Here is a 72,089-nt window from a genome sequence, read left to right as displayed (position 1 = left end):
GCTTCTGCAATGTTAATTTATTTGCTGACATAATTTTACATCAACAGCAGCGGAATGAAAGAGTATTCACCAGTTGTAAATTGTATGTTTACCAGTTCCTACAATTTAATTACCTTAAAAGCTCCTAGAATTGCTTTCATCAGCTAAGGAAATATCATAGACAATAATCGGTTATCAGTTTTCCATAAAACTTGACGTACTGTGACGTAACACTTAATACTATTATAACGTTATTTGTTTAATGTGCTGACTGAGGTTTGTAGCGTAGTGATGACTAAAGTGTAAGATGGTGACTGTACGTCGTTGTGTAGTGTTTTGGCCGTAGTATAGTGACTTAGGGAGCAGAATGTGGTAATAGTAAAAAGGTACTGGGGTATAATAATAGAAATAATAATTATTATTATTCAACTCACCGGCCGTTTCAACTCGAGATAGGATGACCTCCCCACCATCATTCATTCAGTCGCTATCTTACTGGAAGTATGTGGGCATCACAGATCAGAGAGCTCTCCGAGCTGCAGCATCCCCACCCTTTCTTCAAAATGCATCCACTGTAAGTCCAGTCTCCAAGACACAAATCCGGCTTATTGCTTCCCCTGAATCCCTTCATGCTGTTACCTTGCTCACACTTCAATAGAAAGTCAGTTCATAAAGCACACTTAAGAACATAAGAAAGGAGGAACACTGCAGCAGGCCTGTTAGCCCATACTAGGCAGGTCCTTTACAATCCTTCCCACTAACAAAATATTTGCCCATCCCAATTTTCAGTGCTACCCAAGAAATAAGTTTTGATGATTCTATTTACTCATTATGCGAGTCTCATTCAAGTCCAACCCCTCTCACTCATGTATTTATCCAACCTAAATTTGAAAGTACTCAACGTTTTAGCTTCAATAACCCTACTAGGCAGACTGTTCCACTTATCAAATAGCCTATTTCCAAACCAATACTTTCCTATATCCTTTCGAAATTTAAACTTATCTAATTTGAATCCATTATTGCGGTTTTTTCTTGAAGTGATATCCTCAAAACCTTAATTATATCCCCTTTGTTAATACCCATCTTCAACTTATACACTTCGATCATGTCTCCCTTCATTCTTCGTCTTACAACTGAATGTAGTTTAAGAGTCTACAATCGTTCTTCGTACGGAAGATTTCTAATGCTATGTATTAATTTGATCATTCTACGCTGGATATTTTCTAGCGAATTTATATCCATTCTGTAATATGGAGACCAGAACTGAGCTGTGTAATCTAGGTGAGGCCTTACTAATGATGTATGAAGGTGTAAAATAACCGCTGGACTTCTGTTGCTTACACTTCTAGATATAAATCTCAGTAATCTGTTTGCTTTGTTACGTACGCTTAGGCACTACTGTCTTGGTTTAAGGTTGCTGCTTACCATAACCCCCAAATTCTTTTCGCAAGCTGTATGGCTAAGTTCTACGTTATTTAGCTGATAAGTACTAGGGTTATGGACACTCCCGAGCTTCAGAACCTTGCATTTATCTACATTGAACTGCATCTGCCACTTTTATGACCAGGAACTGAGTTTGTCTAAATCCTCCTGAAGTTCCGTGACATCTAAGTTTGAATCACTTATCCTACCTATCTTTGTGTCATCGGCGAATTTGCTCATATCACTAGTAATTCCCTCATCAAGGTCATTGCCAACACTTGCTCTAATTTGATGTATTCATAAAAGCCTCTTGGATATTCAAGCTTCTATTCAAACCCCTTCAACAATTTCTGGGATGACCCAGTACCCCTCCTTCCATCCATCCCAGGTTTATTTTCCCCAGCTAGTCGTCCTATTTTTCTCAATAATCTAAATGTCCAAACCACTACATCAGTCCCTCCTCAACCCGCTGAACCGTACTTTAGGTAGCCCCATATCTTCTAATCCCCAAGCACAGAATTCTTGGCATAATGTTCACACCAGACATTGCTCTCAAACACATCTAAACTGCTTTCACTCTCCTTTTTGCAATGTTTAAAAAAACACTCGTCACCAGTCTTAGTGTTGTTTCCGCTGCACTCTGCTACATTCCCTTTATTGCCTCCATGGTGAACATTTCTTTTTCCCTCTCTCAACTAATGCCTCAAAGCACCATCCATTTTTCCCCTCCCACCTCTCTTCCCTCATCAAATCTATGCCTCACCTCCAGTAAATTCACTACCAAATACCCGAACATCACCTTCGTGTTGTGTTACCTTCATCACCTTGCTCTTTCTGAGCATTTAATAAACCCTCAGAATATGGCCAGGAAGGTGAAGCAATAATGGAAACGATTTGAAAAATATGTATTACGCTAGGGATACATGTCTCTACATATGTTAAGAATTAAATAGCGCTAATTAGTGAACAAACCTCAGTTATCTCCCTCACATCTAATATAATTAGCCAGTATTGTATATTTACACGTTGCTATTCACATTATATGATATATATGACATAACCAAGGCGCCCTAACTAGCTTATCCAAGATAGATGAAATGTTGTGAAGCACTGGACACCCTAAACCAACGAAAGCAAAGTCCCAGATATAATGCTAGGCAGAATAATTCCAGTGTGTTCTGACTGTGACAGTGCACAAACAGCCAACAATGTAAGAATATCTTGAGGCAAACTCCTGACAGGAAGGTATGATAACAGGAATATTTTGTAACCATGTACAGGAAAGATATATGGACCTAACAAAAGATCATTGTGGCGGCCCACAAGAGTATCAGTACACTCTGAAAAGTGTAAGGATTTACAAAATCGCTCTTAGAAATCGTTGGTGGGGACTGGAACTGTTATCAGGAGGGCTGATGTGGAACCAAAAGGGGCGGGGCACATGTCGGCGGCCTTACGAGACCTATTGAGGGATATTCAGTTAAGGAATGCAGTTGGAGGGGGAGTGTGGGAGGTAGAGCACTGAAGGGAACGGAAGAATGAGGCAGCCAGCAGCAGCATTTCCATAGTGAACCAGTGACAGAATTAGGCAGTCCTCCATTCTAAGCAATTTTCCCATTTTTCTGGAGAGCTGGCAACGGTGAACTTAATTGGCATATTACACTCTCTACCAATCCCTAGGTACCGTCCCTTCTTCCATGCATATACATACAAATATATCACCCACTTTAAAAACTATATCTACACCTGTTTTTTAATGTTTGATACCTCACAGTTTTACTCCATTTCCTTCTCACAACTGCCTCATACACATTCCCCATATTCACGTGTGCGCTTCCTTAATCATATAAGATATTATACCTTCCTGCCCAATACATAAGATGGCTGCCTCCCATCAGCATTGAACAGCTCAAAATATTCCCTCCATCTTCCCGGTACCTCCACCTTCCATCTAATATCTCCACTCCTTGATTTTAACTAATACTAATACTGTCGCTACTAATAGTACTAATACTATTAATGATAATAATAATAATAATAATTTAGTGGAATTCGTAATAGCTTCTTTATAATAATGAGTTTACAGTGTCATTATCACCTTCAGGGTCTTTATTCAGCTCCATACATTAACTATAATCAGCACTTCGCCTCGACTGTGTTTTGCTGAAATCTTATTGATAAATCCAGCTGAGATGGAGAAGCCAGCGAGCAGGAAATACACTTACAACAAGCAGCTCCATTGAAGAGAATAAATTATTTTCACATTACAAAATATTATTCTTTATGATATCAACTTCCCGTGCTAAGTTGAGGACATCAAGTTCAGTATAATTAAATTTTAACTAGGAAGAATATCTTCCAGTGTGGCTGGAACATTTCCTGCGCTCACTTTCTCGAAGATTGCTACTTGGCTTCCTCTATTTTACTTCATTGCTGCGAGAAACACTATTAAATAGCTTTGTTTCGGATAAAGTGTCCCGATGACCCAATAGTAGTTGAAATTTGCATGTATACTGAGGTTTACATCTTACTGAAATGACTCAATATTGCTTCATTTTGTATTATAAAAATATCCTTTATCCCCTGGTGAACCTTCCAGTATCCTTAATAAACCTGCAGCATTTGTCTGTCGCCTCTGTTGGCGAAATATTTGGCACCACGTATCAGCACTTCCATTAGGCATTAAGCATGGCCACTTGTTTTTTGGTACAAGGTGACATTATTTTTATCTGTTAGTTCCACCACTTACATTCGGTACAAAGTATAATAACTTAGCTACAGGTAGATGGCCTCTGGTGCCTCCCCCTAAATATATAATACCAGCAGTGAGTTATTAATAAAGTCATAACTCCAGAGGATTTTTTGAGTGCCCATATACCCCACCAAAAAAGTTATATATATAATGTACGTATTTACAGGAAGTTCAATAAACTTAACAGACACCATATCATAGGCAACGTAGCAACAGAGACAGAACTCTTTGTGAGATAACGAGCTTGCAGGAGAGACTAACCTCCCAACCTGGGTATAAATATAAAGTTAACTAGCGTGAGGCTCAGTCCCTTACCCTGATTGTCTAACTTATATCAGTAATAATCTGCCAGGAATTTGGTTGTTTCAGGAGTAAATGCAGAATGTGGTTGTGTACTGCACAGTGAATGCAGGTGAGGTACTCGTTGGATGTCACACTTGGTACTAGGTGTCAACAGTTCTATTTGGTACTTGGTATCGCCACTTACATGTTTTGATGCCTAGTATCAAATGTATCGGGTAGCAGATATCACCACTAACATTTGGTACTAAGCATCATCACTCGCATATGATTTCAGGTATTACCACTTATATTTGGCACTAGGCATCACCACTTTTATTTGGCACTGGACATAACCGCTTGCATTTGGTATGAGGCATCATAATTTGCTGTTACACACGATTTCCATAAGTTTGGAAAGTTTGTTTAAGTGATTCTCTCCCTTAAGAGTGGCTGGTGCCTTGATGATGGTGAATCAAAGCTGATTGTCCCCCATCCCCCATGTTATATATGCCACACTACAGGTTTTAGGTTTCTATGAACTGTCTTTGAAACAGTGAAGAGACATTCGTAAGACTATCTCCGTATTTACTGTATCAAGAGCCCTGTTCTTAAATGTTATCCTCCCTAGGACTAAAAAATTTTCATGATTCACGAATGTCTGGATATATTCACGAATGTCTGGATATATTCACGAATGTCTGGATATATATATTCACGAATGTCTGGATATATTCACGAATGTCTGGATATATTCACGAATGTCTGGATATATTCGTGAATGTCTGTATATATTCATGAATGTCTGGATATATTCACGAATGTCTGGATATATTCACGAATGTCTGAATATATTCACTATATATGTTCAAATGCTAGATGGTCATCCAGTCAGGTAAAAAAATATATTAGATCAGCATGATTTCAAAATTCGCACCCATTAGCAACTGAGCAAGTCTGAATCACCATACCATGAACCTGTCACCAGGTAATTTAATGCTCAAAATGTGACGTTCCTTTGTGAAAATCTACAAGATTTAGTTCGTGCTCAGCAGAAGCTATTCGATATTTGCTCAAGAGTCATGTCGAAAAAAATCTGAGTCTGACCACCATTACTGTCATGTCGAAAATTACTTTCACCATTGTGCCACTCTAATAAAAGCAAAATAATGCATCACTGAAATTTATATTACTAAAATTACCCTCCTAAAAGTGTTCCTGTAAAATCAGTCGTGAATTTTATAATATATTCGTTCAGAGTGAAAAGATAAGTAGAAAAGTACGTTAATCATTGTTGGAAACGTAATTACAGCTCAGTTAAGGAACATTGAATTCCACTGAAAGCTTTCACGTGTAATCAGGAAGGTTTTAGGTGCGTCTGAGTCTATAAATTGCAGCCAATCAATACTTCATTATGTAAGATTTTTTTTACTTAATTTAGGAAACTAAAAAGAACACTGTGAAATATAATTCGCCACAATTTCGTGTTTTGTTGAACATGGGAGTACATATGAGAGAGAGAAAAAAACACCTTATGATATATAACAAGATATACTAATATAAAAACTGAAGTTCTGCTATGCTAGGGCTACTTCTGATTAGACTGATGCGTTTACGATAGTAAAGCAAAGGACTCTCCCCTCGCTCTCCCCTCGTCAACTCAAACAGTATGCAGGAAAAATGGCAAACTTAAGCAACTTTGCACTCTTAGGCAGTCTTGAAGTCAGGTAAACCACCCGTCGTGGTTTGTCTGTTCCAGGGCTTAAAGAACTGAGGTACCATTGTCGCTGTCTCCACGGAAGCTAATTTACTCTTACCAGTTGCGAAATGTTAGTTTAATATTAAATGAATGTGTTGTCCTTAGGTTTACACATCGAAAACCAGTTACCTGTCAGTTACCTGTCGGTAAAAAAAAAAAGGCTTAATTCACGGCTATGTTATTTTCATATAATGTGATCATTTAGTGTTGTCAACTTCAAATGTATATCAGATGCTTTTTTTTTTCAAAAACCTGAAAGGGGCCTTTTCGTAGTTTCTACGAAGAGCTTTTCCTTGATAATGTGAGAAATCACGAGAAAGCGCTAAGAATTTCGTTACTTTTTCACATTGCTTGTTCTGCATATTGTGATATCACCTGTTTACTGTGATCTTATCACACACACACACACACACACACACATTATATATATATATATATATATATATATATATATATATATATATATATATATATATATATATATATATATATATATATACAATGATCTCTGGTTGAAGAAGACTCGAACCTACGAACCTTGGAAAAAGGTACGCAGTGCTTTACCAATCTACCCACACTGGACCAATACCTTGGCGTCCAGCTTGCGCTAGACTTTGATCCAAGGCAGCCAGCTTTCAGGGAGAAGGCTTACAGCTTTTCATCTCATCCCCTGCATGCATCAGCCTTACTAGAGATATTAACAATGCAAGGAATTCGCAAGAGCAAGCGAAATATACCAAGGTCTTGGTCCAGTGTGGGTAGATTGGTAAAGCACTGCGTACCTTGTTCCAAGGTTCGTAGGTTCGAGTCTCCTTCAACCAGAGATCAGTGTTTGTGTATATTTCGCCTGCTCTTGCGAATTCCTTGCATATATATATATATATATATATATATATATATATATATATATATATATATATATATATATATATATATATATATATGCAATAAGATCACAGTAAACAGGTGATTTCAGAATATGCAAAACAACCACTCTGAAAGAATAGAGAAATTCCAAGCGCTTTCGTGACTACTCACATTATCAAGGAACTATGAAAGTAAAGCATCCAAGAAAGCTATATAAGGGGTCTGGTCGGCACCTCACTACCAGATCCCACAACGGTTTAAACACCTGACGCGCGCCGACCCAACTTGGAAAGGTCCTTGGCACAACTCACCCCACAAACTATTCTACCCAAGAAATAAGAAATTTTAAAGATTATTTGTCCAGTGTATTATTAAATTCTTCCCAAATTCTATTAATTATAAATGGATCTAATTTATATAAACCAAAGGAAATATTCATAATTGAATCTTGTTTCATAAAAAGCAGTTTTGACAATAATATGAATATTTCCTTTGGTTTATATAAATTAGATCCATTTATAATTAATAGAATTTGGGAAGAATTTAATAATACACTGGACAAATAATCTTTAAAATTTCTTATTTCTTGGGTAGAATAGTTTGTGGGGTGAGTTGTGCCAAGGACCTTTCCAAGTTGGGTCGGCGCGCGTCAGGTGTTTAAACCGTTGTGGGATCTGATAGTGAGGTGCCGACCAGACCCCTTATATAGCTTTCTTGGATGCTTTACTTTCATAGTTCCTTGATAATGTGAGTAGTCACGAAAGCGCTTGGAATTTCTCTATTCTTTCAGAGTGGTGGGTTTGCATATATATATATATATATATATATATATATATATATATATATATATATATATATATATATATATATATATATATATATATATATATATATATATATATATATACGTTTGCTTATTTATTGTAAAGATTCGTCATAATGCTATGGTCACTATTACCTCATTTTTCACCCACATGTCATGAATGAATTAGTTCGTTATTCATGTAACCGACAAAGTTTAAAATATTTTCACCTCGTGTTAAAGGTGCAATGCGCTAGCGATTACGTATACTCAGTGTCATTAACTAGCTTGTCCGTGTCTTAATATTTAGAGTATTTGTAGACTGTGAACATTCATAAACTTAAATTCGTTACTAGAATTTTGGTAACCTTCAAACGCCCATTTTTATTTGCTTCCATTCTCTTCAAATCCTCAGTTTTTTTCTCTTGCTCATTTATCGTTTTCAAAGTACTTTGCCAGTCTATACCCCATTTTAATTTTTTTATCGCAAACTTCTCTGTCTCTCTGAACTTTCATCAGGCTTCCCTCGCTCCCTCTTTTTTAGATCTCCCTTCCGCTAGGGAGCAGACTCCTAGTGGCAGTCTGCATCAGCCAGGAAGCAGACTCCTAGTGGCAGTCTCCATCAGCCAGGAAGCAGACTCCTAGTGGCAGTCTCCATCAGCCAGGAAGCAGACTCCTAGTGGCAGTCTCCATCAGCCAGGAAGCAGACTCCTATTTTCGGTTTCCACCAGCCAGGAAGTTGACTCCGAGTAGCAGTTGCCATCAGACAGGAGGGGGACTCCTAGCAGGAGTCCCCCTCTGCAGTAAACTAATCTTCCTACTGTCACTAGGGAATAAAACTTCGGAATAATGTGTATTCTTGCTTGAAGTGAAACTTGTTAATTACAGCTGGCCGGGGAAAGGTGTAACTCGGGGTCGCTTCTCTTTCGACCTGTGTGACCTATCAGGTCTACTGCTGTGACCTGTGTGACCTACCAAGATCTCTACTGCTGTGACCTGTGACTCTGGGCTACTACAGAACTGTAGTGACCTGTATAACCAGCTTAGGACTCTACCGCTGTGGCCTTTGCTAACTTAACTAGAGTATAGATGGAAGACATACTGAAGTCAAAATCCTGAAGCTCTTTACTGAATTGTTAAGATCACTCTCCCACTTTTTTGTCTACAATCTGAGCTGCAGAGACATACCTGAGGCGAGTCATCGCCTTTGATCATAGAAATATCACTGGTTTCTTCCCTCTTCACGGAGAGGAGGGACGACCCTGAGGTCCCAAGCAAGGCTTATGAGCCAAGGAATTTGACCTGATCACACCTTTGTTCTCCCCCAACCCATCACAACCGTATTTTTCCCCTTGTTGATGTTTAACCTTTACTGGGTAATCAATAAATAAGAGACGCTATACTTGCCAGAAGCACAAACGCTATGTTATATATAACTTAAGATTATATCCAAATTTGCATGATCCTCAAATTAAATTGAATGTCGCTATGTTCTCACATTAAATATTTTTATATTCAGCCGTAATGAAAAAGACGTGTGCAAGGAACTTAAATTTTTAATTCTAATAATTTTGCAATGCTTTTGTTCTGTCCAGAAAGTGTTTACCAGCATTAACACTCTAACTACAGGATCGATATTATATTTACAACAGTCACCTTGGAGGTAGTTACATTACAACAGTCACCTTGGAGGTAGTTACATTACAACAGTCACTTTGGAGGTAGTTACATTACAGTAGTCACCCTGGAGGTAGTTACATTACAGTAGTCACCCTGGAGGTAGTTACATTACATTAGTCACCTTGGTGGTAATTACATTACAACAGTCACCTTGAAGGTATTTACAACAGTCACCTTGGAGGTAGTTACATTACAACAGTCACCTTGGAGGTAGTTACATTACAACAGTCACCTTGGAGGTAGTTACATTACAACAGTCACCTTGGAGGTAGTTACATTACAACAGTCACCTTGGAGGTAGTTACATTACAACAGTCACCTTGGAGGTAGTTACATTACATTAGTCACCTTGGAGGTAGTTACATTACATTAGTCACCTTGGTGGTAGTTACATTACAACAGTCACCTTGGAGGTAGTTACATTACAACAGTCACCTTGGTGGTAGTTACATTACAACAGTCACCTTGGTGGTAGTTACATTACAACAGTCACCTTGGTGGTAGTTACATTACAACAGTCACCTTGGTGGTAGTTACATTACAACAGTCACCTTGGTGGTAGTTACATTACAACAGTCACCTTGGTGGTAGTTACATTACAACAGTCACCTTGGTGGTAGTTACATTACAACAGTCACCTTGGAGGTAGTTACATTACAACAGTCACCTTGGTGGTAGTTACATTACAACAGTCACCTTGGTGGTAGTTACATTACAACAGTCACCTTGGTGGTAGTTACATTGCAACAGTCACCTTGGAGGTAGTTACATTGCAACAGTCACCTTGGTGGTAGTTACATTACAACAGTCACCTTGGTGGTAGTTACATTACAACAGTCACCTTGGAGGTAGTTACATTACAAGTCACCTTGGAGGTAGTTACATTACAACAGTCACCTTGGTGGTAGTTACATTACAAGTACAAGTCAGTCACATTACAGTTATAATATTTATATTACAAGTGGTCACATTATCAACATAGTGTGACGTTACAGCATATTAGCCACATTATCAACATAGTGTGACGTTACAGCATATTAGCCACATTATCAACATAGTGTGACGTTACAGCATATTAGCCACATTATCAACATAGTGTGACGTTACAGCATATTAGCCACATTATCAACATAGTGTGACGTTACAACATATTAGCCACATTATCAACATAGTGTGACGTTACAACATATTAGCCACATTATCAACATAGTGTGACGTTACAACATATTAGCCACATTATCAACATAGTGTGACGTTACAACATATTAGCCACATTACAGAAATATTAGTTTACAAGCACATTACAAGTAGTCCCACTAAATGTATAATTGTTACATTACCAATAGTCACATTACTATGAGCAGTTAATTTTCATAAGGTACAGGCTTAGTAATCGCATCACATCACATGGTAACCACATCATATGCATGTTAATCACATCATTTGGTGATCGTATCATATGCACGGTAATCACATCACATGCATGGTAACCACATCACATGTATGGTAACCACATCACATGCATAGTAATCACATCACATGCATGGTAACCACATCACATGCATGGTAACCACATCACATGCATGGTAATCACATCACATGCATGGTAACCACATCACATGTATGGTAACCACATCACATGCATAGTAATCACATCACATGCATGGTAACCACATCACATGCATGGTAACCACATCACATGCATGGTAACCACGTCACATGCATGGTAATCACATCACATGTATGGTAACCACATCACATGTATGGTAACCACATCACATGCATGGTAATCACATCACATGCATGGTAACCACATCACATGTATGGTAACCACATCACATGCATGGTAATCACATCACATGCATGGTAATCACATCACATGCATGGTAATCACATCACATGCATGGTAATCACATCACATGCATGGTAACCACATCACGTGCATGGTAATCACATCACATGCATGGTTATTACATCACATGCATGGTAATCACATCACATGCATGGTAATCACATCACATGCATGGTAATCACATCACATGCATGGTAATCACATCACATGCATGGTAATCACATCACATGCATGATAATCACATCACATGCATGGTAATCACATCACATGCATGGTAATCACATCACATGCATGGTAATCACATCACATGCATGGTAATCACATCACATGCATGGTAATCACATCACATGCACGGTAATCGCATCACATGCACGGTAATCACATCACATGCATGGTAATCACATCACATGCATGGTAATCACATCACATGCATGGTTATTACATCACATGCATGGTTATTACATCACATGCATAGTAATCACATCACATGCATGGTAATCACATCACATGCATGGTAATCACATCACATGCATGGTAATCACATCACATGCATGGTAATCACATCACATGCATGGTAATCACATCACATGCATGGTAATCACATCACATGCATGGTAATCACATCACATGCATGGTTATTACATCACATGCATGGTAATCACATCACATGCATGGTAATCACATCACATGCATGGTAATCGCATCACATGCATGGTAATCACATCACATGCATGGTAATCACATCACATGCATGGTAATCACATCACATGCATGGTAATCACATCACATGCATGGTAATCACATCACATGCATGGTTATTACATCACATGCATGGTAATCACATCACATGCATGGTAATCACATCACATGCATGGTAATCACATCACATGCATGGTAATCACATCACATGCATGGTAATCACATCACATGCATGGTTATTACATCACATGCATGGTAATCACATCACATGCATGGTAATCACATCACATGCATGGTAATCGCATCACATGCATGGTAATCACATCACATGCATGGTAATCACATCACATGCATGGTAATCACATCACATGCATGGTAATCACATCACATGCACGGTAATCACATCACATGCATGGTAATCACATCACATGCATGGTAATCACATCACGTGCACGGTAATCACATCACATGCACGGTAATCACATAACATGCACGGTAATCACATCACATGCATGGTAATCACATCACATGCATGGTTATTACATCACATGCATAGTAATCACATTACAACTATAGCAATTACGCTTCATTTACAGTTATCACATCTGAAGCATGATAACGAAATTTAAACCAAGAATTTGACAATTTATGTAATTTCAAAATTACTACTTAATTGACTTCAAAAAACATTGATTTCAAAAACAGTAATAATAATTTTGGTAATAAATCAACTCCAAGGAACAATTTTTGTTTTTAAAGGAGGTGGACCGGTAAGCCAGTGGAAGGCCTCGGCCAGATGACCAAAAGCTCCAGTGGCGGGTCACCGCCACCACCCGCGTCAGGAAACACTTGTCCTGTTTCCTGACGAGTCTTACCTAACTTCATCGAAGGACAACTGACGCAGGTAAGCGCGTCTTGAGTCAGTCCGAAAAGCTTAAGAAACTCGTAAATGTAATAATAATATCTGACTCTTAAAAAATGTAATATAGAAGAAGAAAATACATTATCGTTGAGAAACAAAAGGCACAGCTAAGAAGGTTTGTATGTAGATCACTGTTATGGAGACTAACAAGATGTGAACTTTGATTTTTAGCGGAGGGGAGTGGGAAGCCAGCTGAAGAGCTCAGTCATATGACCAAAAGCTCTATTTGATAAAGACCCGTGCTAGTAAGGCCTCGGTCATGGAACCGAAAGCCAATCTGAGCACTTTAGCAACAGCAGAAGCACCACTAAGCAGCAGTAGCAACAAGAACAGTAACAGCATCAGCAGCAGCAGCTGCAGCTGAAGCACTAACAACAGCTGAAAAATAAACAGCAACAACAGCAGAAGCAGCAACAACAGAATCACCGACAACAGAAGCACCAACAACAGCAGCAACAGCAGGAGACCTTCGTGATCGTAGACATGTACAGGGCGGAGGAAATTATCCATACGGTGTAACATGTAAATTGTCAGTCTTGAGAGAGGGTCGCCAAGTTCTGGGAACACACCTTGTGCAGGTACTGACAACACTGCTTGTGGTGGTGACCCGCAGGTGGTAGAGGTGACCTGCAGGTGTTAGTGGTGACCTGCAGGTGGTAGTCGTGACCTGCAGGTGGTAGTCGTGACCTACAGGTGGTAGTGGTGACCTGCAAGTGGTAGTTGTGCCCTGGAGGTGGTAGTGGTACCCTGCAGGTGGTGGTGACCTGCAGGAGGTAGTCGTGACCTGCAGGTGGTAGTGGTGGCCAGCAGGTGATAGTAGTGACCTACAGGTGTTAGTGAGGTAATGGCCTGTAAGCTGAGGTGACCTGCTATTGGTGGTGACCTGTAGCTGGTGGTAACCTGTTGGTGTAGGTAGTGACCTGCTGATGAATGATGAATGCGGTGACCTGTTGGTGTAGATGGTGACCTGTTGGTGGAAGTGGTGACTTGTAGGTGATAATGGTAACCTGCCGATGGTGGTGGTAACCTGCAGGTGGTAGCAGACTGCAGGAGGAGGTAGTGGCCTGCACGTTGTGGCGGTGACCTGCAGGCTATGAAGGTGACTTTCAAGTGGTAGCGGTGACCAGCAAATTTTGGCAATATTGGTGGTGGTGACTACAGGTTTTGGCAACACTGGTGGAGATGACCTGCAGATTTGGGCAACACTAGTGATCTATAGTTTCTAGCAACACAGGTGGAGGCACTGACAAACACAGGTTGGTTCAGCAACACTGGCGTGCTCTGCTAGTACACAAATACGGAGGAAACAGAATTAAGGAGAAATGCCTGTGTCAGGTTGCTGGGTCAGGTGCCTGTGTCAGGTGCTTGGGTCAGGTGCCTGTGTCGGGTGAAGCTTATTTTTCTGGAACAATTTTATAATAATTTATGGAAGAAAGTCGCCTGGTACTGAGAAGCGGAAACCTGGTAGTCAGTTTCAGCTTCGTGTTATAATGGAGACGTAAAAAAAATATATTTTTCACTTTTCTACCAAGTTTATACCTAATATGGAGGCTTCCTGCTCAGCCTTGTTCTTTGTTTGTCCACGGGATGATAGTGGTTGTCCAGTTATTATATATTGATGCTTTTGGATGTGTGACTCTCGGTGATACAAATAGGTGTATGTCAATTATACAGCCAGATGTGTGTGTGTGTGTGTTTGCTCACCTAGTTGTGGTTGTCCCTTCCTTTATAATCTGTATTCCTCACTACGTTTACTTTACAGTGTACAGTATACGACCCTCAGCTCTGCGGGGCTGCTAGCTAGCCCTGGCTTCGTCTCTGTAGATGCCTTCCTCTCCCACTACATTGTAAAATGCTCCAAACTTCAGAACACCCGTGACTTAACCTGAATTCTCATTTTTTCTTTTTCTTTTTCTTCTTCCTCTTCACCTTTCCTCTTTCCTTTTCTCCTCTGGGTTGTCTTTCTCTCTCCTGTCTCGTGTTTCTGTTCCTTCTTCATTTATTTCACCACTTCCCTTTCACGCACCTCTGTGCGCTTGCTCTTCCTCTGTGGGCATCTAGCTCTCTTGCAGTGCTCCCCTTCCTTTGTATTTGACTGGCTCGTCCTTTTTATTTCCCACTTCTGCCACTACCACTACTACTACCTCTTCTTCTTCTACTACTACTACAACTACTGATGAAATTAAGACACATGTGCGGCGTCTGGTTGTCTTTGTTGTGGACGTTTCGCCATCCAGTGGCTGGCTGGATGGCGAAACGTCTATGATGGGGATGCCCGGGTGTTGTGCATGTGTCTTAATTTCATCTTGTCGGTATTATATACAACTCTTGTACTACTACTACTACTACTACTACTACCACCACCTCTTCCTGCCTATATATAGCCGTCCTGCTCTACCTCTGGTTAGTGTGACTTTGTCAATGGTCCAAGTCGGACCGAAACGTCGTCGTAAGCTTCTCTCTTTTATGTGCGGGTTATTTGTGTAATATTCAATGTCCCCCAATATCAGAGTTACTTAGGGTAACTAGAAGGTCCAGCCTCACTAGTTCATCACCTTCTTTCTCCCTGCTTGTGTCACTGACATACTGACACATGAAGTTTTCCATGAAGTTTTTTTTATCACCACCTCGAACAGCTCAGCTCTCCACGTTTCTGGTAGACCATGTGGCTCTAGACTCCTAGTCTATTTTCTTATGGTTGAGGTCCCCCATGATAAGTAGTTTTTCGTTTCCCATGTGTTGCGACTACCATTGCCCTGTTGTTTTCCTTATATTCTTCTCTTGGTCTCTTGCTATTAAGTAGTTGGTTGTACACCTTTGCTATTATTGCTGTGGGTTTCCCAGTTCTGAGTGTCTGTCATCCAACTCCTTTCTCTTTACTCCATTTATCTCTTCAGAAATCCATTGGTTTCTGATCAGTAGTGCTACTCCTCCACCTGCTTTGTGTCCCCTGTTGTTTCTCATTATCTGACATCTTTCCGGGAAAACCGCACTTGTAATCACCACTGACAGCCTCTGTTATTAACCATAACTTTGTTCTTTCAAGTAATCGCTCTTTTTTGTTATTTACATTATTATACCACACTCTCAGTTTACTTACTGACATATTTTCAGAGTCTTGTTCTACTGGGTTTCGTTAATGTGTCAGAAGAGTGAGTAAAGGGGAGGGTGGAGGTTGGGGTAGGGTAAGGGCTGTTTTAAGGGATGAATCTTGCAAAGGGAGGTAGTGAAAATGTGGGTGTGGGTCAGGGTGGATGGGAAACATGAAAGGGTTTGGGGGGTGAGTCACAGAGAGATAAAAAAGGATCCTGTACAATGGTTAGGATTGGAGTTGTAGAAGGGGGAAAGTTTATTTTTTTCTGTGTAATTGTGTTTGAGTGAGATTGGGGTGTGGGGTTTAAAGTGACTATTTGCTACAGAACTCAATGATGGTGTTGAGGCAGGGCTCCCACACAGAGGGTCTGGTCATGATGCCTCATGGAGGTAGAGCTTCTGTACCTGTCACGCATTCACTGCTTCTCCTTCCTTCGACTGTTTATTATTATCTCCCTTAATTAGTACTTCTCCAGTAATGTTTTGTCGCAGTCTAGGTACACACGATATCTATCCCCTGACCCTCTGATCTGAAGGTCAGTTTGGCCAGTCGTATTTTGTCCCCTTCGTATTTCCCTATTCTCTGAATATTGGACACCTCAACCTCAGCACCTGTATGGATGTGTGTACTCACCTAATTGTGGTTGCAGGGGTCGAGACTCAGTTCCTGGCCCCGCCTCTTCACTGACCGCTGCTGGGTTCTCGCTAACCCTACTCCATGAGCTTTATCATACCACGTCTTAAAACTAGGTATGGTTCCTGCCTCCATTACATCGCTTGTCAGACTGTTCCACTTCCTAACAACTCTGTGGCTGAAAAAATACTTTCTAACATCCCTTTGACTCGTCTGAGTCTTCAGTTTCCAATTGTGGCCCCTTGTTTCTGTGTCCCATCTCTGGAACATCCTGTCTCTGTCCACCTTGTCTATTCCACGCAGTATTTTGTATGTCGTTATCTGTGTGTGTGTGTGTGCGTGCGTCTGTCTGTCTGTCTGTCTGTGCATATATGTCATTCACATAACCCAGAAACATTTCTGATCCTAATAGCGATCCTTCCCAAAATTCTCTATTCACACTTCCTCATTCTGAGGTCTGTTTCCGGACATTTACTCTGTTTGGTTATAGTAACTTCCTAAGACACTCTTTGATCCACCAGAGTATGTACCCTGTTATTCCCTGCCTGAATAGCAAGTTTTTGACCCAGACTCTCGTGGGGTACAGTATCAAACGCCTTCTTGCACTTTACCAAAATGTAATCCACCCAACCCTCTCTCTTGCCGCACATCTGTTACTTTGTCATACAACTCCAACAACTTAGTAAGACAAGATTTGCCAGCCCTAAACCCATGATGGATATTGGTTATTAAACCACTTCTCTCCGAGTTCTCTACCACTCTCTTTCTGATAGTTTTCTGCATTATCTTCCAAGGTATGTAAGTCAGAAACTGGTGTGTAGTTTAACGTCTCCTGTGTGTCTCCTTTCTTTAATATAGGGACTACATTTTGCGGTCTTCCATGTCTCTTTCAATGTTCTGTATCTATTGTCTTATTGTGACTCATAGCTAGTGATTTAGTTTATATTTCTGCACCATCTCGCAGAATTCTTGGTGCATGAAAAAATTTAATTTACTCTTTCCGTTTGTGTGGATGTCATCCAGTACTTGTCAGTGCCCAGTGTTCCATTTAATTAACTCTCTACCTTTTTGTGTGGATGTCATCCAGTACTTGTCAGTGCTCAGTGTTCCATTTCATTAACTGTTTACCTGTGTGTGTGGATGTCATCCAGTGTTCCTTTGTTTTATGCAAGCTACTGCCTTATTGTGCTCTCAATTAAATTTGTCTTATTGTTGTGTAAAATAAAATTATCGTGTTTTATAATGATACTCATCAATGATGCTCATTTAACAGGAGTGGAGGAGGCTGGGCTGGGGTTGGTTTAGACAAGGATAAGATTATGGGCAGGAAAATGGATGGGGAAGGATGTAAGGAGAAAGGTGAAGGGTTGGAGGATTGGTGTTAGTGATGGTGCTGAGGAGGTGAGGACTCTTCCAGTGATGGTCCAGCTGATAGTGGTTGAGGTTGCATTTCCAGGAATTCTTCCGAGGTTGGATGTTCCCACCTCCTGGCCAGTCATCTGCCGCTTTTCAAGCTCTCCGGGGATATTTACATACACTGTCAAAGGCTCCAGACTTCAGAATACTCGTGACTTGAACTGGTCTTTTCCTCTCCCTACCTCTTCTACTTTCCTTGTTTCTATGTTTTCATTTCTTGTGCGTACGTGTGTTCTGTTCTTCAGTTCCCCCTCACCTGTATTTTTGGTCCCACCCGGGTGGCCAGTAGCTCTCCTGCAGTGCTCCTCATTCTTGTCCTTACACTTACTCCACTTCTGCTTCTACTACTACTGTTACTCTATTTCTACTTCTACTACTACCACTACTAGTACTATTGCCTCGCTTCGCTCCCCTTTCTGTCTAACCATACCACGGGCGGGATTTGAATCCGCGGTCAGAGTCTCAAACCTCCAGACCGTCGCCACTACCGCTATTTCACTTACTACTACCACTACTGCTTCTTCCTTCCTTTCTCTCTGTCCCGTCCCTGCCTCCTCTCCTATATATACTGGCTCCTTTACCTTCGTGAGTCAGTGCGACTTGTAAATGACCCACGTCGGGACGAAACCTCGATATCAGCTTCTCTCTTCTGTGTGCGAGTTATTTGTGTATACTCCCTTACCTCTGGCCTCTCCCTTCTGATTCTGATCAAGGTAGACATGAGTGCAGCCATGCGAGGTCTTAACACACGCCTTCTGTCGTAAGATCCTGTTTCACGCTATATGGGTCGTAAAGGTTAATATGATCAGGCGGTGTATGCTGAGACAGAACCTCCTTTTTCTATGAAAAATGGATGTCTGCTGTATCACATCCTTCCCTCTTGTGTCCTCCACCGTCGATATAATCTCCTGCTCCTCACTCTCCCCCTAACCTACTACCTGGGAGACCGTCAGCCTCCTGGAGACGTGTGTGTATGTGTGTATGTATCCTTGTTGCCTCCAGGTGTGTTGCAGTGCTGTGTGTGTATCAGTGATACAAGATTTATGTATGTTTAGTGATATAGCCAGGTGTGTATGTCTGTGTATCCCAATGATACAGTCAGATGTCTAGACCTCAGTGACACAATCAGGTGTGTGTGTGTGTGTGTGTGTGTGTGCTCAAGTGATGTGATGTAACCAGGTGTGTCTCTTCTAGTGATACAACCGGTGTGTGTGTGCCTCAGTGATCCAACCAGGTGTGGGTGTATCAATGATACAGCCAAGTGTGTGTGAGCGCGCGCCAGTGATACAACCAGGTGTGTGTATCACTGGTGTTGTGGTTGTCCTGGTTTGGTTACCCGGACAGTCATACATATATATAGACACTTCCTGCAGCGATAGCGGAATGGGTAGTATAATCAGTTTATTATGAGGTAAAGAAAAATAAGTTAAACTTCCTGAAACCAGATCACATCTCCTGCATTTCTGTATCTTCAGTCCAGGAAATTTTTAATGAGTTTGGTGGCAAAATATAATTTGGATCCTTCCCTCCTGGGATTTATCCAAGGATTTGTAGGATTGAATCTGATTGCCTCTTATTTCCCCAGGCACACTATGACTCTTACGGGTTAGCGCTTCATTTAAATATAATATTTTTTACAATAACAATAGTAATAATATTAATAATAATAATTATATAATCTAATATCTAAGCTTAGTAATAATCCACTTTTAGCAACGTCATCATATCTATAAAATTCCACGAAAAAATGTTTTCCATAATTATATATAAGAAAATACGTCATGTGCTTGAAATTAATTACAAAAAATGAACGTGAAAGACTGAGTACGTTCATGTCTAAGTTGATCATCATAGTGGATAGCATGGCAGCCATTCACGGTAGTGGGTCGTGTCGTCATGCAGAAAGCAGCCTATTATATATGTGGTGAGTATGATGTCACACAGCATGCAGCCAATGACCGTGCTGGATAGTAGTCGTTACCCACCGTACAACCAATCATTGTAGTGTGTGATGAGATATGTAACATATAGTCAATTAGGCTGATGTGCTGTGGCGCCACAGGGCAGACGTCAAATCATGGTATTGTGATGTGAAGTCAGATACCATACGTCAGATTACGGTAGTGAGGTGTGACATTATACTGTCAGAGGATATCTCGGAAATGAATAATAAATTCACAATCCAGTGGCTGGAACAATTGACAATCCGGTGGCCGGAACAATTCACAATCCAGTGGCTGGAACAATTCACAATTCCGTAGCCGAGAACAATTGACAATCCCGTGGCTGGAACATTTCACAATCCCGAGGCTGGAACAGTTCACAGTCCCGTGGCTGGAACAATTCACAGTCCCGTGGCTGGAACAGTTCACAGTCCCGTGGCTGGAACAGTTCACAGTCCCGTGGCTGGAACAATTCACAGTCCCGTGACTGGAACAGTTTGCGAATAACCAACACGCAGAGAAGAAACTTGAAACGACTTTTCGGGTCCTTCTGGAGCATTATCAGGTAGCAACTGTGAGAAAAGCAGAGATGATCAGCAGACAGCTCGAGTAGAGAAGAGGAAGACTGTGCTAGTAGTAATAGTAGAAGTAGTAGTGTATGGCTATAGTAGTAGTAGTAATAGTAGGCGAAGTAGTAGAATATATATATATATATATATATATATTATATATATATTATATATATATTATATATATTATATATATATTATATATATATTATATATATAATATATATATTATATATATATTATATATATAATATATATATTATATATATATTATATATATATATATATATATATAGATAGATATATATATATATATATATATAGATATATATATATATATATATATATATATATATTAATAATAATCAGCAGCAGTAGTAGTACCACCGCCGAACAGAAATAGGAAAATGGTTGGCTAAGTTTTGTAGAATCACTAAGAATTTACCTTCAGCCCTGAATACTTGGATGCTGTGATCCTGGCGATCATAGCATCGTAGAAAAACAAGGAAGTGATCGTTGTTGTTGCAACACCACTAAGACTCATAGTACATTACTAGTTATACCGAGAATATTACTTTTAATGCTTAAATGCTGCAGTTTAGTATTGTTTATTGAAGTTAACAGGATTTTTAAAATTGCAGCAAGAATTCAATAGCCACAATAGATGGATCAAGAACTGTTCATCTAACGTAAGAGAACTTAATTCAATGCAATTGTTGTTGCTAAGCATCAGGACCAGAATGTGTTGGTTCTACCTTGTAATGAAGATTAAGCTCACCTCTCTCGACCTTTGAAAAAAACTTAATGAAAAAGTTGCCTTTGAAAATGAAAACAGTCAAAAATTGACTGATTAAAAAACTCCCCTAGTATGTCTGCTGGAGGTATTTACTTTACATCTTGTAAACCGTGAGTCTAACAGGGAAACCATTACATCATTGTTTAGTGCAACATAAATATTCAAGGAGAACAGGACCGTAGTCTAATACTTTGTGTTTTTACATATGAGGGAGACGAGATGCCGAAGTCATGTACATTAATTGTGAGTCCTGGGATACTCTGACTGCTTAATTACCTAATCATTAATATATAGTCTTTGAGATGACAGAAGTATCATTATACCGTACCAATAAACAGTGTGAGCCGTGTACTAGGAAGATAGGTTAAAAATTACAAGGATAAATGAGTATTGCCTTAAAGATCTTATTAAATCAGCGTATTTATGAATGTATATGTAATTTATATATGTAAAGTGGTTGCATGAGAATGGTATGGGCTTGTACATGAATGTATTTATGCTTATGTGAGCATATTTCTTCTTAACGTGTTTATTAATATATATAAATTGTACGTATATAGTATGGTAAAGTATAGTGTAGTATAGTCTACTATAACTATAGCATAGTGTAGAGTACTATAACTATAGTATAGTGCAGTGTAGCAGAGTACATAAGGGGTAGTATAGTATAGCACAGTACAGTATAGTATAGTAAGGTATAATACAGCACAGTACACTATAGTATAGTGAAGTGTAGTATAGTATAGCATAATACAATATAACATAATTCATTAGCGTCATCTGGTTAAATTATTTATACTCAATTAATATATGTTACTGGACATTATTTTTTTTCGTTTAATATTTGTGGACGGTTTTGCTAACATAGGTACGCATGTTTTATGACAGTTAACTGGCTAGTCATCTGAAGGATTAGTTTTGTTCATATTAATATTATTAATATTACCATTGAGGAAAAAGAAAATGTGTTCGTATCCCTGTGAGAGCGATGCCATGTATGTTTTTATGGTAGTATAAAGTAGAGTATTTACGTGCGAACTGACGCTTTTTAACAGTTTATTTTAATTTACTGTGATATCGTTTTTGGAGTGATTTGTGATGTAAATATTCAAACAGGATTTTATTTTGGGTGTAGATAGTAATTAAGTTTGTGCCTTAAGGGAATTGCCACAACACAGGCTTGTTTTTTGTGTTGCTTGGATCGCTAGTATATAATGTGCACAGCATTTTTTCTCCACTTTTTCCACCCTATTTCTGTGTATTTAAGCTATTTCGAAAAGCTTGGCCAAGCAATTTACCCATTACTGAAAAGCATTGTTGACATACTTTTTCCAACACTTATATAAACACGCTGGCCGTCTTCCACCTAGGTATGGTGACCCGAGAAAGATACACTTTCACCATCATTTTCACCTGAGGTACTGATGACCTTCGATCAAGGCAGAGGGGCTTATGCATTCAAAATTTCCTCCTCTCTTCTGTCTCCTGCATTAAAATCCCTTTTACTCGACTGAAGATGCCTGTCACGCAGGCATCTTCACTTGTCTGATTCATACATGTGCGTCTTAACTTCAGACTTTATGGTAATGTATACTAAATGTATTGAGATATTTCTCTTACACAGCGACACTATTGTATCTTGGTACAGGAGATATCCTTTCCAACTTCACTGCTAATATTTATCATAGTATACTTCCATTGTGGTTCCTGTTTATCTGTGATGTTATTATCTTCAATAAAGATACCTAATTTTTATGTACCTCGTTTTTACTTGCTGAGTTTTTCTGGAGCCAACTTGATTTTAGTTCCAATAAAAATATTAAGTGAAATCACAAACAGGAAGCAGAAGATGCTGTTGAACATATCCGAATTTTCTGTAAATTACCAACCAAACACAAACATACGTAGTTTTGAGTTTCCCAGATACTGCTCAAGTACGTGGATAGGACTTAGAATATAAAAAAAATGCAATCGAAGCATCTCTTAGCCGTTCTTCGTAGAATAATATACAAATAGAATTTTGGCATTCAGAAAGTAATACTAAATAGATACCCACACATAACCTGTCCTCCAGACAAATGATATCGCGATGCCTTTGATGGTAATAACAGAGTTCAATACTTATGAAGCTCCCTTGTACAATTTCTTCCGCCTGAGGCACAAGGGTAAATTCTGCAACTCCTACGTGAATACTAAGGGAGAATAAAAGCCTTTATGAACCGTGACATTCAGAACCGAAGTCAGTTATTATGTTGTTGGAAAAAAAAATATAACGTTGAACATACACAATGTAAAGGAAAACCAGAAAGACGTCTGTTTTTTTCCTGGAGCAACACCACGTCGCAAGTGAGCAGGAATATGGTGAAGGTCAAATGTAAGGTCCAGACAACAGCATGTAAGGAGACGGAGCAGATCAGTTCAAGCCATGTCCGGCAAATTAAAATGAGAGCGTACTCCGGAAATTAGTCTAAGAGCGCACACTAGAAATTAGACAGTGTACTCTGGATATTAGTCAGAGAGCGTACTGGAAGAGGCAGATATCTGAAAAACGTATGGACGGTGCTAAGATTTAAACGTATTTTAGAGCCGCTTTAAGAAGCCAGAGTTGTTCAGGCTCGCTGAGGGGGAAAATAAATGTGGAAGTGAACCGTCTTATTGGATATGTGTAAGTCTTAAAATAACAGAAAGAACGTTAGTGTCAGGTTTCGTAGTATTTCTGTTGTGTAAGATTGTCGAGATGGGAGCAGATAATCCCATCAATATATTGGCGAGGGTAGTTAATAGAGTAGCTCTCAGAATATTGCGACAGATGTGTGAACTACAATTCTTCGAATTGTTGTTATTTATTAAAGCATATGTTTAACATCCCAAAGGAAAAGAGTGTAATAAAACAAATATACATAAAAAAAATAGGAAAGTCAAAGTGAAGGTGTTTTTACTAGTTTTAGTTAAGATAATTCAATAGAAAGGATATATGGCTTTAATACAGAAAAATCATTAGAATGAATACATGGCTTTAGTAGAGAAAGGCCAATAGAAAAGCCACGTATTATATGCTAGCAAATTAAAATAACTTAGCGCGAGACTCCTCAGAGAGACATGATGGAACATTGCATATGTAATGTAATTTTGGTACATAAAGTGCTGCTGCTGCTCAAACATAACAATAACTGGAGCACCTTTGGTAGTAAAAGATAATTCAGTACACAATCCGCACAAAGGAGAAAGAAGCTTATGACGACATTTCGGTCCGAGTTGGACCATTGGCTAGTCACACTAACACACGAAGGTGAGGGAGCCACTATATGGACGGGACAAAGAGAGGAATAAAGAAGGAAGTGAGTTGTAGTGGTAGAAAAAAATGCTGGTAGTGGTGGTGGTAGGTAGTGGTAGTGGCACAAGAGACAAGATAAGGCGTGAAGCGAGGGTAAAGTAGTTGTAGCGGCGAGGAATTCAAAACATGGGGCTTCTCTGCTCGTCGACTGTGTCTCTAGCGACACATCTTCCAGATCCATCCATCTTACTGGCAAAGAATGCTTCAAACATACAAATTAGGCTAACTAGTCAGCAGCCTGGAACTTCAGCATTTCGGGGGAGGGGGAAAAAGGCGTAATTTTCGTGTTGACTTCAATTTCCTTGCTGTCTTTCCAGACATTATTCTTGAAAATAGGGCGTGAAATCAGTCGTCGAAACACACTTAGCCTGCTGACGGCTCATGCCCGTAGACCTACACACTATCTGAATAAGATATCAGGCAGATTAATAAGATACATGTACATCACTTTGATATATTTATTACAGAGATATCTTACCAACCAGCCTACACATTAGGCTTGAGATGGTCAGTCCTCAGCCTTAGGGACTGATCACCTCGAAAATTTTTTCTCCTTTTTCTGATTACATCAACTTTACTTCCCTACCGCGTCTGGTGGCTCTGCATTTGACTGAAGAAGCCTACTGTATATGTGAAACGTTACAATCAACAATGAAGATACCCATTTTCAACCTAAATGGCTATATTATCAGTTCAATAGAGAGAATATAAGGTGGAAGACGTGCAAAGGTATTTCGAAGTGATCAGTCCCTCAGCCTTGATAAGAGGCTGAAGGACTCTGAACACCTATCAAGGGACTGAACACCTCAGATAATATCTTTCCGTCTTCCACTGTTCATTTTCTGGAGTGGATTAAGCCACTGGTTGGCTCATTTTCTCCACCATAAAGATAGGCTAAAGTTGCCCATGTGTCTTATTCACTAGGTCTTATAATAGTTATGAAGAAATAAATTAGGTATGGGGGAAGGGGTGACTGATTAGAAAACATTGTTCCTCCACCAGCTTCGGTAACTGAGAAATCATTCGCTTTGAAAATTGGTTGACGATTAAGTCAAACACTTCTCGAGATTCTGCCGACTCTTCTGAATATGTGATGTGTGGTAGTGATACGAAAGTGGATGGGGTCGTTGATATTTTAAAGTGCATAGCAAAACTCCTTTACCAAGGACACGGACAAAGGTGATCCTAGCAAGGGTTGCCCGCCTTTAAAATCCATAAGCAAAAGAAATAAAGCAGCTGGCACACCAGATCAATAACAATCTTTAAGCAACACATTCTGCGAATGGTACAGAAATCCCATTTTGTGTCTCCTGTGGCTGTACCATCTGAAGAAGAGAAGAGAAAGAAAACTGAGTGAATGAGATATCGAGACAGGCATGTATAATACATCAGCCATCTTGATACCCAGCAGATAGATAAGTTGAGTATATTATTGAATGCTCCTGCTCAGCAAGAAATGAGCAGTGCAAGCTACTGCAGCCTTGGGCAAATTTTCTCAAACATTTCAGAAATATTGTATTTTTTGTTTGTTGTGTTCGCTGCTGTTGTTGTATGAACAGAGATGCACTAGAATTGTTGCACTACAATAGGTCTCGAAGTTGACTTATTGTACTGATAATTGTGTTAAAATGACGTGTGTAATAATAACATGTACTACAAGTACATGTTATACAGACCACAGCTGACATCAGTGACATACTACTATATAGAAAGCCCCTTGTTATGCTGAGCATTTCCCGCAAATTAGGTCAGTTTTGTCCCAGGATGCGACCCACACCAGTCCACTAACACCCAGGTACCCATTTTACTGATGGGTGAACATGGACAGCAGGTACCTTATGGAAACACTTTCCAGCCGTACTGGAGGAGATTCGAACACCGGACCTCGATATGTGAGCCGAGTGTGTTAGCGATCGAGCTGCGGGACTCCTAAAGATCAAACTTTATTAATGATATATTTCACCCACCAGGGGTTTGTACCAGTCCAATACTGAAACTACGATACTAGTGTAGTGGGGATGGTGACACTACGTCGTCATTGATGTCACTTGAGGCCAGTGTCCTGAAATAATACACTTCTAATTCATTAAAGGTATATGAAAAAAATTCTGTGCATTTAAATCACAATTATTTTTTCGCACATTCTCCTCATTAATGATCATTTTGGCATCGCTGAATTTCTTGAATTCGTAACAAAGAGTCATATTATTTTTTGCATTAGTGTCTTGTCAGATTTGTAATGGCAGTGTTGGGGTTTATAGCAACGCCAGGTTTGTATTTGGACAATGTTGGCAACATTAATGTTATAATCTCTCTTTGAAAAAATTACGAACTTATCCAGGGGACTGTTGATTATATGCATCTCTCATATTCTGTAGTCAGTGATGAAATGGGAAGAGCAGCTGAACATGGTAAATACCTGTTGAATATAAGTATTCTTTAGAGTAGGTATTCTTAACCAGGGGTATCCAGATACCCCCCTTGGTGGTATGGGACTCGATCTCTGAACAGTTTAAAAAAAAAGTTGTTAGATTAGAATAAACTATCACCTGTTCTGCTGTTAGCTATCAATATGAAAAGCAAAACTAAGCTGTTGACATTTTTAAGTTATACTTGTACCTCATAGGACTGGTGGTGGTGGTGGTGATTTCGACAGTCTGGGGAAGGGAGTGTGGGAACATACTGGGGGGTCTGTAATCGTAAAAAAGAGTTGAAGAACCCTTTCTTCAGAGGAACTTGGGAAAAAAATCTCCTGCTTACAAATCCGAACAAATCTTATCTTAGCGTTTATATTTCACGTTACTGTAATAAATGTGATGAGGTCACCTGAATATTTCAAAGACACACTTCAAGTCTCTTTGGAATACTGTTGATGCCAGAAGTAATGGGCCTTAGTGGGACTCTGGCTTCATGGGTCTTTGCAGCCCATGCTAGTAAGCTGGGTTGGTAGGGCTGGTCTGGGACAAGGCTGTAGGTGCAATGACCCGCGAAATCATGTCAAGGTAAACTCTCAAGGTAAGTTTGCGTGAGATGAGGCGAAAGGGTCATTAGTGTAGATGATAATTAGGGAGGGTTCTCTGAAACGATAATGCTTTGAATCTCCAGACTGTCCATTACATATTCAAACTACGAGTTACTATAAAAACTAATGATTTGACAATTAATAAATTTTCGGGTCAGATATAAATTAAAATGATTTCACGTGTTGGATGTGAGAAAGTTTTTGTAGGTGAGACGGAAAGAAACTTGGGCAGTGGCATTTATAAGCACAGAGAAATAGTCAGAATCATTTAATAAAATGGCGGACTGCAAAGATAAATATCGTGGAGAAGGATTTACGGAAATTAGTGGTTCTTGGATATTCCGTAATTATTACCTCAAATACGAAACTCTGGTTGTTTCAACAACTTCAGTGTCTTGGGCTAGAGTTTTATTATTCAGCCGTCAGAATATTGCCATCAAACATCAGCGTTTTCCGGTATAACTTCACTTTCCCAACGCTTAGTTTGGAAGACTCTTGACTGTTGGTTCATCTGGCTCAAATGATTTGTTTATTTTCAACTCCTTGTGGAATATTTAATGTATTAATGCGACCGAAATGCGTCCAGTTTTTTATGGTTTCGAATAGTTGTTTTAACATATATTTTTTTTTTATTTTAGGAGTCCACTTTTTGTCATGAAACCAGATATAGAGTACTCTCATATTTGCTGTTTTGGGGGCTAGTTTCTGTGCATTTTATTAATATGCTCTGGCGCTTCTGTCAACAATATGGATATGAAGTGCACTAAACTAGCAGCATCGGCCTCATAAATTAAAAATCTGCATGAAATTGTCTCATTTAGTATTAATTCACGGCTTATATCATGTTCCGAAATACTGATCTAAATGAACAATGTCAGGTTCTTGTTACACTGTTGATGGTGTTTCAGAATCTTAATTTATTATTATTATTATTATTATTATTATTATCACACTGACCGATTCCCACCAAGGCAGGGTGGCCCGAAAAAGAAAAACTTTCACCATCATTCACTCCATCACTGTCTTGCCAGAAGGGTGCTTTACACTACAGTTTTTAAACTGCAACATTAACACCTCTCCTTCAGAGTGCAGGCACTGTACTTCCCATCTCCAGGACTCAAGTCCGGCCTGCCGGTTTCCCTGAACCCCTTCATAAATGTTACTTTGCTCACACTCCAACAGCACGTCAAGTATTAAAAACCATTTGTCTCCATTCACTCCTATCAAACACGCTCACGCATGCCTGCTGGAAGTCCAAGCCCCTCGCACACAAAACCTCCTTTACCCCGTCCCTCCAACCTTTCCTAGGCCGACCCCTACCCCACCTTCCTTCCACTACAGACTGATACACTCTTGAAGTTATTCTGTTTCGCTCCATTCTCTCCACATGTCCGAACCACCTCAACAACCCTTCCTCAGCCCTCTGGACAACAGTTTTGGTAATCCCGCACCTCCTCCTAACTTCCAAACTACGAATTCTCTGCATTATATTCACACCACACATTGCTCTCAGACATGACATCTCCACTGCCTCCAGCCTTCTCCTCGCTGCAACATTCATCACCCATGCTTCACACCCATATAAGAGCGTTGGTAAAACTATACTCTCATACATTCCCCTCTTTGCCTCCAAGGACAAAGTTCTTTGTCTCCACAGACTCCTAAGTGCACCACTCACCCTTTTCCCCTCATCAATTCTATGATTCACCTCATCTTTCACCCATCCGCTGACACGTCCACTCCCAAATATCTGAATACATTCACCTCCTCCATACTCTCTCCCTCCAATCTGATATCCAATCCTTCATCACCCAATCTTTTTGTTATCCTCATAACCTTACTCTTTCTTGTATTCACTTTCAATTTTCTTCTTTTGCACACCCTACCAAATTCATCCAACAATCTCTGCAACTTCTCTTCAGAATCTCCCAAGAGCACAGTGTCATCAACAAAGAGCAACTGTGACAACTCCCACTTTATGTGTGATTCTTTATCTTTTAACTCCACACCTCTTGCCAAGACCCTCGCATTTACTTCTCTTACAACCCCATCTATAAATATATTAAACAACCACGGTGACATCACACATCCTTGTCTAAGGCCTACTTTTACTGGGAAATAATTTCCCACTTTCCTACATACTCTAACTTGAGCCTCACTATCCTCGTAAAAACTCTTCACTGCTTTCAGTAACCTACCTCCTACACCATACACCTGCAACATCTGCCACATTGCCCCCCTATCCACCCTGTCATACGCCTTTTCCAAATCCATAAATGCCACAAAGACCTCTTTAGCCTTATCTAAGTACTGTTCACTTATATGTTTCACTGTAAACACCTGGTCCACACACCCCCTACCTTTCCTAAAGCCTCCTTGTTCATCTGCTATCCTATTCTCCGTCTTACTCTTAATTCTTTCAATAATAACTCTACCATACACTTTGCCAGGTATACTCAACAGACTTATCCCCCTATAATTTTTGCACTCTCTTTTATCCCCTTTGCCTTTATACAAAGGAACTATGCATGCTCTCTGCCAATCCCTAGGTACCTTACCCTCTTCCATACATTTATTAAATAATTGCACCAACCACTCCAAAACTATATCCCCACCTGCTTTTAACATTTCTATCTTTATCCCATCAATCCCGGCTGCCTTACCCCCTTTCATTTTACCTACTGCCTCACGAACTCCCCCCACACTCACAACTGGCTCTTCCTCACTCCTACAAGATGTTGTTCCTCCTTGCCCTATACACGAAATCACAGCTTCCCTATCTTCATCAACATTTAACAATTCCTCAAAATATTCCCTCCATCTTCCCAATACCTCTAACTCTCCATTTAATAACTCTCCTCTCCTATTTTTAACTGACAAATCCATTTGTTCTCTAGGCTCTAGGTTCTCCAGGCCCGGTGGCCTGGTGGCTGAAGCTCCCGCTTCACACACGGAGGGCCCGGGTTCGACTCCCGGCGGGTGGAAACATTTCGACACGTTTCCTTACACCTGTTGTCCTGTTCACCTAGCAGCAAATAGGTACCTGGGTGTTTTCTTAACTTGTTAATCTCATTCCAAAACTTTTTCTTATTTTCAACAAAATTTGTTGATAACATCTCACCCACTCTCTCATTTGCTCTCTTTTTACATTGCTTCACCACTCTCTTAACCTCTTTTTCTCCATATACTCTTCCCTCCTTGCATCACTTCTACTTTGTAAAAACTTCTCATATGCTAACTTTTTCTCCCTTACTACTCTCTTCACATCATCATTCCACCAATCGCTCCTCTTCCCTCCCACACCCACTTTCCTGTAACCACAAACTTCTGCTGAACACACTAACACTACATTTTTAAACCTACCCCATACCTCTTCGACCCCATTGCCTATGCTCTCATTAGCCCATCTATCCTCCAATAGCTGTTTATATCTTACCCTAACTGCCTCCTCTTTTAGTTTATAAACCTTCACCTCTCTCTTCCCTGATGCTTCTATTCTCCTTGTATCCCATCTACCTTTTACTCTCAGTGTAGCTACAACTAGAAAGTGATCTGATATATCTGTGGCCCCTCTATAAACATGTACATCCTGAAGTCTACTCAACAGTCTTTTATCTACCAATACATAATCCAACAAACTACTGTCATTTCGCCCTACATCATATCTTGTATACTTATTTATCCTCTTTTTCTTAAAATATGTATTACCTATAACTAAACCCCTTTCTATACAAAGTTCAATCAAAGGGCTCCCATTATCATTTACACCTGGCACCCCAAACTTACCTACCACACCCTCTCTAAAAGTTTCTCCTACTTTAGCATTCAGGTCCCCTACCACAATTACTCTCTCACTTGGTTCAAAGGCTCCTATACATTCACTTAACATCTCCCAAAATCTCTCTCTCTCCTCTGCATTCCTCTCTTCTCCAGGTGCATACACGCTTATTATGACCCACTTCTCGCATCCAACCTTTACTTTAATCCACATAATTCTTGAATTTACACATTCATATTCTCTTTTCTCCTTCCATAACTGATCATTCAACATTACTGCTACCCCTTCCTTTGCTCTAACTCTCTCAGATACTCCAGATTTAATCCCATTTATTTCCCCCCACCGAAACTCCCCTACCCCCTTCAGCTTTGTTTCGCTTAGGGCCAGGACATCCAACTTCTTTTCATTCATACCATCAGCAATCATCTGTTTCTTATCATCCGCACTACATCCACGCACATTTAAGCATCCCAGTTTTATAAAGTTTTTCTTCTTCTCTTTTTTAGTAAATGTCTACAGGAGAAGGGGTTACTAGCCCATTGCTCCCGGAATTTTAGTCGCCTCATACGACACGCATGGCTTACGGAGGAAAGATTCTTTTCCACTTTCCCATGGACAATTAGAAGAAATAAAGAGGAACAAGAGCTATTTAGAAAAAGGAGAAAAACCTAGATGTATGTATATATATATGCATGTGCGTGTCTGTGAAGTGTGACCAAAGTGTAATTAGGAGTAGCAAGATATCCCTGTTATCTAGCGTGTTTATGAGACAAAAAAGAAACCAGCAATCCTACCATCATGCAAAACAGTTACAGGTTTCTGTTTCACAGTCATCTGGCAGGACGGTAGTACTTCCCTGGGTGGTTGCTGTCTACCAACCTACTACCTTAATTATCGCATTGTTTTGTTTTTCAGTTATGGTATTCATATCTCTTTAATTTTTATCTTCCAAATACGGTATTATCTGTGTAGGATTCTGGTAATGAAATCGAACGAATCTTCTGCTATGTAAACAGCTATTTAGGCAATTTTGTAATCACCGTCCAAACACTACATATTACGGTAACGGTAATTTTAGTGCTTATTTCTGGGTTCGGAAGTGTATTTCACCCATGACCCCACCCGCTCATCCTGCCTCAGTATTCCAGCATACCTCTCTCTCTCTCTCTCTCTCTCTCTCTCTCTCTCTCTCTCGATATTTTAATCAATCATTAAACTCTCTCTCCTCCTGTACTGAGTCACTTACCCTCTCTAAAAGTTTCTCCTACTTTAGCATTCAGGTCCCCTACCACAATTACTCTCTCACTTGGTTCAAAGGCTCCTATACATTCACTTAACATCTCCCAAAATCTCTCTCTCTCTCCTCTGCATTCCTCTCTTCTCCAGGTGCATACACGCTTATTATGACCCACTTCTCGCATCCAACCTTTACTTTAATCCACATAATTCTTGAATTTACACATTCATATTCTCTTTTCTCCTTCCATAACTGATCATTCAACATTACTGCTACCCCTTCCTTTGCTCTAACTCTCTCAGATACCCCTGCCCACACGCTGTTCCGTCACCGGGTACAAGGACAAGAGTTGAAATAAGCGTACACTAACTTACTTTCACACTACGCAATGATACGCATTACTTATGTTCTGCAATACACTTTCACATTCACAAGCATGCACTGTATTCGTAGTCATTCTCCACGCTCACATGCACCTCACATTCACACTTCGGACTAATTTTGTACACTTATACTCACACTTTACTCCCCCCCCCTCTCCCTCCTCTACACACGCAAGGAGACTACACACTCACATTACAAACTAATCCTTTTCACACACACACACACACACACACACACACACACACACACACACACACACACACACACACACACACACACACACACACACACACACACACAGTATTCCAACTGATATTTGTAACTCCCACTCAACTAATGCTCTACATTCACACATTTACATATACTTTCAACAATCACGAAAACACACTAACCATGCCACCTCATCCTAGCATCCCACCTCTTCCTAGCATCCCACCTCATCCTAGCATCCCACCTCATCCTAGCATCCCACCTCATCCTAGCATCCCACCTCATCCTAGCATCCCAGCGATATCATCACAAATATTTTACAAGTTCACTAAGACCGGCAGTGTTATCCAGGTAAGGGGTCTCTTGAGCCTAGGAAATGGGTCTAACCTTCCCTTCTTCGGATTAAACCTAATAGTTTTATGACCCATATGGGCTTAGCGCTCCCCTGTATGTGTAATATTTCAGTAAAGTATTTGCTTTAAGATCGAGCAATGTTGGAGCCGCTGGAACGATTGGAACCAATGGAGCCGTTGAAGCATTTGAACCGATTGGAACAAATGGACCTACTGGAACGGTTATAGCCGCTAGAACAGATGAACCCGTTGGAACAGTTGGATCTGCAGAAATGGCTGGAAACGCTGGAGTCATTGGAGCGGTTAGCACCGTTGGGTTTCGCTGAACCTTTGGAACTACTGGAAAATATTTCTTTTGGAGTGTGACGCTTATTGAAAATATTATTCTGCTGTGCCTTAGTAGGTGGTGTTGCGAAGACCTCGCCACACCATTGTAATGGAGCACCATGCAAGAACGTGGCAATCGAACGACTTGTTAGTGCGCGGTAATGGTGCAATATTCTGTTGCGCCGTTATGGAGCACTTCTCTAGTGCTCGATAATTGAGGACTTCACAAGTGTGCAGTAACTATGCACCGCGTTAATGCGCAATATTGGAGCGCCTCGCTAGTGCGCAGTGATGGAGCATCTCCATAGAACTGGTAATGGAAAATCTTGCTAGAGCTGGGTTCTGGAGGACCTCGCTAGAGCTTCCTAATGGAGCCTGTCCACCATTCGTCACTGTTGTTCATCCCGACACCAATTCTGAGACCAACACTCTCTGTCGCCTGCCACTTAGATATTTCTCAGTCCGTTATCACTGCTTTCCATTCTGGCCACTAGTTGTGTGTGTGTGTTAACGCACCTAATTGTGGTTGCAAGGATCGAGTCTCAGCTCCTGGGCCCGTAGAGGCAGGACCAGGAGATGACTCTCTGTGAGCCCAGGAGCTTTATCACACCTATTCTTAAAGCTATTACGATTCTTGCTCTACCGCTTCGCTGGCTAGGTCGTTCCACTTCCTGACTACTCTATAAAGACTAGGTACTTCCAGGCATTCCTATGACTGTTTTTAGCTTCCACCTGTTCTCTCGTGTTCCTGAGGCCAGTCTCTCAGACTCGGCCGGTCTACCTTATCAATTCCTCTCAGTATTTTGTACGTGTCGCCTTTGGTCCTTCACTCCTCTAGTGTCATCAGATTTTGCCGTCTAGTCTCTCTTCATAGTTACTCCCTTCAGTTCTAGGACTGCACTGTTTCCACCTCCTGACATGTTTTATCAGATGCGGATTCCAAACTGGCGCTGCATACTCTAAGATGAGCCTGACGTATGCCGTGTAATAATGTTGGAAATACATCCCTTTTCATGTTGTTAAAAGCTACACATAAATTTTCCAGTCTTACGTTTATTGCAGCCAAGGAGGAGTTGCTAGTTCCTTTAGGACCCAGTGAGTTTTAATGACTAGGAAACAGTAGCATATGGTGAGGGAGACCCTGGACACTCACTACTTCTCTCAGCCAATCACTAAACCAACTAAAACTAACGCGGACCTTCATATAAATACAACAAATGGGGCACTCTGGAACCAAGGCATTCCTGATGTTTGTACAGCGGCTGCATCCGGACGATCAATTGACAGCGAGGCAACCGACTCAGTACGAATAGTGATGGTAGTAGAGGGGTGTGATGGCCTTAGGAGAACTAATAATGCTTAGGAGAAAAAACTACTGAAACACATATTTCTGTAAACGACAGTGGAATGACGCTATTAGAAAGATAGAAATGGGGTTAATTTGGTAGAGATAGTTGCAGCCTTTGCCCCTCGAGCCTGTGTTCCATCCGTGGTATTCTTTGCCCTTCCCCAGCCTTCATAACCTTGCACTTGGTGAAGTTAAACTAGTGAGTGTGCGTGGTATGTACTCACCTAAATGTGGTTGCAGGGGTAGAGCCATAGCTCCTGGCCCCGCCTCTTCACTTGCCGATACTAGGTCCACTCTCATTGCTCCACGAGCTTATTATACCTCTTCTTAAAGCTGTTTGTGTGTGTTACGCTCATAATCGTGAGGAAAACCGTTAATTTTAATATTTTTTTAAACACGTGTAATATTAAAATTTCAAATGTATCGGTTATCATCGAAAGTTATTTTCCAACGATACCGATACCACTAGAGCAAAATCACAGATACCCATATATATCCCAACCATATATAATGAGGCTTGCCACATTATATATGGTTGATTGTGTATATATATATATATATATATATATATATATATATATATATATATATATATATATATATATATATATATATATAATGTAGTTAGAAATATTAAATCTAACAAATTTCTCTTCTCCCCCCCTTCTCTTCCTTCTGTCTCCACTTAGATATACTGTGACATCCAGATGTCTCTTTCCCATCCCACTCTCTTTCCTCCATCTCCTATGTATAATTTCTCTTGCTTCCTCTCCCCTGGGATGATGGAGAGACCGTCATATAAATTACATTCCTCTGCCTCATGAGAAATGGCAATTCCAGGTATGCTGGAACGTAATCTTTGAAGCTTCTGTAGCTGATGAACCTTTAATGAAATACTTGACGGTCTTTGAGCGAGCCGCATTCAGTGCGGGGCAATTTCGTAGAGAAATATACAGCTTTTGTTCCCACTGTTGACAGCACACTTCTTATGAAATCAGTTTTTTTCTATAAAAATCCATTACCTCTTTGTAGCCAGCTACACAATTACTGTAGTGATCCACTTCTTTAGTGAGCTGTAGCGAAGCGCTTTACATTACTGTATTGTAGTGTTGCCGCACTACAATACAGTAATGTTTTGTGAGGCACTACGTAACTGCTGTGCTGCGGAGCATTACATTACTGTTCTGTAGTGAGGCACCACTTTGCTGTTATGAGTCATAACTCGAGAATGATTCATCCGATCGGCTTCATATTGTGTACGGTAACTTGGGCAAGATTCTTGGAACATTTGGCACTTATAGGTGCATCCGGGAATATCTCTGATAACTTCCAAAATCCTAAGAGGCCTAATTTCGAAAGTTCAAAAGGCAACTGCCCAAATTCATGACGGCGGAGGGTCAAATTCAGCCCTGGAAATCATAGTCCCGTTAAATTACTTCAGTATTCTTGATGCATCTCACTGCAAGCACGATGCCTTTTAAATTTTGTGTTCAGGAAAATTTGTTAATGTACTAAAACTGGGGAATGATTCATCTGATCGGTTTCAAACTTCCACCAGTATTGGGGTTACAGAACACAAGAGCCGGGTGGCATAAGTCACAGTTTGGAAAATTTGAATGTTAATAGTCACTTATAACTAATTACTATAGAATGCTTTAAATATCCTGATGTGTTTCACATCATGAAACACATGATGTGTTTCATGATGTGTTCCAAAATGTGTTTCATGATGTATTTTATGATGTGTTTTATGGTATGTTCTGTGTGTTGTTCCATATGTTTCATATGTTCCATACATTTTGTGTGTGCCCTATGTTTCATGTGTTCCAAGATGTGTTCCATATATTCTGTGTGATCCATATGTTTCATGATGTGTTCCATGATGTGTTCCATATATTCTATAATATGTTTCATGATGTGTTCCATAAAAAAATACTTGGAATCATTGGAATTCTCTTTGGGCCGTGTAAATTTAAATTTTAATATGTTTTAAATAAATTATTCCTAGTGAATGTCTCTCGTGATCGGATTCAAACGCGGTTATATACTAATTGAAAGATTTTTTTGCATTATTATTATTATTATAATAATCAAGGGGGAAGCGCTAAACCCGGAGGATTATACAGCGCCTGGGGAATGTGGAAGGCATTCAGGCTTAATTCGGGGAACTGGAGCACAGATCCAATTCCCTAAATCAAGAGCCCCTCACCAACATCAAGGAACCTTCCTTGAGGGGAGATTTTTTTGCAGTAATTTTGGGTTGATGGAATGTAATACTGACTCAGACATTCTCAGCAGCACAAGCTGGTTTCACCCTGGCTACTGATGTTGGCTTCACCAGCTCCTTCTCAAAGTTATAAGGCTCCTTTTTTTGCATCTCGCATTATTCCACATAACTTCAATGGACACCAAGAGTTTTCTCCAGAGTTTAAAAAAGACTAACTCTAGAGAGGATGAATCTGACTTTACTTAATCTCCTTTAGGTTTCCTAGGACACTGTAGTTTTTCAACTAAATCTGGATGATGGAAACCGAAATATGTCAATTTGTTTTTCTTCATAGATACGTTGGTGAGGACATCAGGCTCTGAAAACACTGGGGTTGGATATTCCAAGTTCGTTCTCTCGCCTCGAATCAACCATGTCAAAGACTAAGATCTCTTCTGTTATTTTTGTTGGGAGATTTTTCCATTAAGGTTTAAACACTGATAGAAGAAAAGTTTTAAATTAGATATTTTGTATCAAATGCATCACGAAATTGATTACTAAATCTGAAAATAATAAAAAAATTAACTGTACATTAAAGGCAGTAAGAAATTGTTAAACACATTTTAAAATAGACAAGAAACATTTATCATGCACATCAAACACTTGCTGAGAGACACTTCTCGTAAATACACTCATGAAAAGCGCTGCACAACTACTCCATTCATCACTAATTCAGAGACACTTATTTTATAGCTTCTTTACCTGCAGAATTAATTTGCACAAAACTGCTAAATTTTTGACCCCGAGAACTTCCCGCTACCTTGGGAAACATTCCGGTGGCCCTTATTTAGATCGCAACCCAGGGTTTGGGAATCAATGCTGTCTAGTCACTGGTCAACTACTTACCATGCTAATTTCAACAAAGCTTCATATTTCACCAAAAACAGACAAATATCTCTTATACATTCGTCCTCCAAACACCCTTGTCACTGATCCTTCAGCGAAATACTGGATTCAAGAGCCAAGTCCCTTAAATCTGGAGAACAAAAGCGCCTTCCAGAGAAGGATATCGGGTTATAGAAAGCTTGGAACACGCTCTTGCAACCTGGCTGTATATATCATGGTCCTTCCTTGTTATTTCAGCTACTTTGGCATACAGCGCCCGATCAAAAACCCCCACACACACGATCACATCATCATAATTTTTAAAGGGGTGGGCCGGTAAGCCAGCGGAAGGCCTCGGTCAGATGACCACAAGCTCCAAAGGCGGATCATGATCTAAGACCCGCGTCAGGAAACACTTGCCCTGTTTCCTGACGAACCCTACCTAACCTAACCAACTTCATCATTAGGGCATCCATGATCTTAATAACCTGGTTGAGTATTTCGAATATGATTGAAGAACCGAGTTACAAGAGAAATTATTGCAGGTAAATAATCAAGAATATCCTCCTTGACTATCACATACTGCTTAAATATCATTATATTAAAACCAGACTGTGAACTACGGGAATGATCTTACATCCTCACCGATGATTTTATGAGAACAGTGGTATGCATAGTAGTTTTTATTGATTTAAAATCTAAGTGTGCTAGTGTAGCCAGTAATGGACCTTTTTGAGCGCCTTAATACAGCACATTAATGTCGTGCTTCAATACAGTGCAATAATGCAGTGGCTCACTACAGTGGCTCACTACAGTGGCTCACTTCAGTGCCTCACTACAGTGCCTCACTACAGTGCCTCTGACATATGCCTAAAAAATAACCTTCAGCCGCTCAGTTATTTTCTGATAAATAGGCATATCATTGAAAATACGGTAACGTGTTATATGCCGAATAACACACAAACAGATTTTTGCTCTGGCTGAGGTTCTAGGTGTACTAGCATCTAGGCTAGTGAAAACTAGGTGGGTTAAAAAACTATGATTTCCGGAAAAAAATATTGGTAGTCGTGAATGCGATATTTTGGTGTAATTTTTCATGCTAGTCTGATTTTCTTAATCAACTAATATCGTCTTTTGTTTTGCTATCGTCATGATTTCCGATTTGTATAAAAAATATGATTTTTTTTTATTTAATTCCTATACAAATCTGGTTAAATGTATTGAAAAGGAAATATTATTTTCGTAAATAAAAGGTGTATGTGGCATCAGCTAGATAGTGTTTGTGTGGCGAGCGGCGAGAGAGTTGCAACCCTCAGTTAGTGCTGTGTGGACCCCCAGATAAGAGCTGGTGGCCTCCTGCCAAATGATTTTCTGCTATACTTCCCTCTATTATGTCTCCGCCATTTCTTAACGAAATCGCAAGATTATTTTTTAGGATAATACAGCAGTAGACAGGTTTTAGCTTCTAATTATAGACCAGTCAATTTAACATCAATTGTGAGATAGATGATAGAATCAATAGTTCGTGATGCAGTTCGAAGCCACCTTGAAAGAAATAATGTTATCAGCGATTCTCAGCACGGTTTAACAAAGGGGCGTTCTTGCCTTACGAATTTACTAGCCATTTACACTCAGGCATTCGAGGTGCTGGGCCAGGATAATTAATACGATATTGTGTTCATGGGCTTCAGTAAGGCCTTTGATAAAGTTCTACGTAGGAGACTGAGTAAGAAATTAGCGCCATATGGTCCTGTTACGAGTGGTGTCCCACAGGGGTCAGTGTTGGAACCCTTGCTGTTTACAATATACATAAAGGACATTGATGAGGGAATAAATAGCGATGTAGGCAAGTTTGTTGATGACACTTAAACAGGACTTCAGATAATTTCTAATGTTAATGCTTGAAGGCTACAGGATGAGCTGGATAGATTGATGTTGTGGTCACAGAAGTGGCAGACGCAGTTCAATGCAGAGAAGCGTTAAGTTGTAATCCTATGAAATAACTGTGGTACTTATACGCTAACTAATGTAGATCTTAGTCAAAGTGAACGTAAAAAAAGATCTAGGAGTTCTGGTTAGCAGGAATTTAAATCTAAGAAGGCAGCGATAAGTGTTGGCAATAAAACTAATATAATTTTTGACTTCTCATTTACATTATGCTGCTCAGCTCTGGTCTCCATATTACATGATGAACATAAATATCCTCGAAAATATACAAAGGGCGACGAAATTGTTATATTATGATTTCATCCTTCGAAAACAGGCTGGAGGCACTGAACTTGCATGCTTTGGAAAGGTACAGAATTAGAGAAGATAATATTGCATATACAAATGGAAAAAAAAGAATAAATAAAGAGGCTATAAATAGCGTGCTGAAAATTTCTAGCCAAGACAGGATTCGCAGCAATAGATTTAAGTCTGAGAAATTTATATTTAGAAACGGTATTGGAAAGATCTGTGCCTCATTCTATCAGAGCACTAACGAAGCAGGTCACTGTAGCAGATTAATGGAGTACCAACAGAGCACCGCTTTCTCTCTCTCCCTCCCTCTCTCTCTCTCTCTCTCTCTCTCTCTCTCTCTCTCTCTCTCTCTCTCAATGCTTGCCCATCAAACTCAAATATCTGGCCCCCGCTCTCTGGATACACCACTCCATATTCACACTCGGAGTATACCAGCTTAAATGTCCACCTTCATACACTCTTGTCACCTCCTCATCCTCTCCTCATTTACAACGTCATCTGCCCACATTTACCACCCCATTTACTCACCTCATATATACCACTACACTAGCCCACCCCGTCTCTGTTTATGCTAGCCCACTTGCCCACCCTCTCTCGACATACAGATCCTAATGCCCACTCGTGCTCTACACACACTATTATACTTCCATGAAGGAAGAACAACAACAAGGGCTGCAATAACTGCACGGGAAATTGTTCTGTCTCTCGTTCACTTGTCAATATTTCTCACTGCACATTGATACGTGATATTAACTTTTTGCAACACACACACACACACACACACACACACACACACACACACACACACACAGGGAATACCTGACAGAAAGGAAACAACGTGTGTCGGTACGAGGTGAGGTGTCAGTGGGTGCATGTGTCGAGTGGGGTTCCACAAGGGTCAGTTCTAGCGCCGGTGCTATTTCTTGTACATGTGAATAACATGACGGGAGGGATAGTCAGAGGTGTCCCTGTTTGCAGACGACGTGAAACTAATGGGGAGAATACAAGTGGAATAGGATCAAGTAAGCCTAAAAGGGGATCTGGACAGGCTGTAAGCCGGGTCCGACAAATGGCTCCTGGAGTTTAACCCCAACAAATGCAAAGTTATGAAGCTTGGGGAGGGACAAAGGAGACTGCAGACGGAGTACAGTCTAATAGGTCAGAGGCTGCAAAACTCACTCAAGGAAAACGATCGTGGGGTGAGCATCATACCGAGCACATCTCCTGAGGCACACATCAACCAAATAACTGTTGCAGCATATGGGCGCCTGGCAAACCTAAGAATAGCGTTTCGACATCTAAGTAAGGAGTCATTGGCCACGCTGTATACCGTGTACGTCAGGAGTATGCAGCACCAGTATGGAACCCACACCTTGTCAAACACATCTTGTTGCAAAGGTTTGCAACAAGACTAGTCAAAAAATAAGAGAAAATGCAAAGGTTTGCAACAAGACTAGTGCCGGAGCTAAGTGGTATGCCCTACAAGGAGAGGTTAAGGGAACTCAGCTTGACAATACTGGAGGACAGGAAGAATAGGGGGGGACACGATAACATATAAAATGCTAAGAGGAATTGACAAGGTAGATAGGGACGGAATGTTTCAGAGATGTGACACAGCAACAAGGGATCACAATTGGAAGCTGAAAACTCAGATGCGTCACAGGGATGTTAGGAAGTACTTCTTCAGTCATAATTGTCCGAAAGTGGAACAATCTGGAAAGTGATTTAGTGGAGGCAGGATTAATACATAGCTTTAAGAAGAAGTATGATAAATCTCATGGAGCAAGGAGAAAGAGAGTGGATCTAGTAGCGAACAGTGAGGTGGCGGGGCCAGGAGCTATGACTCGACCCCTGCAACCACAATTAGGTGAATTAGGCGAGTATACACATACATAACAGCACGTGTATTTATCGATAAGTGCCTCTGACAGCTTTTATCTAACAGTCACTAATTGTAATGAGCTGTTGTCGACCCGTAAAGTACCGTCACTTCTCGCTGACAACATTCAGTTTTCGAGTATTTTGTCTTATGTAATCGTAAGTTTCTCTCTCTCTCTCTCTCTCTCTCTCTCTCTCTCTCTCTCTCTCTCTCTCTCTCTCTCTCTCTCTCTCTCTCTCTCTCTCTCTCTCCCCACCACATGCATATTCACCCCGTTTCTCACATTCCTGTCCACCATCTTTCCACGTATATGCTCATCCTCTCTATCCACATTCCTACCCACCCTCTCATAACGAACCATTCCACCTACCCCCCTACTCTATACATATTTTTACCCCAACTGCCCACCAACTCATCAACCATTCCCTCTAACACCTCCATATATACGACCCCACTTGCCATTCTCTGTTTTGACACGCCTACCTGCTCACCCTCTCTTGATATAGAAATGAAAATACCCACGCTGGCTCTACACACGCTATTATCCTTCCATGGAGGAGTAACAACAACAAGGGCAGCAATAACCGCACGGGAAATTGCTGTCTCTCACTCACGCTCGCTAGTCAATATTTCACACTGCACAATGATACGCGATATTCACCTTCTTTTTTCCCCAGTATATACTTCAACCTCGTGACTCACGGTGGGGCCTGTGCTAACCTCTCTATGATGTGTATATATACCCAGTTAGATCAATCTTATTGTAGCTGGTTGGCCCAGTGGCATACGCGCTCGCCTGGAGTTTTAGACTCACTCGCTACGAGTTCAATCCCCGCCCGTGGTATGGTTTTAAATCCACACTCGCTTTTGCATTCTAACTTCAGGGTCTCACTCACACTTCACACTCAAACGTCACATTTCACTAATAACTCACACTTTACATACATACTTTACAATTCACACACTTCACGCTTCTCTCAAACTTCACGTACAAGTTATGCTTCACACTTATACGTTATACACTCACACTTTAAAACACAAGCGTCACACATCTCACACTTCACATTGCACACTTACAAGTCACACTCCTCACTCACAAGGCACTCATACGCTGTAAACTAGCACGTAATACCGGACACTCACACTTCACACATACACGTCACACTTCACACATGCCACGCTTCATACATACACGTCACACTTCACACATACACGCCACACTTGGTCCATACACGTTACACTTCATATATGTACGTCATTCATGTACCTCAAGCTATATGTCCCGAGTCGTCTATTGAAATTTGCGTAATTTAAAGAAAATCACTAAATCCATATCCACATCATTTTCCAGGCTTCCATAGCGCTCCAGTTATGGAAAATAATAAAGAACAGCTTTATTGACGAGCATCGCTGAAACCGGTGGAGTCTTTGAAATCGTTGGGATTCAGCGGTAGAGCCTTTGCAGCCGCTGGAGTCGTTCGATTGGTTGGGCTGCAAAACCAGTACCGTTGTGGTCATCTGAATATTTGGGTTCTACAGTAGATCCGTTGGAGCCTTTGGTGTTTTTCTGCTGAGTCGACTTGAACTCTCTTTTGGTTCCTACTCGTTGTAATGGTGCACTTCTCTTATGCTTGCTAATGGAGCTCCTCTGCATGACGTGATAAAGCCACACCTCACTACAGAGTGGTGTTGCAACTTTAACTCTGTCTACGGGCCATGTAAATCCGGTTAATGGCTCTTCCACTGCTTAGTTTCAAAGTCCAGAGTCACGGTACTGTTGAAGATTGACACAGTACCGTTCTTGCAAAAAATATTCCAGCTGGTCATCCCGCTCATCTGACTGTTTCTCAAGGCTGAGGCACTGAATACCTTGTTTACCTCTGTTCTGATTCAACTGTCGCCAATATTTGGTCACTTCTATATTCGACAGTATTTTATTTACCAGTGCGCTTGCTTACTTGTTATTTACATGTCATCTTACTTGCCCATCCTTCCTCCCACCTGCCTACGTCATCTCATTATACAGCAGCCCACCTGCCGACCTCTGTCTACACAATACAACTCAGCTGCACACCCCTCACAGTATACAAATTCTCTCTCTCTCTCTCTCTCTCTCTCTCTCTCTCTCTCTCTCTCTCTCTCTCTCTCTCTCTCTCTCTCTCTCACACACACACACACACACACACACACACACACACACACACACACACACACACACACACACACATACACTCATCACAAACATGTGATAGGACAAGTGTCTATTCACAGGTACCTCTCTGTAACTAATCAGCTTGTCAGTTTACCTGGAGAGTTTCGGGGGTCAACGCCCCCGCGGCTCGGTCTGAGACACGTTATATATTATGCCCAGTGTACCCACTTGATAACCATTAATGTTTGTATTTTTGAATGCCACCTGAGCTATTATGGTCGAGGAAAGACGTGTACAAAGGCTACTTATATTGTTCTTCCAACAAAGCCAGAAGCAACCGCTGAGAAGTATTATTTACTACACCTGACACTCAGGATTATTATTATTATTATTATTATTATTATTATTATTATTATTATTATTATTATTATCAAAAAGAAGCGCTAAGCCACAAGGGTTATTTATACACCTGACACTCAGGAGAACCCAGTACACACATCACCACAAACTGAAATATCCGTTCATCATTTCTCCAAACATTTGCTCATCTTCTCTGTCTGACTTTTTTGGGTTATCCTGGGTTCTCTACACATTTGCTGCTGTGTATGATAATCTTTGTTAACTGTATTTGTGTATACCTGAATAACCTTACTTAATCCTCAAGCTTGCCCAACATTTTCCTTACTACCTGCCCACCATTTCCCCTACATGCCCATCCTTTCCACTTTTCTGCTTCGCACTCTCTCAACAAACCATCCCACATATCCAGCCTCTTTACGTTATCACCCCAGCAAAATGTCTTCAACACACACACACTTGCTACCCCATTTGTTTAACCTCTCTCTATATGACTCGACTCACGAAATCGTATATATATACCAGATGATTTGCCTACCTCCTTCACTGATTATACCAGCCTACTTGGGAGCCCTCGCTCCACATACAAATCCAAATGCTGACATTTTCTCCGTACGAGCCCCTTACCCACCAGAGAGGAGGAAGAACAGCAAAGACTGCCATAATGGCAGAGGAAATTGCTCTCTCTCTCTCTCTCTCTCTCTCTCTCTCTCTCTCTCTCTCTCTCTCTCTCTCTCTCTCTCTCTCTCTCTCTCTCTCTCTCTGAAACACACACTTCTGCTCTAACATCGAAATCAGGTTCACCTTTTACACACAAACATACATATACGCTCACACTTCGTGTATTCGTGTACACACACAATTCACATACACAATTCACACACAATTCACAAACTCAAAATTTACACAAACTTCACACACTCGAACTTTACACACTGACATTCACATGTCTCACACTCAAATTTCCAATACACGCGCATCCACTCACATTTAACACCCTCACACTTCACACACACTTCAAGTACTCACACTTCACACAAATCTTAACACTCTCACAGTTACACTTCATGCTTCATATACTCGTATTTTACCTACACAAATCAGCACACGCTTCACAGAACCACTTTTCAACGCGTCGTTAACACTTCACATTCACACTTCATACACGCTTCACTCTAGCATCTCGCACTCTGTGTTCCGAGTTACACGTGAAAATTGACTTTAATGAATTCAATTAATCTATCCCATCCTATCTGGGTGCAGCCAAAATGGTCCGATAGCTGTACAGTATTTATATTCCTGGCTTCCTCAGCACTGTAGCTAGTACAATAAGAAGTCACCTTTGTTAGGGTGCACCACTGGAAATTTTGGGCTAGTTAGAGTTGTTTTAAGGGTTATTTAGATTTTCCTGGGAAGTTAGTGGGAGTTAGACATTCAGAGAAGTGCACTCGTCACAGTGGTAGTGACGCACTCGTCACAGTGGTAGTGACGCACTCGTCACAGTGGTAGTGACGCACTCGTCACAGTGGTAGTGACGCACTCGTCACAGTGATAGTGACGCACTCGTCATAGTGGTAGTGACGCACTCGTCACAGTGGTAGTGGAGCACTCGTCACAGTGGTAGTGGAGCACTCGTCACAGTGGTAGTGACGCACTCGTCACAGTGGTAGTGGAGCACTCGTCACAGTGGTAGTGGAGCACTCGTCACAGTGGTAGTGGAGCACTCGTCACAGTGGTAGTGGAGCACTCGTCACAGTGGTAGTGACGCACTCGTCACAGTGGTAGTGGAGCACTCGTCACAGTGGTAGTGACGCACTCGTCACAGTGGTAGTGGAGCACTCGTCACAGTGGTAGTGGAGCACTCGTCACAGTGGTAGTGACGCACTCGTCACAGTGGTAGTGGAGCACTCGTCACAGTGGTAGTGGAGCACTCGTCACAGTGGTAGTGGAGCACTCGTCACAGTGGTAGTGGAGCACTCGTCACAGTGGTAGTGGAGCACTCGTCACAGTGGTAGTGACGCACTCGTCACAGTGGTAGTGGAGCACTCGTCACAGTGGTAGTGGAGCACTCGTCACAGTGGTAGTGGAGCACTCGTCACAGTGGTAGTGGAGCACTCGTCACAGTGGTAGTGGAGCACTCGTCACAGTGGTAGTGGAGCACTCGTCACAGTGGTAGTGGAGCACTCGTCACAGTGGTAGTGGAGCACTCGTCACAGTGGTAGTGGAGCACTCGTCACAGTGGTAGTGGAGCACTCGTCACAGTGGTAGTGGAGCACTCGTCACAGTGGTAGTGGAGCACTCGTCACAGTGGTAGTGGAGCACTCGTCACAGTGGTAGTGACGCACTCGTCACAGTGGTAGTGGAGCACTCGTCACAGTGGTAGTGGAGCACTCGTCACAGTGGTAGTGACGCACTCGTCACAGTGGTAGTGGAGCACTCGTCACAGTGGTAGTGGAGCACTCGTCACAGTGGTAGTGGAGCACTCGTCACAGTGGTAGTGGAGCACTCGTCACAGTGGTAGTGACGCACTCGTCACAGTGGTAGTGACCCACTCGTCACAGTGGTAGTGGAGCACTCGTCGCAGTGGTAGTGGAGCGATCGCCGCAGTGGTAGTGGAGCACTCGTCGCAGTGGTAGTGGAGCACTCGTCGCAGTGGTAGTGGAGCACTCGTCGCAGTGGTAGTGGAGCACTCGTCGCAGTGGTAGTGGAGCGATCGCCGCAGTGGTAGTGGAGCACTCGTCGCAGTGGTAGTGGAGCACTCGTCGCAGTGGTAGTGGAGCACTCGTCACAGTGGTAGTGGAGCACTCGTCGCAGTGGTAGTGGAGCGATCGCCGCAGTGGTAGTGGAGCACTCGTCGCAGTGGTAGTGGAGCACTCGTCGCAGTGGTAGTGGAGCACTCGTCGCAGTGGTAGTGGAGCGATCGCCGCAGTGGTAGTGGAGCACTCGTCGCAGTGGTAGTAGAACACCTGTCACAGTGGTAGTGGAGCATTCGTCACAGTGGTAGTGACGCATTCGTCACAGTGGTAGTGGAGTGCTCGTCACAGTGGTAGTGACGCATTCGTCACTGGTAGTGACGCACTCGTCACAGTGGTAGTGGAGTACCTGTCACAGTGGTAGTGACGCACTCGTCACAGTGGTAGTGGAGCGCTCGCCGCAGTGGTAGTGACGCACTCGTCGCAGTGGTAGTGGAGCACCTGTCACAGTGGTAGTGGAGCACTCGTCACAGTGGTAGTGACGCACTCGTCACAGTAGTAGTGGAGCACCTGTCAGTGGTAGTGACGCACTCGTCACAGTGGTAGTGGAGTGCTCGCCGCAGTGGTAGTGACGCACTCGTCACAGTGGTAGTGACGCACTCGTCACAGTGGTAGTGGAGCACTCGTCACAGTGGTAGTGACGCACTCGTCACAGTGGTAGTGGAGCACCTGTCACAGTGGTAGTGACGCACTCGTCACAGTGGTAGTGGAGTGCTCGCCGCCAGTGGTAGTGACGCACTCGTCACAGTGGTAGTGGAGCACTCGTCACAGTGGTAGTGGAGCACTCGTCACAGTGGTAGTGGAGCACTCGTCACAGTGGTAGTGGAGCACTCGTCACAGTGGTAGTGGAGCACTCGTCACAGTGGTAGTGGAGCACTCGTCACAGTGGTAGTGGAGCACTCGTCACAGTGGTAGTGGAGCACTCGTCACAGTGGTAGTGGAGCACTCGTCACAGTGGTAGTGGAGCACTCGTCACAGTGGTAGTGGAGCACTCGTCACGTAGCGATAACTGAATATTCATCAGAACGCAGCGGTAGAGCACCATCTCAGTGCATTGTGAGCTTCTCGCCAGTATGGATGGAGCACCATCTAACAGCATGGTAATGGAGCTCCTGGCAACCGCATAATAATGGAGCAGCTTGCAGCTTTAAGCTCCCTACCCTTGCCACAGCAGGGTAATGGAGCATTTTTCAGCTTTAAGCTCCTATCCTCTCCCTTCCTCCTCATCCCCCTTCTCTCAGTTTGGTCTCAGCCACCAAGAACCCAAATATATGTACTTGTTTTGTTCGATTCTTATCCCCGAATTTTGTTTCTCTTATTCTTGGCTTACTCTATTTTCCTTCACATTACTGATTCACACACACACACACACACACACACACACACACACACACACACACACACCACCAGTTTGGAATCCACACCTGGTCAAGCACGTCAAGAAATTGGAGAAATGTTTGCAACAAGACTAATCCCAGAGCTAAGGGGATTGACCGATGAAGAAAGGTTGAGGGAAATCGGCCTGACGACACTGAAGGACAGGAGGGCCATATAAAATACTGCGAGGAATTGACAAGGTGGACAGAGACAGGATGTTCCGGGGATGGGACACAGAAACAAAGGGTTACAATTGGAAGTTGAAGACTCCTATGAGTCAAAGGGATGTTAGGAAGTATTTCTTTAGTCATAGAACTGCCAGGAAGTGGAATAGCTTAGAAAGCGACGTAGTGAAGGCAGGACCCATACATAGTTTTAAGACGAGGTTTGATAAAGCTCATGGAGCAGGGAGAGGACCTAGTAGCAAACAGTGAGGAGGTGGGGCCAGGAGCTATGACTCGACCCCTGCAACCACAAATAGGTGAGTATACACACACACACACAGGGGTCGGTCCTAGGACCAGTGCTATTTTTGGTATATGTGAACGACATGACGGAAGGATTAGACTCAGAAGTGTCCCTGTTTGCAGATGATGTGAAGTTAATGAGGAGAATTAAATCTGATGAGGACCAGGCAGGACTTCAAAGAGACCTGGACAGACTGGACACCTGGTCCAGCAAATGGCTTCTCGAATTTAATCCTGCCAAATGCAAAGTCATGAAGATAGGGGAAGGGCACAGAAGACCACAGACAGAGTATAGGCTAGGTGGCCAAAGACTGCAAACCTCACTCAAGGAGAAAGATCTTGGGGTGAGTATAACACCGAGCATGTCTCCGGAAGCACACATCAATCAGATAACTGCTGCAGCATATGGGCGCCTGGCAAACCTGAGAACAGCATTCCGATACCTTAGTAAGGAATCATTCAAGACACTGTACACCGTGTATGTCAGGCCCATACTGGAGTATGCAGCACCTGTTTGGAACCCGCACTTGATAAAGCACGTCAAGAAACTAGAGAAAGTACAAAGGTTTGCGACAAGGTTAGTTCCAGAGCTAAGGGGAATGTCCTATGAAGAAAGATTAAGGGAAATCGGCCTGACGACACTGGAGGACAGGAGGGTCAGGGGAGACATGATAACGACATATAAAATACTGCGTGGAATAGACAAGGTGACAAAGACAGGATGTTCCAGGGAGGGGACACAGAAACAAGAGGCCACAATTGGAAGTTGAAGACACAAATGAGTCAGAGAGATAGTAGGAAGTATTTCTTCAGTCATAGAGTTGTAAGGCAGTGGAATAGCCTAGAAAATGACGTAGTGGAGGCAGGAACCATACACAGTTTTAAGACGAGGTTTGATAAAGCTCATGGAGCGGGGAGAGAGAGGGCCTAGTAGCAACGGTGAAGAGGCGGGGCCAGGAGCTAGGACTCGACCCCTGCAACCACAAATAGGTGAGTACAAATAGGTGAGTACACACACACACAAACAGGAGCTGTGACCCGACCCCTGCAACCAACCATAACTAGGTGAGTACACACACACACACACACAGCGGTGGCAGGATCTATACACAGCTTTAAGAAGAGATATGATTAGGCTCTTGGAGCGGGGAGAGAGAGTGACCTAATAGCGAAGTGGCGGGGGCTAGGAGTTGTGACTTAACCCCTGCATCCACGTATAGGTGAGTACATATAGGTCAGTGCACACACACTTGGTTCAACCAGTGATAAAGAGAAGAAAAATATCGAAAAGAGCGAAAGCTCGAGAAAGCAATAGAAAGCGAAGAACAATCGAAAACAGAGAAGAAAGCAGAAAGGTCAGAATCGAATATGCAAGAGTGTGGAGAGAGGCTTGGGCAGAAGTTAGAGAATAACTTAGTAGTAAAACCCAAGACAGAGCCAACACTGCCTCACAGCCACATTAGAAGAGAGAAGATAATAAGAGACGAGATAATTCAACTCAAGGAGGAGAAACAGATCACTTGTACTGGCAAAGAGGTCTTTAAAATACTGAACAACTGATTTAAAGAGGTGTTCTCATTGGAAACGGGAAATTACAGAAGGCCTAGAGCAACGGGTACGCCAACAGGTATTGGAAAACGTATAGACAACAGGGTAATAGATAAAAATAACTTTTAAGTGAGCTGGATACATCATTGGCAATGGTATCTGAAAAGGTGTCACCATGAATTCTGTGAGAGAGAGAAGCACAGTGTGAACCACTAACTTATATCTATAACTAGTCAATTGACACTAGACATCTACCAGACGTCTGGGAAAAAGTGAATACAGTTCCAGTATTTAAGAAGACGTAAATCATTGAACCAAAGACTAGGATTATAGACATGTTAGAGGCGATTAAAATGCCGGGAGCAAGAGGCTAGTAAGTCCTTCTCCTGTATACATTACTAAAGTTATAAAAAGAAACTTTTGTTTTTCTTTTTGGGCCAGTCTGCCTCGGTGGGACGCGGCCGGTTTGTAGAAAGATGATATATATATATATAATATATATAATATATATATATATATATATATATATATATATATATATATATATAATGTATATATTGTGTGTGTGTGTGGATAAAAAGGCTTCGAGGAAAAATATTTGGATATTTCACTTCCCTTCCATCCCATCTTTCAAATTTTTTTACCAATAGGTATATTTTAATCCATAATATGGTACACGAGATTTAAAGGTTACATTGCTGGTACATGAGCTTTGAGGGATAAATTTGTGTCTATCACACATTACAATGCGAAAATCTTATCCAGCTCCTCAGAGCTGGGGTGTATATCCAGTATAAAGCAGACGTTGCCCCTCTGAACCGCAGCGCTGAGTCACTGGAGCAGAAAACTAGCTGCCCTTGGATCCCTAGTTACCCTGATGAGTCTTTTGTCTAGCTCCTTAAGGAACTTAGGTGCACTCTTTCCCCATGGGGCAAGGGTCTCTGACCCTATGGGAACACACACATAATGATGGGGAAGTTCACCGTATTTTGTAGACTTTTGGGACTCCTGAAGCTAGCAACTGCCTTCCCATAATCCCTGGTGTATTGGAGATAGATATCAGCCAGTGTGGATGCACATATGTAGTCCCACACCGCCTGCTTGCCGCCTGTCTAAGCTTGAAGGATTATACCGTCTGGACGCTTTTGGTTACCATCCGATCCGCATAGTTGGGGTGGCTCCCTTATTGTTCGGCATCCGGAAGCTGTGAGGATCCTTTTGATATTATTAACCTCTTCATGCCTTGCAATCTTTTCTTTGGACCTACGGCAAACAAGATCATGGTACCCAGATCGGCCTGTCGATTCACTGCCGCAAATGCACACACACACACACACACACACACACACACACAGAGGAGAGGTTAATGGAAACTGAAATGGCAGTGGAAGACAGGAGAGATAGGGGAGATATGATAACGACATATACTGAGAGGAATCGACAAGGTGGATAGAGACAGGATGTTCCAGAGATGGGACACAGCAACAAGGGGTCACATTGGAAGTTGAAGACTCAGATGAATCACAGGGATGGTAGGAAGTATTTCTTCAGTCACAGAGTTGTCAGGAAGTGGAATAGTCTGGGAAGTGATGTAGTGAAGGCAGTTATCCATACATAACTTTAAGAAGAGGTATGATAAAGCTCATGGAGCGGGAAGAGTGACCGAGTAGCGGCCAATTAAGCGGCGGGGCGAGGAGCTGTGAATCGACCCCTGCAACCACAACTAGGTGAGTACACACACTCATCTTCAATACATTTAAACATTCTCTACTACTTACACAGATGCCAGTTACCTGGATTTAACCCCGCATTAACAGACAGTCAAGTACACGAAAACCTTCACACACGTACTGGAAATATTACAGACAAGAAGCTACGTATCAACATCGCGGAAAAAAAATAGGATTGAAGAGGCGGAGGAGTGAAGTAGTTGGCAACAATTAGAATTGCTAATTGCAAGCTAGGAGCTAAAATGAGGGAATATCTTGGAGAAGCTTGAAGCAATTAGGTAGAAGAACGAGCTAAAGATATACCAATTGCAGATTATGTAGAGGGGAAGGAGAGTGATTAAGGCTGAAAATAAGGGAAGACACGCGATACTGAGACAAAAACAGCTACGAGATTCGGTACTATTAAAGAGGAGGAATGTAGTGTGTTAGTAGGGACGGGGAGATGGAGTTGAAGGGAAAAGATGGATGAGGGGGAGGGGAAAAAATGGGCGTTTAAATACATGTGGACATTTTGCTAAGGCTGAGACTTTGAAATGCTTTATGCTTCAATCTATAAAGAAAATGATCAAGAAAATTAAAGGTTTAAGAGTGAAGGCGCTATTATTCACGATCATCTCATCGAGTTACATGAAAAGGAAAGAAGAAAGTTTTAACTTATATTAGCTGGAGGTGATCGTGCAGTTGAAATGGCTGATAATCTAGTTTTGATATGGCTACCACAAGACAGTAAGTCTGGACAAAAAGGTATCGCAAAAGAACACTTAACTTCCTGATCCAGGATCGAACTCTCAGTGAGACAATTAACCTGAGACAATGAAGCGCAAAGGAGAGTGAGAGCACAAAGTAGATGAGGAAGTAAGAATGCACACATATTGCACCAGGATACTCCCCTAACCTATTTACTCCTTCAAGAGAAATATCGGTACAAGAGCAGGAATACTGTCCTCCATAACACTTTCCCCTGAACTTACGCTCACCTCATTCTGTCACTGCCCTCCCTAACGTGTAACTCACTCAAGAATAGCGCACGACTACCACCTCTTCCCACACAATAACCACAACCTCTGTTATCCCCTCCGTCACTGCTCCCTCCCCTCTCCCAATAATCTCTCATCTGCTACTCCACCCATCCAGGCTTCCTTACTTCTCTTCCCCCCCCCCCTCCCCTCTCATATCATCTCACTTATATTTCTCAAAATTGACCCTCCATTCTCCTTCTCTCCCTTCCGAGTTCCAACTTTATTATTAAGAACAATATTAATTTAGTTGATAAATTAAGCACCATGGCTGAATTAAGTTATTACAGTATGGTTCGTTTTGATGTCAGTTCGTTGTTCACAAGTCTCAGTTGGCGATATATTAAGTTTCCTCTATGAAGACTTCTGTAATTACGATTTACCATTGCCTGTTCCAACACTCTGTGTCCTTTGCTGATGCAAAATTTGTGTTTAGTGGCTAGTTTTACACTCAAAATTTGGTATTGCAATGGGAAATCCTCTCTCACAAGTCCTAAGCAATTTGTACATGGATTTTTTTGAAGCAAGACTATTAAACAGTCTTGTTTGAAAATTCTTTTACATGATGGTAGGATTGCTGGTGTCTTCTTTCTGTCTCATAAACATGCTGGATAACAGGTATAGCTTACCACTTCTATTTACATTTAAGTCACACCACACATTCAAGTTCACTCATATACATTTACACACACATCTGAGTTTCTTCTGTTTTCTTAATAGTTTTTCTTCTTGTTTATTTATTATCTCCATGGGAAAGTGGAAAAGAATTCTTCCTCCGTAAACCATGCGTGTCGTAAGAGGTGACTAAAATGCCGGAAGCAAGGAGCTAGTAACCCCTTATACTGTATACATTACTAAAAAAAAATAGTTTTTTTTAGGTCACCCTGCCTCGGTGAGATACAGTGAATTTGTTGAAATTTACACACACACACACACACACACACACACACACACACACACACACACACACACACACACACACACACACACACACACACACACACACACACACACATATATATATATATATATATATATATATATATATATATATATTTTAGGTAGTAGGTTGGTAGACAGCAACCACCCAGGGAGGTACTACCGTCCTGCCAAGTGAGTGTAAAACGAAGCCTGTGATTGTTTTACATGATGGTAGGATTGCTGATGTCTTTTGGCTGTCTCATAAATATGCAAGATTACAGGCATGTCTTGCTACTTCTACTTACACTTAGGTCACACTACACATACATGTACACATTTATTTATACACACTCATCTGAGTTTTCTTTGATTTTATCTTAATAGTTCTTGGTCTTATTAATTTTCCTTTTATATCCATGGGGAAGTGGAATAAGAATCTTTCCTCCGTAAGCCATGCGTGTTGTAAAAGTCAACTAAAATGCCGGGAACAATGGGCTAGTAACCCCTTTTCCTGTAAAGATTACTAAAAAGAATAAGAAGAAGAAAATTGTCAAAGTGGGAAGTCTGAATGTGCGTGGATGTTGTGCAGATGATAAGAAAGAGATGATTGTGGATGTTATGAATGAGAAGAAGCTGGATGTCCTGGCTTTAAGTGAAACAAAGCTGAAGGGGGTGGGAGAGTTTCAGTGGAGAGGAATAAATGGGATTAGGTCAGGGGTTTCAAATAGAGTTAGAGCTAAAGAAAGAGTAGCAATAATGTTGAAGGATAAGCTATGGCAGGAAAAGAGGGACTATAAATGTATTAATTCAAGGATTATGTGGAGTAAAATAAAGTTTGGATGTGAAAAGTGGGTTATAATAAGCGTGTATGCACCTGGAGAAGAGAGAAGTGTAGAGGAGAGAGAGAGATTTTGGGAAATGTTGAGTGAATGCGTGGGGAGTTTTGAATCAAGTGTGAGAGTAATGGTGGTTGGGGATTTCAATGCTAAAGTGGGTAAAAATGTTATGGAAGGAGTAGTAGGTAAATTTGGGGTGCCAGGGGTAAATGTAAATGGGGAGCCTTTAATTGAGCTATGTGTAGAAAGAAATTTGGTAATAAGTAATACATATTTTATGAAAAAGAGGATAAATAAATATACAAGGTATGATGTAGCACGTAATGAAAGTAGTTTATTAGATTATGTATTGGTGGATAAAAGGTTGATGGGTAGGCTCAAGGATGTACATGTTTATAGAGGGGCAACTGATATATCGGATCATTATTTAGTTGTAGCTACAGTTAGAGTAAGAGGTAGATGGGAAAAGAGGAAGGTGGCAACAACAAGTAAGAGGGAGGTGAAAGTGTATAAACTAAGGGAGGAGGAAGTTCGGGTGAGATATAAGCGACTATTGGCAGAAAGGTGGGCTAGTGCAAAGATGAGTAGTGGTGGGGTTGAAGAGGGTTGGAATAGTTTTAAAAATGCAGTATTAGAATGTGGGGCAGAAGTTTGTGGTTATAGGAGTGTGGGGGCAGGAGGAAAGAGGAGTGATTGGTGGAATGATGAAGTAAAGGGTGTGATAAAAGAGAAAAAGGTAGCTTATGAGAGGTTTTTACAAAGCAGAAGTGTTATAAGAAGAGCAGAGTATATGGAGAGTAAAAGAAAGGTAAAGAGAGTGGTGAGAGAGTGCAAAAGGAGAGCAGATGATAGAGTGGGAGAGGCACTGTCAAGAAATTTTAATGAAAATAAGAAAAAATTTTGGAGTGAGTTAAACAAGTTAAGAAAGCCTAGGGAAAATATGGATTTGTCAGTTAAAAACAGAGTAGGGGAGTTAGTAGATGGGGAGATGGAGGTATTGGGTAGATGGCGAGAATATTTTGAGGAACTTTTAAATGTTAAGGAAGAAACAGAGGCAGTAATTTCATGCACTTGTCAGGGAGGTATACCATCTTTTAGGAGTGAAGAAGAGCAGAATGTAAGTGTGGGGGAGGTACGTGAGGCATTACGTAAAATGAAAGGGGGTAAAGCAGCTGGAACTGATGGGATCATGACAGAAATGTTAAAAGCAGGGGGGGATATAGTGTTGGAGTGGTTGGTACTTTTGTTTAATAAATGTATGAAAGAGGGGAAGGTACCTAGGGATTGGCAGAGAGCATGTATAGTCCCTTTATATAAAGGGAAAGGGGACAAAAGAGACTGTAAAAATTATAGAGGAATAAGCTTACTGAGTATACCAGGAAAAGTGTACGGTAGGGTTATAATTGAAAGAATTAGAGGTAAGACAGAATGTAGGATTGCGGATGAGCAAGGAGGTTTTAGAGTGGGTAGGGGATGTGTAGATCAGGTGTTTACATTGAAGCATATATGTGAACAGTATTTAGATAAAGATAGGGAAGTTTTTATTGCATTTATGGATTTAGAAAAGGCATATGATAGTGGATAGAGGAGCAATGTGGCAGATGTTGCAAGTATATGGAATAGGTGGTAAGTTATTAAATGCTGTAAAGAGTTTTTATGAGGATAGTGAGGCTCAGGTTAGGGTGTGTAGAAGAGAGGGAGATTACTTCCCGGTAAAAGTAGGTCTTAGACAGGGATGTGTAATGTCACCATGGTTGTTTAATATATTTATAGATGGGGTTGTAAAGGAAGTAAATGCTAGGGTGTTTGGGAGAGGGGTGGGATTAAATTATGGGGAATCAAATTCAAAATGGGAATTGACACAGTTACTTTTTGCTGATGATACTGTGCTTATGGGAGATTCTAAAGAAAAATTGCAAAGGTTAGTGGATGAGTTTGGGAATGTGTGTAAAGGTAGAAAGTTGAAAGTGAACATAGAAAAGAGTAAGGTGATGAGGGTGTCAAATGATTTAGATAAAGAAAAATTGGATATCAAATTGGGGAGGAGGAGTATGGAAGAAGTGAATGTTTTCAGATACTTGGGAGTTGACGTGTCGGCGGATGGATTTATGAAGGATGAGGTTAATCATAGAATTGATGAGGGAAAAAAGGTGAGTGGTGCGTTGAGGTATATGTGGAGTCAAAATACGTTATCTATGGAGGCAAAGAAGGGAATGTATGAAAGTATAGTAGTACCAACACTCTTATATGGGTGTGAAGCTTGGGTGGTAAATGCAGCAGCGAGGAGACGGTTGGAGGCAGTGGAGATGTCCTGTTTAAGGGCAATGTGTGGTGTAAATATTATGCAGAAAATTCGGAGTGTGGAAATTAGGAGAAGGTGTGGAGTTAATAAAAGTATTAGTCAGAGGGCAGAAGAGGGGTTGTTGAGGTGGTTTGGTCATTTAGAGAGAATGGATCAAAGTAGAATGACATGGAAAGCATATAAATCTATAGGGGAAGAAAGGCGGGGTAGGGGTCGTCCTCGAAAGGGTTGGAGAGATGGGGTAAAGGAGGTTTTGTGGGTAAGGGGCTTGGACTTCCAGCAAGCGTGCGTGAGCGTGTTAGATAGGAGTGAATGGAGACGAATGGTATTTGGGACCTGACGATCTGTTGGAGTGTGAGCAGGGTAATATTTAGTGAAGGGATTCAGGGAAACCGGTTATTTTCATATAGTCGGACTTGAGTCCTGGAAATGGGAAGTACAATGCCTGCACTTTAAAGGAGGGGTTTGGGATATTGGCAGTTTGGAGGGATATGTTGTGTATCTTTATATGTGTATGCTTCTAGACTGTTGTATTCTGAGCACCTCTGCAAAAACAGTGATAATGTGCGAGTGTGGTGAAAGTGTTGAATGATGATGAAAGTATTTTCTTTTTGGGGATTTTCTTTCTTTTTTGGGTCACCCTGCCTCGGTGGGAGACGGCCGACTTGTGTGTGTGTATATGTATATGTATATGTATATATATATATATATATATATATATAATTATAAGAGAAAAAAAACGAACGAATGAATGTATTATAACATAAGACAAAATATTCGAAAATCTAATTTTGTCAGCGAGTAATGAGTATGGCTGCGGGTCGATGAACCCTCATTATAATGTCTGACAAGGTCTGATTCCCTAGAGGTGAACAATAGGCAAGAACATTGTATAAGGCTTAACCTTACTGGTGTCACCTAATTTTAATCCCAAGTTATTAATCACATTCCATGTGTCTAAATCTGAAAAAGTATTAAGTATTGTTATGTAATATTTTTTTTAATTTAGCAAAATATTATTTTAGAAATGAAATATAATATTATGTCCAACCTTTCAAAATTTTCATTATCATCAGAGAGTTTCTCGATGGCATCGTACGAGTAAAATATAATTTTATTGTGAGTCTATCCAAAATATTTTTCTGAATAGTGTTAAGCATTATTTTTATTGTGAGGCTTGTATAGCCCCCCCCCAAAAAAAAAAATGAATTTTGTATATATTGTTATTGCAGTTAGACCGGTCACAATTATCTTAATGCAGGGAGAACTGAAATTTTGGAAAAAGTTAAATTTTACATCAGGCGTATTAAGGTTTTTTTGTGATTTTTCAGAAAACCGACAATTTGAAGACATGCAACATATGGGAATCTTTATAGAAGATTACCATATATTGCACAAGTGTCTCATTCTTCAAGTTTTTTTATATATATTTTGAACCGCGGGTTCAATCCTCACCCGTGGGATGGCGCGGGTTCAATCCCCGCCCGTGGTATGGTTTATCACATTCTTTCTTGCGTCATTGTGAAATTATTAAGATTGAACATAATGCAAAAATGTGAAAGATAAGCAGTAAGCTGATATTATATAACTGCGCTAACGAAAGATTCGAACCCATGTTTTCCTGGCCCGCCATTGTGAGCGAGAACCACAAACGCTCACAATGGCAGGCCAGTACAACATGGGTTCGAATCCTTGGCTAGCGCAGTGTTATTGATCAATACCACTCATCCGTGGTTACAATAATATATAATACAAGTTGACAAAGTGAAGCTTCATAACCAAGGACCTTCCAGTCAGACTCACGAAATCGTAATAACATAATTGTAAACAAACCACGGTACGGGTGAGGCTTGAACCCATGGTAGGTTGTTAGTGCATTGGCCTCTGAGCTTTAGGACTCACCCGCCGTGGATTCAAGCCCCACTCGTCTCACTCAGAACTTTATTAAGTGATATCCTAATGTAGTCCTTACTGAACAAATCGTCTTTCTATGTATCTTTGAATCATTGTATCGTAACACGAGGCTTTTAAGTCAAATATACGAAAATTTGGTCCAATTTACAACATTTATGATAAAAAGCGTAAGTAACGTTTATTTTTGCCTTAAAATAATCTTTTTACAAGTTTAGACATATATCTTATAAGCTATAATATTTACAGATGGGAAATTTTCTTTTTTTTGCGCTTTTTACAGGTCGTAACTTTTCACTGCTGTGGGATGTCAAAGAATTTTTTTTAGCATATCTCTGTCCGACGGTTTTTACAAATAATAAACATAGTAAAGTAACTTACATAAAACTTTCGACAACTTTTACAAGTATTTTGAACGTAGAGAACAAAATGCGCGGGGGTATTTGAATCAATTTTTTTTATCATATTTCGTTGCAAATGTCAGTTTCTTATTTTTTTCAGGCGTGGTTCGGTACTATGAAAGGTCAGTTTTGCGATCTAGCTGGTGATTTCTGCAACAAGGTTGGGCACTCGAGTAACCTGGTTAGTCAAACTCAAGTAATGTAACCTGGGCAGCCAGGAAGCTGCCGCCTCATAATCTCCTGCTGACACCACCATCTTGGCTATGGGTGATCACGCCCAGGCGCGTGCGTGTGAATAAATGGATTTTAATGCGTGCTGCGGGGTGTGAATGAGTGCCCCCCCCCTCATGTTTGTGGTGGTCTGTTGGTATGCACGTGCGTGTGTTTATCCATTAGGGATTACCTATTTGAGTATCCAGAAATTAGTTTACCTCTCCTGTGCTAATCTGTTGATTTTCCGTCGTTTGAGGTGAGTACATTAACTCAAGCGTCGTGACCAGGTTCGTTTCTCTTCTTTAACTCTCTTAAGTTATTCAAAACGTGTAATTGTGGTGTTTATTGCTCCCAGCGGAAGGTTATGTACACGGAGAGACATACATCTCTCAGTGTATACTCGCCGAGAAGTGTAATGATTCTCACTGTATGTATGACGAGGTGTATAGGTTTGTCAGTGTATATATACCAGTAGGTGTAAATGCTTATCAGGGTATTTTCGCTGAAAGGTGTATATCTTTCACCGTATATACACCGTGAGCCGTATCTCGTTATACAAGTATATACACTGAGAAGAGTGGGGGGTGGGGTGTTGCGGTGAGGGATAGATTCCTACTCTGTCTGCAGTTACCCCAACTGGACGAGGGTGAGGTGAGGTTGGGAAAGGTGGCTGGCTGATGGAGAAGGCGGGTTGGAGTTGGGAAAGGTGGGACAAGGTCGGTGAAGGTGGGACAAGGTTGGTGAAGGTGGGACAAGGTTGGTGAAGGTAGGACAAGGTCGGTGAAGGTGGGACAAGGTCGGTGAAGGTGGGACAAGGTTGGTGAAGGTAGGACAAGGTTGAAGGTAAGACAAGGTTGGGGAAGATAGGGTAACGTTGGGTGACGTGAGATGGGATAGCGTCAAACAGGGTGGGGTAAGATCTAATGAGAGTGGAGTGAAATTGGGGAAGGTAGAGTGGGGTTTAGGAGGGGATGGGGATTGGTGAAGGAACAGATCCTGATAAAGATCGTGGTGGGGAAGTGAAAATCTAGGGTTGGGTACTGTCTCGTTTTTTCCTCTCTTCTAGATTTTCCCTAATAATTACGCTTTCCACTGTCTGACTAATTCTTGACGTGCTCTTTCTAGTAATGTTCAGTCTCGGTGTAAGTAAATGCAGCCAGTCTCAACGGAGTCTTCAGAACTGTGCTTCGTTCTGATATTCCGTCCCTTGGAAACTCTCTTCTGAATCACGAAACTCTTGGTTAAAATTCTTCGTGATGCCAAGAATTCTCCCGTCCGAATGGAAATTTGTTCGCGTGCTTTTCTTCACAAGTTAAAAACCATTAATTTACCTCATGGATTCTTTATTTTGAGAATTTTCTCCTTGAAAAAATAGACCGTTTATTTTAGCAAATAATTAACACTCATGTATGTTAACCGAGATTTATTAAAGAACATCGTTTAAACATTTAAAAATTAGCAAAAGAAGGGTGATTCAAAGGCCTGAGAGATGATGGTTGAGCCATAAACCAAGACATAACCAGCTACCCGGAAAAGCTTTCAAGGAGGGGCGCCAACTCCTGCAAAACATGCTAAATGCATCAGCCTTAGTCCATTTATGGAGTCTCATATATCATGGGATACATGCAGCCTGAATGCGGTCGGGGCTGAGAGATCTACTCGACAGCTTAAGTGGTGTATTTAATGCTAAGTGCTTCAAGTAGCATGATATAAGTTACAGTGACACCTCAGTCTAAATCTAAACTGATAAGAATTCTGAAGTGCTGAAGTGGGACACTCACCAGGGCAATGTGTCATAACAAATATCTGTTTATAATAAAATGCAATTTTTTTTTCAAGAGACAGAGAGAGAAAGAGAGAGAGTATAACATCGTCTTGCATGGTTCTCTCTGCTGGACATAATACGGAACCGCGTGTGACGACTTACCTCTCGCCAAGACCCGGCCTAGACAAATCTGTCATTTCAACATACTCATCAACACCGGAAAGATGTGTGGGGTGGCATTACTATAATGTACAAAAAAAATAAATTTTAAAGGTACACACTCGGCTCCAGTAAGCGGTCAGCGAGAAAACAGCCTCTATACCACAAGACGGGCAGCATTAGCATATACGCTCTGGCTGTACTCTACTCCTAATCGTACAACATAAAAATATTGATGAAAAAATGCCATCTAAAATAGAATCTCTAGCATAGAGCCGAGTCCAGTATCATCGTGTTCCCTATTTGTATGTTTGATAAAAATAAAATTTTAATGAAGGTAATGCAAGGTAAGGTTTTCATACGAGGTGAGGCAGGTAACAGCTCATAGCTTGTAAATAAAGGTAAGTAGTCTTAACCTAACCTTGTAAAAACATTTGTGGAAAGAGAGAAAGAGAGAGAGAGTGAGAGGGAAGGGAGAGGGAGAAAGGGAGGTATGGAGCTTCGAAGGAAGGAAGGATAGGAGGGATGTAGAAAGTTAGAGAGGTAAAGAGGTAGATAGGTAGGTGTGTGAGACTGAAATTTCAGTGTGAATTATGTACATTTGGAGGGTATTTAAATAATACCAAAAGCCCAGCATAGTATCATAACACTGTACAACAACAACAAGCTGATTTAATAAAAACATCCGCAACACCTGGTTGTGGAAATTCAAATTCCTAGGTGTTACACGTGTCTAACTCATCAGCTTGAAATAGTGTTGCGAGCAGAGTAAAAAATTGTACGTGGCAAGAGTTAGTTCTAATTACAATGGGTTGTAGTTTACCAGTTTAATGTTCTTCACAACTGAGTGTTGCTTGATGTTTCACAGTACGGTGAAATAGATGTCTACTTCGACCACTTGTTAGACAAACTTAATACGGGAAGCAACGCTGTCTACTTCGACCACTTGTTAGACAAACTTAATACGGGAAGCAACGCTGTCTACTTCGACCACTTGTTAGACAAACTTAATACGGGAAGCAACGCTGTCTACTTCGACCACTTGTTAGACAAACTTAATACGGGAAGCAACGCTGTCTACTTCGACCACTTGTTAGACAAACTTAATACGGGAAGCAACGCTGTCTACTTCGACCACTTGTTAGACAAACTTAATACGGGAAGCAACGCTGTCTACTTCGACCACTTGTTAGACAAACTTAATACGGGAAGCAACGCTGTCTACTTCGACCACTTGTTAGACAAACTTAATACGGGAAGCAACGCTGTAGATTACTGAATAAATTGCGTATCACTGTTCGTTATAAATTCTGAATAACAACTTTATAGCAGGACTGAAATGGTGGTACCCCGTGGCCTTGTGGCAAAGCTCTCGCTTCACACGGTGAGGGGTTCGGGTTCGATTCCCGGCGAGGGTGGAAATACTGGACGTGTGTCCTTATACCTGCTGTCCATGTTCACCCATCAGTAAAAATGGGTACCTGAGTGATAGTGGACTGGTGTGGGTCGCATCCTGGGACACTGACCTAATTTACGGGAAATGCTCAGCATAACAAGCAGCTTTCTATACAGTAGTATGTCACAGATGTCAGCTGTGGTCTGTGTACCTTGTACATGTACTTGTAGAAATAAAGATATTATTATTATTAAAATCTAGGCATTAAATCTGACAGTTTTATTAGAATACTAATCAATAAAAACAGTTATTTTATTAATTTTTATTATATATGTTGTTATTATTATTGAAATATTAATAATTATACGAAGCAAGTAGAGTCATGTATAAAAATGTGGTGTAATTGTTTCAGATCAGTTTTTAAGATAGATATTGTTGTTGCCGGATTTATTGGCCAGGTAAAAAAAAAATCCCTGACTTGAGGCTTTATCATAACATGAGCCGGACAGTGGTGCAGGCACTCTAGGGAGACACGTGAAGGATGGGTAGTCGATGGTGTTGTGGAGTGCCAATGTAGCGGCTCTGCTTGACTGCTGCAGCAGAATCTGGTTTTATTTATTAGGTTGATATGTTACGATTAACATTTGATGTTGAATCAATTTCTAGTTAACTAACAATCGATTCTCAGTCAAAAAAAATCATTACAATTTCTCTCTAGATCATTTACATTGTAAAGTTTACACGTTACAACCACCCACAACCACGTTACAACCACCCAAAACCACGTTAGAAACACCCACAACTATGTCACAGCCACACACAACCACGTTAGAAACATCCACAACTATGTCACAACCACCCACAACATTACAACCATCCACAACCACGTTACAACCATCCACAACCACGCTACGATCTCACAGAACCACGTTACTTACGCTAAGAATTTGGTTTAAACAGACGAGGAATCTCTGGCTCACATAATCCTAATAACACTTAACTTTACCCCGGAATATGATCAGCCTAGCAACTGCAAGGAAGCTGATGGTTTTACGATTCTTGATGAAGAATGAAGAAAGTATACATGTGCAAAATGTGTATTGATAAAGCCACTGGTGGGCGAAATGTCTACAAATAAAGATACCCAGATGTTTCGCATGAGTCTAATTCTTCATCTCGTCGGTATTGTATACCAGTTTAACGATTCTTCTTGACTTAAATTGAATTAGTTTTGGTAAAGCCTTTTTCTCGGTTATCATAAGAATACATTTACTGTCGAGTCTGTGAGTAATATTTCTGTTATTTCAGGTCCACTGTATATCCTCCACCTTTTTCAGAGGCAAATTACAATCCTCCTCCTAATGCCCTGTTCATATTCTCTTTCATCAGTTTTAGTCCTTCCTCTAAATTACTAGCCATTTACTCTTTCATCTCTCACACAGCTTTAATCATCTTATCTGCCAACTCCTCTCTCAATCATTTCTCCATCAAAGTAATTAATGTACGCCGTGATTCCCTACTTTCCATTTTCTCCTTAATTTACCTCCCTCCCACCCCTGCAGCGGTGTCTTATTCAGTGTACTCACCTAATTGTGGTTGCAGGGGTCGAGACTCAGCTCCTGGCCCCGCCTCTTCACTGATCGCTACTGGGTCCTTCCTCTCTCTGCTTCTTGAGCTTTGTTATACCTCTTCTTAAAACTATGTATGGTTCCTGCCTCTACTACTTCACTTGCTAGGCTATTCCACTTGCTGACAACTCTATGACTGAAGAAATACTTCCTAACGTCCCTGTGACTCGTCTGAGTCTTCAGCTTCCAGTTGTGACCCCTTGTCCCTGTGTCCCCTCTCTGGAACATCCTATCTCTGTCCACCTTGTCTATTCCCCGCAGTATCTTGTATGTCGTTATCATGTCTCCCCTGACCCTTCTGTCCTCCAGTGTCGTCAGTCCGATTTCCCTTAACCTTTCCTCGTACGACATTCCCTTGAGCTCTGGGACTAGCCTTGTTGCAAACCTTTGTACTTTCTCTAACTTCTTGACGTGCTTGACCAGGTGTGGGTTCCAGACTGGTGCTGCATACTCCAGTATGGGCCTAACATACACAGTGTACAGTGTCTTGAACGATTCCTTATTAAGGTATCGGAACGCTATTCTCAGGTTTGCCAGGCGCCCGTATGCTGCAGCAGTTATTTGGTTGATGTGTGCCTCCGGTGATGTGCTCGGTGTTATGGTCACCCCAAGGTCTTTCTCCCTGAGTGAGGTCTGTAGTCTTTGTCCACCTAGCCTATACACTGTCTGCGGTCTTCTTTGCCCCTCCCCAATCTTCATGACTTTGCATTTGGCTGGATTGAATTCGAGAAGCCAGTTACTGGACCACATGTCCAGCCTGTCCAGGTCTCTTTGCAGTCCTGCCTCATCCTCGTCCGATTTAATTCTTCTCATTAACTTCACATCATCTGCGAACAGGGACACTTCAGAGTCTATTCCTTCCATCATGTCGTTCACATATATATGTGTGTGTGTGTGTGTGTGTGTGTGTGTGTGTGTGTGTGTACTCACCTAGTTGTACTCACCTAGTTGAGGTTGCAGGGGTCGAGTCCAAGCTCCTGGCCCCGCCTCTTCACTGGTCTCTACTAGGTCACTCTCCCTGAACTATGAGCTTCATCATATCTCTGCTTAAAGCTATGTATGGATCCTTTGTGTGTGTGTGTGTGTACTCACCTATATGTCCTTACGAGGGTTGATACTACTTTGATTTAGATCAGCATCACTGATTTATGACCATTTGAACTGCATGGTATCTTCTTTTCAAGATCTGTGTTGAATCTGCATCCATCATTTCCTCGACAAAGTCATTCCACTTCTCACATAATAGACTACAAAAATAATTCACGAAATCGTAATGACATGATTGCAAACAAACCATACCACGGGCGGGGTTAGAACCCGCGATCAGAGAGAGTCAAAACTCCAGACCGTCGCGTTAGCCACTGGACCAGAGCCACAATAAGATTCATCCAACTAGGTATATTTATACACCATAGGAAGGTTAGCATAGGCACCACAGTGCCTATTTGGTCGCAGTGGTGCCTATGCTAAACTTCCTGTGGTGTATAAATATACCTAGTTGGATGAATCTTATTGTGACTAACGCGACGGTCTGGAGTTTTGAAACTCTCTGATCGTGGGTTCTAACCCCGCCCGTGGTATGGTTTGTTTTCTTCAAAAAAACTTCGTAACATTCTTATGATTCACTGGTGTCTTAAGCTTCCAACTGTGTTCCCTTAATCCCGGCCCTATTAATTCCAACATTTTATCTTTATCTTACTATCAAATCTTCTTACGATTTTGCATGTAATAATCATATCCTCGTTTGTCTTTCACTCTGTCAGTTTCTGTTTCTTTGACCTCTGCTGATGGTGAGTTCTCCTTAGTTCTGACTCTAATTTGGTTACTTTGTCAATGGTCCAAGTCGGACCGAAACGTCGTCGTAAGCTTCTCTCTTTTATGTGCGGGTTATTTGTGTATCGTTCCAGTCACGGTATTGTGCCTTTTTGTTATTTATTTACTTCGGACTTTTTCGATAGCGCCAGGCATGCGGTAGATGTATAATTCTGATGGTATGTTTGGTGTTTTATTCACAGGAGGTCCTTATCACTATCTCATACATGCAGCTTCTCTCCTCTTATGCTGTGTTCTGTCCTGGTGCAACATTGACTTCAGGTTGAGGGACTGATTACCTCAAACTCCTCCTCTTCATCTGCATTGAACTGAAGAAGCCAGTGTGGCGAAAAGTTTCCAGAATGAAGACATCCAAATGTTACACAAGTGTCTCATTTATCAACTTGTCAATTTTGTAAGCCATTTAATCATATGTGTAAGCAGTTTATTCACATGTGTAAGCCACTTAATCACATGTGTAAGCCATTTAATCACATATGTAAGCCATTTATTCACATGTGTAAAGAAGCATTCTTGACGCTATCCCACACGATAACAAATCATAGTTTGGAGGAGCACTGCAGTAGGTCTACTGGCCCAAGCTAGGCAAGTCCTTATCGAATGCATCCTCTTCTTAACCATATCTCTGCCCAACCTGTTATCACTCCACCCAATAATTATCTCCGATATAATGTGACTTGCGCCACATTATACTATTGGCATATCATCTCTGTCAGCAAATTGGCAATTCAGAGTATAGCAGTTCTGGGTCCCACTGCTGTATTTATTGACCAGTTTTATCCACCGGTCATGTGAGAGTACGTTTCCCCAGCCAAGGTTACGTCTTGCCTGCCTGCCGGGCTGGGAGGGAAGACTTGCGTCAACTCCGGTTGAATCCACTTGTTGCTGTGAGTACCTCTTAAATATCTCATCTTTATACTGATACTTTAATATTTTTACTCACTCTCTTTATTCGTTTAAGATATATTAATGTGTATATATACAGATAAGTCGCACATAGGAGAAAAACACAGGGCGATGTTACGGTCCGGTCTGGTCCATTAATTAACTAGGCACACACTAACAGAATTTTCACCTGTGTGCGGGTTATTTGTGTATTGTTCCAGTCACGGTATTGTGCATTTTTTGTTCCTTATTAATTATTTTTTGTTAAATCTCCCTCCCCCCCCCAAAAAAAAAAAAAATAAACACTTAGATAAAGTGAAAATATTCCTTAATTTACAGTGCTGTGGTTTACTGTGTGTTCTTTCGCATTAGTATAACTTAGACGAGTTCCAGCAAAACCACTCTCGGTTTCTGTTACATTCTTGAGGGTAAGAAACTCCATGAAAAAAAGTGTGTATGGTTACATACATTTTTAACGCTGACGCGTTTTTATTTTGTTTTACGGTTGTACAAAATATTTAACAGCTGAGTGTTAACGAGTGATTGACTTGTTATTGGTCAAGTATTTACTGGTTTATTTACGTACTTGTTAGTCGTAGTGATGGTGGTAACAGTGGTGATGGTCGAAGTAGTTGTAGAGATGGTGGTAGGGTAATGATCGTGGTAGCGATAGTGGTGGTGTTGGTCGTGGTAGTAGTAGCGATGGTGGTAGGGTAATGATCGTGGTAGCGATAGTGGTAGTGTTGGTAGTAGTAGCGATGGTGGTAGGGTAATGATCGTGGTAGCGATAGTGGTAGTGTTGGTAGTAGTAGCGATGGTGGTAGGGTAATGATCGTGGTAGCGATAGTGGTAGTGTTGGTAGTAGTAGCGATGGTGGTAGGGTAATGATCGTGGTAGCGATAGTTTTTTTGTATATTATAGATGTTTACATAAAACACCAGATATTTACACCCGACTTTGGGATAGGAAATAAAAGAATCCCAAATTATGACCAATTTCCAGAATGTATCGGATAGTTTACGATATACCTACTACATTCGACCAAATATTTTCGGAATAACAACATGAGTGAAAACCGTGTTCTTGCCGGAATATTGTAAAGCGCTGAGTTTCTGTCTTCCAAGACTCCATTATCATAAACGATAAATTATCAAAAAAGTTTTTCCTATAATTTTAGACAAGTAATTTGAAAGTACAAAAATCTGGCACATTATACCCCATCTCCGAGTTCATGCCGGAAAAGTAGGTCTCACATATTTCAGAGTGGCTATAACAAGGGTAAAAAATGTTGTGGTAGTGGTGGATTGACGAGAGAAGTTGAAGCGACACTTTTAAGGAATGTGACGAAAAATTATAATTGGATGAGTAGGAAGTGTGGCATAAGAGGTAATGGGTATTGAACTTCCAACTTGGAGAGAAACGAATGGAGGATGGAGGTGTCTGCCAGGCGGACTTGTCAGGAGACTCAGAGGGGATGAGATAATGTCGCCAGTCCTTAGGTACTATAACACTGGTTTGATATCAATGATTCTCGGTCTTTCCGAATACTAGGAACCCTTATTTTCATGAAATAATTTGGCGTCCCTTTCCCGTATGCTGTTTGGAGGAACAACTCTTGCTGCGATGCTTCTAGGAGCTCTTGTTATAACCGGCTTCCCTCATCCGAAATCCACAGCCCACAAGTCGGAAATCATATATCACATACAATACCCATTACATCTCTTGCATATAATGACACTACTCACTTACGTATATGATAATACAATTTACTTATCTATATGATAACACCATTCACTTATTTATCTGATGATGACTTGTGTTAGACACCAGCATAACAAAAGTGATAATACAAAAGTTTGTACGTTATTTTTATTACCATCGCGTTTCCTCTGTCTTTTTAGCGGCTCCCGATTTCTGTTGGCTCTTCCAAGCATTGTCTCGACTTTATGTTGTTTCACGCATTAGCGTCAAACTTCAAAGACGATAATTAATTGGTCAGGATTTAAAAATCACCAGGGTAAAAATATTATTAATGGAGGATCGTGACGCTTTGTTTAGTTTTGGTCTTATAATATTATCATACATAGTTTTTGATAAATCATTTTCTCAATTAAATTGTAACTCGTGTCTTAGAGCCCTCCTGGGGCGGGGAAAGGTGCCAGAGCCAGAGCTTGCTACCACCTGCAGCTCAACAGACTGCCATTCCCACGAGCCCCCCTGGGACAGGGAAGATGGCAGACCAGAGGTCTGGCTTCTTCCTACGAGACCCGTGAGGGCGGGGAATGGGGATAGGCCTGGGGAAAGTTGGTCCCAGAAAATGAGGGGGGGTACTTGTACCTCCTCCCGTGGCAGACATAGGTCTCAGACACTCCCAAGACCGGGAGCCAAGGCCAGGTCACCATCTGGAAAAGACTCGTGCCGGGAAAGTACGGGCGAATCAAGAAGGTGGAAAAAATATTTTTCCTAACCATCTATTTAGTACAAAACATTGAGAGCATAGATTCTTATTGCTCTCATTTGGGTAAAAGGAAACTTGTCTGTTATAAATAACTAAAATAATGCATAATAAAGAACGATAAATGCTAAGGTTTGGATGTTTTCTTGAAATTTTCAGGGGTCTAAGCCAGTCACTGGGATTTCAAGGTTACTAGACATTCATAAAATTTTCCAATAGTCGAAATAGATATTGCAACAACTCACTGATAAGACTAACTGATAAAACTCACTGATAAGCCCAAACTGAAGTTTATGCTTTATTGCTGCATTTTCCCCCGTATCTCTAGTTTTACACATGTAATTTTACAGAGAGCTATTACACTAATTCGGCTAATTTCAGTGACAGACCATTGTATCCCCTTCCCAGTCAACTGACATCTAAGTGCCTATATATTGTTGGGTAGACAGAGACAGGAAGTGTACCTAGACTTGCCCATACGTGTCAGTTTGAAGGAAGGATCTGGTCCAGTAGCTAACGCGACGGTCTGCAGTTTTGAGACTCTCTGACCGCGGGTTCAAATCCCGCCCGTGGTATGGTTTGATCTGGTAATGTCTGTAAACATTTTTGATATCAAGAAATAGCGTCAGTTGGAAGCGAGGTGAGAAAATATATTTACAATCCGGGTATTTACGCACTGTAACCGAGGTTGGCCATTGAAGTGACGTACATTACGTGTCTATGAACTTTCCCTCACTAATGTCATTACATGTTCTTTGTGTTTTTTTATTAGGTTAAGCATGTAATTTGTAGTGAGGGATGACTACTAGCAGGTGAAATAAAATGCAAATACATTTGATTCTGAGCCTTGGTCTAGAAAATTACTCTAGATTATCTACGTGCTGTGCATGTCACAGGTATCCCAGAAAACCAAGGAAGTTTTCTAGTCAAACTTGATAGGTCTCGGAAGTGGCATAATATATGTAGATAAATTAGACACATGTGCAACTCTTGGGCATCTTTATTGAGGAACTGATTACCTCATTCTCCTCCTGTACTTCAAGATTCTCCTTTGTATGGACTGATGAAGCCACTGTGTGGCCTAACGTTTCCTCAATAAAGATGCCCAAGAGTTGCACATGTGTCTAATGTATCAACATGTCGGTTCTCTGAACCATTCATCTATAATATATGTACAAGTTGGGTGTTACAGACTTTCATATCCAGAGAAGCAAAATGTTTAATTATTGATAATTAAGTTTCCCCTCAAGGTGACATCTTAAAAAAAAATATTGGCTGAAAGACTGGAATATTAAAGTTTAAGAGAAAATGAAAAC

Source organism: Cherax quadricarinatus, chromosome 43 (genome assembly GCF_038502225.1).
Source record: "Cherax quadricarinatus isolate ZL_2023a chromosome 43, ASM3850222v1, whole genome shotgun sequence".
Classification (NCBI taxonomy): domain Eukaryota; kingdom Metazoa; phylum Arthropoda; class Malacostraca; order Decapoda; family Parastacidae; genus Cherax; species Cherax quadricarinatus.
Note: the sequence above shows the minus strand (reverse complement) of the source record.